General features: G+C 40.4%; 1 protein-coding gene, 1 long non-coding RNA gene and 1 other non-coding gene across 3 annotated transcripts; all 3 read left to right on the top strand.

The window, feature by feature from the left end:
* Positions 1–41,180: 41,180 nt before the first annotated feature.
* LOC114307599 (small nucleolar RNA snoR138) lies at positions 41,181–41,358 on the top strand. The gene has a single exon (XR_003645180.2). It is a non-coding gene; the product is annotated as a small nucleolar RNA snoR138 (small nucleolar RNA).
* Positions 41,359–46,051: 4,693 nt separating this feature from the next.
* On the top strand, positions 46,052–48,025 carry LOC114294358 (uncharacterized). The gene is made up of 3 exons (XM_082888803.1): positions 46,052–46,338; positions 46,919–47,509; positions 47,880–48,025. Exons 2-3 carry the CDS (start codon positions 47,170–47,172, stop codon positions 48,023–48,025), a joined length of 486 nt encoding a protein of 161 aa, XP_082744929.1. The 5' UTR covers positions 46,052–46,338; positions 46,919–47,169.
* Positions 48,026–65,418: 17,393 nt separating this feature from the next.
* LOC145798493 (uncharacterized) lies at positions 65,419–67,695 on the top strand. Its single transcript, XR_014339414.1, has 5 exons — positions 65,419–65,561; positions 65,857–65,912; positions 66,008–66,065; positions 66,165–66,275; positions 67,490–67,695. It is a non-coding gene; the product is annotated as an uncharacterized LOC145798493 (long non-coding RNA).
* Positions 67,696–72,089: the final 4,394 nt, after the last annotated feature.

Below are 72,089 nucleotides of genomic sequence, written 5' to 3'. Positions count from 1 at the left end.
AGGGTCCCCGCTCGAGCGTCAATTTACCCGCTCGAGCGGACCCTCAAGGCCTGCAAAAGTACTGGTTGCATGAAAAATACGCTCGAGCGTTAAATAGGGCGCTCGAGCGGAAGGCCTGTCAAAATAGCTCCCACGCTCGAGCGTCGACTTCCACGCTCGAGCGGGAACCATGTCTGCAGAAAATGCTGGGAGCTCGATTTCTTCACTCGAGCGTCACTTAACCCGCTCGAGCGGACATCAAAAATCTGGGTTTTCCAGATTGAGTTCTTGAGCTTCATCTCGACATTCAAAGGCTCTAAATGCATGATTTCGGCCCAAACTTCACATAATCATATACTAACATGGTACAAACATAGAATTACAACATATTGAAGCTCAATTTCATAATTTATTTACATGCATGGCTCATTTTCCACCAACTCATTACCAATGTAACCATTTCATGCATTCAAAGCTCATATCTTCTCAATTTGTACATGCATGTGATAGATTAGCCACATTCTCAACTTAGATAACACAAATGGTGATCAAGACATGAGTTTCCTTTAATATTTCACATGGGTTATACACATTTGTGCTCAAACATGCAAATTTCAAAGTATTTCTTACATGCATGCACATATTAAGCTTCAATTCAACAAACACAACTCAACTTCATTACAATCTTGTTCTTGATCACCAAGATAGCTTGGACATGCACAAAATTACAATTATAATCCAAGAATCACTCACCTAGGAGCTTGATCCTCACAATCTATGATCAAATCTTGAATTAGACTTCCAATCTCCAAGTTTCAAGACCAAAGTTGCATAATCCCTCTTTCTCCCTCCCTATAGTCGGCTCTCCCTCTCAAATTGAGTTCAAGAATCAGCCAAAATAAGCTAAGGGAGAGAAATAAGGTGTAGTGCTCAAATATATTAAGTCCCACTAAGTTAATATAATAATATAAAATAATGGGGTACTTAATTTATCATTTCAATCAGTTTAAATTGACCAGAATCAATTTTCAATTAAATTTCACCGTAGGCTCTAAAAATTATGCCAACCACAATGGCGTAATCGATTTCGGGTTCTGTGGCCGATAAGGTCCTCAATTAAATTTCCAAAGCTGATTATTCAAACAGATATTCCTACGGTGAACAGATAGAACTTCAAACCACATATTTTCACATAGTGGAACACAAAATCATATCAAAATACATAATCACATCATGTTAAGGACCAATTAACATATTACGGAACAGGGGTATTACATCAACCCTCTACTGGGAAGAGGCGTTCTGAAACTCAACCATCAGAGTCCCTAAAATCCAAAAGCCGAGGTTTTCTTCCGCGACGACTTCGGGGTCCAAACAGAGCGGTGCCCCTTGGACTCCAAAAATTACTCTGGAGGACAAGCCAGTCCTGTCCTCTGACAGTGCCGATGATATCAACGTCGGTGTAGCACTCAGTACAGCTCTGCTTCTGCCAGGGGACTTAGAACGAAATGCTAGCTTTAGTGAGTATGAGAATTACGCCCTGATACTGCAGCACTCCGTTCAGGTAGATGTCTTCTATTTGGTAATCGTCCTCTTTCATACTTTGAATATTCTCTAACACTTCTGTTTTCTTTCAGGCCATCCAGCATGCTCACTCATTTTCAATGTAGTCTTTCGAAAATCGGGAAAGGCTTGTTGAGATGATGAGGGAGTTCTCTTCCCTTCAAAAGACCAACAAAGGTCTTCAATCGAAGATGAAAAAACTAGAGGACCAGGCCGAGGCTGCAATAAAAGCCCAGACCAATGTCGAAGAGAAGGCCAAGGCTACTGAGGCTATCAGAAAAGTGACTGAATCTTAAAGGAGAGAGACCGAGGAAAGGATGGCCCAAGCTGATAAAGAGCTTCAGGAGGCCCTGGCCACCAAAGAAGCTGAAATCAAAGAGGCCGACGAAAAGGCATATTCACAGGGTATGGCAGGCCTATGAACTTAAAGTGAAGCAGGCATGCAACAAGGGTTTCACCCTTGGTTGGATGTCTCTTCTGAAAAAACTAAATGTTCCTGATGATTCGCCTCTAAGAAATGCCGACAGTATTCCTCTTCCATTTCCTCCAGCCCAACCCTCAAATCAAGATGTCGGCGAATCTGAGTCTGAGGATGCCGATGATAAAGAGGATGAGGCTATAGTCAGAAAATCCAAAGATATTGATGGGGCCAAGTCCCCTCCTCAGAATGAGCAAGTTCTAGACTTGACTCAAGATGAGGAAGGTGATGAGGTTGTCCAAGAAGCTGTTCCTGACATCACACCAGCCGACATCCCTTCTGAGGTCAAGACTGTTGAAGAAACTCTTCAAGAAATTGACGCCGAGATAGCGGCAGAGAAGGAGGCCAAGATGGTATCTGATCCTCAAATTCAACAATCTGGCGGAGAAAAGCCTTAGTTCTAAGTCTTCTTTTTACTTGTATCTTCTTGCTTCTTTATCTTAGGGAAGGATGTATGTTCTTTGTATGGCCGATGTGCCCCCCTTTTTACTTCGAATGTTAATACAACTTTTCTCTTTTATTGAATGCTTGTACTTCTGTCTTTTGTTCTTTGTCTTCGTACGATTCTATACTTAGAATATTCTGCATATATCGTATATACTCTTTCTTCTTTGTGCATTCTTCTTGGGGTAACACACCTCGGTTATGCCACCCGATAATTTATCTCAGCAAGTATTTATCCTTGTAAATTGAAGCGTTAAGCATTACTTCGTTTTAACTTCAACTTGTAAATTGCTACAAATTTTAACAAGTGAAGATAAACAATTATCTCGGCTTAACTTCAACTTGTAAATTGCTACAAATTTCAACAAGCGTTAAGCATTACTTTAGTTTAACTTCAACTTGTAAATTGCTAAAAATTTCAACAAGCGTTAAGCATTAACTTCAACTTGTAAATTGCAACAAATTTCAACAAGTGAAGATAAACAATTATCTCGGCTTAACTTCAACTTGTAAATTGCTACAAATTTCAACAAGCGTTAAGTATTACTTTAGTTTAACTTCAACTTGTAAATTGCTACAAATTTCAACAAGTGAAGATAAACAATTATCTCGGCTTAACTTCAACTTGTAAATTGCTACAAGTTTCAACAAGTGAAGATAAACAATTATCTCGGCTTAACTTCAACTTGTAAATTGCTACAAATTTCAACAAGCATTAAGCATTACTTTAGTTTAACTTTAACTTGTAAATTGCTACAAATTTCAACAAATGAAGATAAACAATTATCTCGGCTTAACTTCAACTTGTAAATTGCTACAAATTTCAACAAGTGAAGATAAACAATTATCTCGGCTTAACTTCAACTTGTAAATTGCTACAAATTTCAGCAAGCGTTAAGCATTACTTTAGTTTAACTTCAACTTGTAAATTGCTACAAATTTCAACAAGTGAAGATAAACAATTATCTCGGCTTAACTTCAACTTGTAAATTGCTACAAATTTCAACAAACGTTAAGCATTGCTTTAGTTTAACTTCAACTTGTAAATTGCTACAAATTTTAACAAGTGAAGATAAACAATTATCTCGGTTTAACTTCAACTTGTAAATTGTTACAAATTTCGACAAGCGTTAAGCATTACTTTAGTTTAACTTCAACTTGTAAATTGCTACAAATTTTAACAAGTGAAGATAAACAATTATCTCGGCTTAACTTTAACTTGTAAATTGCTACAAATTTCAACAAGTGAAGATAAACAATTATCTCGGCTTAACTTCAACTTGTAAATTGCTACAAATTTCAGCAAGCGTTAAGCATTACTTTAGTTTAACTTCAACTTGTAAATTGCTACAAATTTCAACAAGTGAAGATAAACAATTATCTCGGCTTAACTTCAACTTGTAAATTGCTACAAATTTCAACAAACGTTAACCATTGCTTTAGTTTAACTTCAACTTGTAAATTGCTACAAATTTTAACAAGTGAAGATAAACAATTATCTCGGTTTAACTTCAACTTGTAAATTGCTACAAATTTCAACAAGCGTTAAGCATTACTTTAGTTTAACTTTAACTTGTAAATTGCTACAAATTTCAACAAGTGAAGATAAACAATTATCTCGGCTTAACTTCAACTTGTAAATTGCAACAAATTTCGACAAGCGTTAAGCATTACTGTCTTCTCTCTGCCCCCAATGTGAACTTGAGTTCCACTTGGGTTCTCATTACTCAGAAACAATTATTTATGCATCTTTTGACAATTTTCAAGTCTTTGGAGAACTCTGCTAAAATTTTATTGATGAATAATAACAAGGAACATCTAATGATAGAAAAATTTTAAATTACAAGTGTTCCAAGGTCTTGGCAATGCTTTGCCCTCATTGTCTTCAAGTCGGTATGCTCCATTGCCTAATACTGAAGTGATTCTGTAGGGTCCTTCCTAGTTTGGTCTAAGTTTGCCTTCTCTGGGGTCCTTCTTGTTGCCAACAACTTTTCTCAGAACTAGGTCGCCGACCTGAAAATCTCTTAGATTAACTTTTTTATTGTAAGCTCTAGCGAGTTGCTGCTGGTATACTGCGAGCTGAATTGCAGCTTTCTCCCTTCTTTCTTCTAAGAGATCCAGATCTCGGGTTAGAAGTATATCATTTGTGCCATTCTCTACTCCTTCGATTCTGATCCCTGGGATGCTGATCTCCAGTGGGATGACTGCTTCTATGCCATAAGCCATGGCAAAGGGGGTTTCCCCTGTTGATCTTCTTGGCGTAGTTCGGTATGCCCAGAGTACATTGGGCAACTCGTCTACCCACTTTCCTTTTGCTGCCTGCAGCCACTTTTTTATCCCATCCAAAATTACTTTGTTGGATACTTCTGCTTGCCCATTGCTTTGGGAAAAACTTGGTGTTGAAAAGTAATTTTTTATCTTGAATTTTGCACAGAAGTTCTTGATGAGTTTGCTGTCAAACTGCGTTCCGTTGTCGGCAACTATTGCCCTTGGGATGCCAAATCTGGTGATGATGTTTCTCCATATGAAATTCTTGACATCCACATCTTGGATTTTGGCAAGAGGTTCTGCTTCTATCCACTTTGTGAAGTAATCTGTTGCTACCAGCAAATACTTCCTTTGTCCAGTTGCTTGGGGCAACTGTCCAATGAGATCCATGTCCCATTGGGCAAATGGCCATGGACTGGATACAGGGTTCAGGTCAGCGGCTGGCTGGTGTATTAAAGGTGCAAACTTTTGGCATTGTTCACACTTCTTTACGTAGGCTTCTGCATCTTTTTTCATGTAGGGCCACCAATACCCCTGGATAATGGCCCTGTGAGCTAGTGATCTGCCCCCAGCGTGGCTTCCACAAATCCCTTCATGAATCTCGTATAGAAAATCTTCAACCTGCAAAGGGTGTACGCACTTTAAAAAGGATCCTGTGAAGGACCTTCTGTAGAAATGTCCATCTGCTGTCAGGCTGAATCTTACCGATTTCAATCTGATCTTGTGTGCCTCCTTATGGTCTTCTGGTAGTTTTCCCTCTTTCAGGAATGCAATAATTGCATCCATCCAGCTTGAACCCAAGTCCACACATATTGCTTTTTGCTCTATGATCGGCTGTTCTATGCTCGGGCTTGACAGATAGTCAATCATTATTGTTCTTGTTTTTCCAGTTTGCATTGAGCTTGCCAAGTTGGCCAACGCATCGGCGTAGTTGTTATCATCTCGGCTGACTTGAAGAAGTCAGCAATTGCGAAACAAGCTTGCCAGTCTGATGACCTCCTTTGCGTATGCCGACATCCTCTCATCTCGGGTTGCAAACTCTCCTGTTGTTTGATTTACTATAAGTTGTGAATCACAAAAAATTATTACCTCATCTGCTTCTGCTGCCACTGCTAGTTTCAGTCCTGCAATCAGTGCTTCGTATTCTGCCTCATTGTTTGAGACCTTAAACCCCAATTGAATAGACTGTTCCAATATCTCCCCATCAGGAGATATTAACACTACTCCTGCCCTCGCTCCTTGCCGGTTTGAACTTTCATCGACAAACAGGCGAAAGGAGTCGCCGATGTAAATGCTGCAGGGTCTTAGTTTTTCTTTTCCTTGTTCTTTTGTCTTTGGTTGGGCTTCTCCTTGCTTGCTTGGACATCGTTCATCTCGGCTCAACGGAGCTTGATGTTCGATGGATTCTGGCATGAATTCGGCCACGAAGTCAGCCAAAACTTGGCCCTTAATTGCTGTTCTCGGCCTGAATTCCAGGTCGTATTGGCCCAAGGCCACTGCCCATCTTGCTATTCTTCCAGTTAAGTCTCCTTGTTGTAACAAGGACTTCAGTGGGTGTTCTGTCAGCACTATACTCTTGTGCGCTTGAAAGTAATGGTTCAGCTTCTTTGAAGCCATTACTAAAGCTAGTGCCAATTTTTTCAAGGGTAGATACCTTGTTTCTGCATCGGCTAAGGTTTTGCTTAAATAGTAAACAGCCCTTTGCTCCCCTTTTTCTTCACAAATTAATACCGCACTTATTGCATGTTCTGAAACGGCTAAGTACAAAAATAGCTCTTCTCCAAGTTCAGGTGTTGAGAGGACTGGAGCCGTGGTCAGATACTTTTTTAGGTCAGCCAAGGCGGCCTCACGTTTCTCAGTCCATAGGAAGTCTGTGGCCTTTTTTACCAGGTTGAAGAAAGGTTTACATTTGTCTGAGCTTCGGCTTATGAACCTGTTTAGGGCTACGGCCCTTCCAGTAAGCATCTGAACTTGTTTTGTTGACGTTGGGCTTTTTAGCTCTAGGATGGCCTTGATTTGATCTGGGCTGGCCTCAATGCCCTTTCTTGTTACCAGGTACCCCAAAAATTTACCTGATCCAACTCCAAACGCGCACTTCGATGCGTTGAGTCGGAGCCGGTATGTTTTGAGTATCTCAAAGACCTCTTTTAGGTCAGCAAGATGACCCCTTGGATCCTTGGTCTTCACGACCATGTCGTCAATGTAGACTTCCACTGTTTGACTAATCAGATTTTTGAACATCTTGGTTACCAACCTTTGGTAAGTTGCTCCTGCGTTTTTCAACCCAAAAGGCATTACCTTGTAACAATACAGTCCTTTCGGGGTGATAAACGCTGTCTTCTCTTCGTCTGGGGGATACATGGCTATCTGGTGGTATCCTCTGTAAGCGTTAAGGAAGCTCATCCTTCCATGTCCAGATGTAGCGTCTACCAACTAGTCAATCTTGGGTAGAGGAAAGCAGTCTTTGGGACAAGCTTTGTTCAGGCTTATAAAATCTACGCAGACCCGCCATTTACCGTTCTTCTTCTTTACCACTACTGTGTTGGATAGCCATGTCGGGTAATGAACTTCTCGGATGGCCCTGGCCTCCAGAAGTTTGTCCACTTCTTCTTCTACTGCTTCGACGTGCATCAACGTCGGTCTTCTGGCTCGTTGAATCACAAGTTTTGCCGATCTGTCAACATTCAGTCTGTGGCAAGTGACCTCGGGGTCAATGCCAGGCATTTCGTAAGGTGTCCAGGCGAACACCTCAATGTTGGCTCTTAAAAAAGTCTCCAACTCTTTTTCCTCTTCTTCGGCGAAGCCCGAGCCGAGAAGAAAGAAGCGTTCTTCGTCTCCATCCTGGACGAGGATTTTCTTCAACGCTTCTTCGCTCTTCTCGGCTAGTTCTTTGCCGACGTCTTCTAGGACTTCTACGTCCTCATCTTCAATTTCTACCTTTTCTAGTTCTCGAATGTTACAGGTGGATTTCATTGCTGCCATGGAGCAATTCTTTGCCTGCAGTTGATCTCCTCTGACTTCTTCAATCCCATACTCTGTTGGGAACCGCAATAGTTGATGCAATGTTGAGGGAACTGCCCCCATTGCATGCAACCACGGTCTTCCCAAGATGATGTTATATGGTGAAGGTGTGTCAATCACCATGAATTCTATCCTGATCTTCTTAGTGCCAGCTTGTACTTCCAAGCTTGTTGCGCCCAGTGGCCACGTCAGCGTTCCATTGAAGCCGACCATCAGGCTATTTGATTGCTCCAAGTCATCAGGATAAAGGCCCAGCTCTTTGTAACATCTAACGTACATGATGTCGCAAGAGCTGCCTTGATCAATCAGAATGCGTTTCACTTGGCACTCCCTAACCTGGAGAGATACTACCAAGGCATTATTATGAGGATGCTGGACCATCTCTAGGTCAGCTTCAGTAAATGCTATCGTCGGTCCCTGGCTTTCTTCAGGCCGAGGTCGTTTATGTCCAACCTGGTTCACGTGCTGCAGGTGTTTTACCTTCTAGGTCTCCCCTCGTATGTCGTTTTCGTTCACCTTTGAGTGAATTACGTTAACCACCCGTGGTCCTCCTACGGGTGGTTGCTGTGCTGGGGGAGGCGGAGCTGCTGGTGCTTGAGGCAATCTTGCCTGTTCTTCTCTAGTCCTAGCCTCATCAACAAGGTCCCTCAGATGTCCTTGCCTTACCAAGTCTTCTAAGTGTGCTTTTAGGGCTCTGCAGTCCTGAGTTGGATGCCCTTCTTCATTAAGGTAAGCACAACGCCTTCCGACATTTCTTTCCATGAATTCCCCTGGTGTTCTTGTCGGTCCTCTAAAATATGGTTGGTTTCATATTTGATCCAAGACTTTGTGGATCGGGACTCGGAATATGGTCGTTACTACCTGTTTTGCCCTTAAGTCCGTTTCTTGTTTGGTTGGTCTGTTGTTACCTCGGCTTCGCTTCGGCGAGCCGTTTTCTTTCTCTTGCTTTGTTTCTTTATTTCCCGACGTATCCTCCTTGACTCTGGCGTACTTCTCTATTCTCACCATGAGTTCTTCCATGCTTTTTGGCAATGTCTTTGCCAAAGATTTCCGTAGTGGGCAGCCATCTTTCAGGCCGTTCTTGAAGGACACAACCGCCACCTCTTGGTTGCAATCAGGTATTCGATTGAACACCTCGTAGTACCTTTTTGTGTATGCCCTAAGGCCTTCATCCTTGGCGATCTTTATGTAGACACCCCATTTTTGACTACCTTTAAGACTTGGACGTGACTGATGGTTTACATAGTGGAGAAAGGTGTGCAGGGAAAAGTTCAGTTTCTTTGGCAAGAAGAGAGTCAAAGCTCAACTTCATGCCCCTTTTTGGACCGAAACAATCTTGATCAAAAGATTTTAGACCTTAAAACCCTCTCTTTCAAAACGTTTTTGAAATAAAGTTTTTACGATATTCCGAGGCAAGCATTTTGTCAAATGTTGTGCTTTTCAGTAAACCGAGCAAGGACAAAGTGGAAATGAATGAAAGAGAGATGAAATCTTTGAAAAATATTTTAAAACACCTTACTTGGGGGTTTGAAGTTGAAGAAAAGAGGAGAAGAGGGAAGAAATCCAGTTGGGGGAGAAAATGGGCATGAACCGTTAAGAAAGAGTCGAGCAGCCCTTGCCAAATCGGGCCTATTCATTTGCACACTTGGAATCAAGCTATGAGGCCACCACCGTTGGAAATAATACTTCCGGGGCTTCATTTTTCACTCAAGAATCTCCGAAATCCAATTCCGGATGGGGAAGATATAGTTGATTGAAGTAGGGCATCACTCCGGTTGAACCGAAATCTGCGTGGCTTCACCAAAAAGGGCATGGGCATAACTTTTTCCACAGGAGGAATTTTAATGCAAGGTTTGCGCCATTGGAAAGATAACTTCCAGGGCTTCAATTTGGACACTTGAACGGACACCATTGGACCTTCCTACCACCCACCGGCCACTTTTCTTTCCGGCAGTCCATTTTTTTATCCTGAAAGAAGCTGGCCGGCCAGAAAACCTAGCAGGCCGGCCACCTAGCTGGTGAAATGACCTTTTTGCCCTTTTTGAACTGGCCGGCCATGATCCTTGCCCCAAGTACATTCTAGCCATGTATTTTGTTTTACACTTCACTTATGTCCGAGGGTTTGGCAGTTTTGGGGGGAAACTTGATTCATTTTCCCTCCATTTTTTCCCTCCTTTCTCCCCCCTCTTTTTGCCTATATATCAGCAGCTCCAGCTGCTAGTTTAGGGTTACAAACTTTTTCCTTAAGCCCCTTGCATTGCATCTCCCTCTCTCTACACTTCAACCCTCCAAACCCTTGAGTTCTACACTCATTTCTTCACCAACCCATAGCGCCACCCTTCCATCCTCCATTCCAGCAGCTGGAGGTTGTTCTTCAAGGCCTAGGAGTGCTGCAACTCAAGCCAAAAAGGTGCCAAAGTTTAGTCTACAAGGGTAAGCTCTATTTCCCTCTTTTTGGTCCATATCTTGCATCCTTTCTAAGCCATACTTGCTTGCTGTTTTGGGCTCCGACCCTAACTGGAGTTAGGCTTATTTTGAGCTCCTTTTAACTTTTGTTTAAGGGCCTCTCACTGTTTGAGGTCTCCTTGTTGCACTTGCGTCATTATCCCTCTTGTATGCCATTTTCTTGTGTAGTATTTTTAGCCTATGTATAAATTGTTTTGAGGCATTTCATAAACTGTAAAAGGGCTTATTTTGAGCCCTTATTCAATATTGTTGAAGGGCTCATTGCTGTTTGAGGCTTCTATCTTCCACTTGCCTTTATATCTCTCTTTTGGCTCCATCTTTGCATGATTTATTAGCCTCTTGTGCTTCTGTTTTTGGACTCAGGTCCGAACTGAAAATGACCTTATTTTGACCCCCTCTTCATATTTTATTAAGGGTCTCTTACTTTTTGAGGCATCCTTTCTATACTTTGTGTTATAACTCTATTTTTGGCCTTATTTTACATAGCATTTTGAGCATTCTTGTACACTGTTTTGGGGTTTGTTGTAAACTGTAAAATATCATATTTTGGACCCCTCTTCAACATTATTGAAGGGTCCTCATCTGTTTGGGGCCGGAAGCTGTGGCTTGCTTCTTTATCTCACATTTAGGGCCATTTTTGCATGCTAGTTTTGCCCTATTTGTGTTTGCTGTTTGGCCTCACCTAGAACTGAAAACATGCTTGTTTTTGGGCTTCATTGAATCTGTATTCACATGTCATGATCAAATAATGCATGCTTGACGTAGCTACAAGTCATTTCATGTGCTTAATCTTGCATTTCGGGACCATTTTCATGCATCGGGTGCCATGTGTTCATGATTCGGGGCTGTTTCGGGTCATATTTTAGTGCTGAAATTTGTATGTTTGCGTGCCATATTCCATGCCTTGCCATGTCTTGTTAGAGTGGCATTTTGTGCCTTAGGGTCGGTCCTCGGTTTGCGTGCATGCGTGCGCGCATCTCAAGCTGTCTCATTTTCATTGTATGGCCTCTTATGCAAGTGTGGCTGAGGTCCACTTGTGTTAGTGTAAGTCCATCGTGCATTGTGTATGCCATTTTATTTCATAGCATTGCGTATGCTAGGTTGTATGATTAACGCATCGTGTATGCCATTTCATAGCATTGTGTATGCTAGGTTGTATCTTAGTTGCATTTCATGCATGTCATGCTTATTGCATCGTGCTTGGGATAGGGGTTAGCCCGAGCACGGGAAACGAGGTACGTTTCGTACTCCGAGTGATGGAACGTGTCTCTATTCCCCCGTCACCGACACTCCGGATCATCTATGATGGAGTTAGGTTTTAGTTGAGCTTTCATGTGCATTCATTCCATATTGAGTTGCACATTTCGACTCCTCGGCCATCATGCATCGAGATGCTTGATTGGTGGCACGAGGATCGAGGCATGCATACATTTGTGAAAATACATTGCTATGCCCCTTTCCTGCTCTCTGTTGCAGCAAATCAAGAATTAGCAACCTTCCGGAGTTTGGCGCGCTTTCCAAGAATAAATTGCAAAACTGAGGCTAATTGGGGCATCACAGTGGCTTTCCGCGCAAGGCAGCCCGGGCATGCATCATCCATCATCTGAAGAAGAGTCAAGGCAGTCCCTGGCTTGCATGCCAGTTTATAGCTTTCTTAGTTAATTTGTAAATTAATTAGGAATTTGTTTATTATTCGGACTGTATTATTTGGACTGTACTATTTATTCGGACCCTCTGCGCGAGGGCATAACTGTAATAAGTGTGCGTGTGTGTGATGTATGTCTTCCAACCCCACGTCTTTCTCCCTTTTATTTATCCGCTTATGATGGTTAGATTAGGGCATGTTTCAATTAGCATACAGTATGACAGCATGTTTGCATCATTCATCTGTTTTGCATGCACCGGGCTCGGCGCATCATACTAACTGCATTTGTATTTCAATTTCAAAGTTGAATACTTGTTAGCTGTTGCATCTCATATGCCATGTTTAGAATAGCCGAGCCTGCTATAGTTGCATTTTGCATGTGTTGCATTAGGCATTTCTGCATAATTAGGATCATGCATGGATTTCTAATTGGTTTCTGTTTTGGCTTGGAGTACTCGGTAAGTTTTATGCTTTAGCATCCTTGCATGCGTGTGAGTGACTGCCATGATGGCATGCTTACCATGAGGCTAATTGCTTATGTGATATATCTGCCTGAATGCCTGTGGGTGAAGGTTGGGTTATTTGAATTGGAACAATTCATCAAATGTATGTTTTAAGCCCACTAGATAGTGGCAAAATCATGTTTTCTAAGCCCACCCGAGGGTGGCAAATCCACGTCTTAGCCTACTTGCGGGTAGCACCATCAAACCATTTTCAAATAAACAAACATGAAATGTTTTGTTCCAATTCAGGCGATCCAGTCTATACTTGTATGCTGTGCGCATCACATAGTAAATCTAGGCTAATAACCGGAATAAGAACACACAATGTTTTCAAAACTTGAAATCATGGTTAGTAGAGGCCGATCTTTGATCAGGCGAGCAGGGGTGCTCACGAAGTGACCTTTCCCAATCGTACCCAAGTTCCCGAGCCGAGGCAACTTTGGTGATGACGGACACGTGGCCTTAGGCAAACGAGTCAAGGTTTCCTAAATTTCCCCAAAATAAAATATTTAGGTGGCGACTCTGTATCTGGAAAAGCAGTCCATGTTTGGCACTTCTTTCAAAAATCTGTTTTCTCAAAACGATTTGCCGGATTTGGACTCTTTTGGTTCAGACTTAGAACCGTGACAAATTTTAGAGTCCTGAACTGTAGTGAGCCCAATATCGAACAGAACAACAGGGGGGACTCGTTCCTCCTGGGGGCATTCGGGGGACGTCTACAGTTTCTGGCGACTCTGCTGGGGAATTTAGAGAACTTGACTCGAACTCATGATATCTTGTTTTGACTATACTTATGTGTTTCTTTGCATTGCATTTGCATTGGTGCGACTAGGACACCGTGTTTGCCATCTGCTATTCCTGAACGGTTTGCTGGAGGCTTGTCTTGTCAAGGCATGACCATAAGGTTGACCGGTTGTGGGCTCTGCCAGTATGGGAACACAAACCCCGATTTTACCGGGGCACCATTTTGACCATTCGACCTAGTGCATATTCGGAATCCATAGTGACCATTCCAAACTAGGACAGGTTGCTTACCCGATCATAGGTTGTTTGAAACCGCTGCGTGCGTAGTGAAACCCTAGCTCCTGACAAAATAGGACAAGGAAACCCTATCCCAACATAGGGGTGTTTTGGCTTTCACTTATCTGTTATGTGCTTTTAGAGTGCGTCTCTACAGGAATGCATATATCAGTTTGCAAGTTTGGGCATCAGGCCTGCGGGCACCAGTTCAGTATTTTGGGATTCAGTTTACCTGAGGGCATCAGTTTACGGGCAGAATTCTGTAGAGCACACTCATTCAACTATGCTCATATCTGTTCAGGTGAAATCAGGCTGAGATGCTGTCTGTTTTCTCTTTTGCTAGGCAGTCTTGGAACCATAGCTTTAGAAGACTCCGATATCCCCCGGGTACACCGAACTTGTGTTAATAGACTTTGTCGGGTCAGAGATTCAATTCAAAGGCAATCAGTGTTCCTTTACCAGAGGCAGGGTGAAAAGGTCGGTCCGGCACAGACCACCAGTACAGCAGCTACCAGCTCAGTGTTTTTTGAACAGCTAGGTTGAGATTTCTGAGCCTACTGCAGACACAGGTATACCAATTGCTCAGTTAGATCAGGGCAATATGTCGGGTCTGGAAGAGATGGTGCGCCAACTCCAGGATAGTATGAAAGCCATGCAGCAAGATGCTGTCCGTCAAGCGGAATTCACTAAGCAACAAGCTGTGGTCATAGCCCAACAGGCAGAGACAATTGCCAGGTTAGAGCAGCAAACTGGAGTATCTACTTCATGCCAGGCTCCTCCCCCACCAAGAGTTCCCATACTCGGGGAGGCAACCCACGTCCAAGATGATACGGACATTCCAGGCGGGCCAGCTCCGCCCCCGGTGCTACCCCAGCTGTCTAAAACACCCACCAACCTACCAGACTCCCCCTTTGAGTTTGAGACGGACCCCACAGTATTGAAAGTGAGCAAGCTTGAGAAATTGTTCAAAAAGTCTCAGGGGGCCCGCTCTATTCCTGATATAGAGGATGGTTATACCGACTCAGTGGTGACATTACCAGATCGGTTCAAGATGCCACATATCGATCGATTTGATGGCTCTGAAGACCCAATGGTGCACCTCCAGCTGTTTTCTGATATCTTGAGGCCAATGGGTTTGACCACAGCCCAGAAATTGTCACTATTCGGCCGAACCCTGTCTGGGATAGCCGCAATCTGGTATGCAAAATTGGAGAACTCTGTGAAATGGAACTGGGAAAAGCTAGCTGAGGCCTTTATTGCTCAATACTCCTACAACACACAGATCGAGGTCACAACTCGTGATCTTGAAGTCACCCGCCAAGAGCCAAAGGAGGGTTTCTCAGAGTTTGTGACGAGATGGAGAGCGAAGGCCTCAATGATGACTACAAGGCCTTCTGACAAAGATCAGATCAGGATGATTATCCGGAATCTGCATGGCAAGTTGCTACAAAAGATGGTCGTTCTACCTCTGTTTACCTTTCCAACCCTTCATGAAATGGGGGTTCAAATCAAGGACGCCATCAAACAGGGGGTCTTCGCAGAAGATAATGAGCCTTTGAAGAGGAATGTTGCTCGCAGTTCCAATGCTACTACTGATGGTAGCATAGCTGCGAAATGCTCAGAAGTAGACACTATCACCACTTCCCTCAATGGCCAAAAACCAACCACTTCAACTCGACCCCAAGCCCGAAAGTTCAACCATCTTTACATGAGTCTTTCCCAAGCTTTGAAAAAGCTGCAAGAAGAAGGACACCTAGAACTCCTAGAACCCCAGCCCCTTCCAAATCCTCTTCCACCAAGATACGACCCAGCTAAATACTGTGCCTATCATCAACAACACGGTCATGATACAAACCGTTGCATCCGCCTCCGTCATAAGATTCAAGATCTTATTGACAAAGAGACCCTAGCTCCACCGAAAGGACTTCAGGTTAGTACTGACTCGTCACCTCCCCATCTCAACCTCATCCATATACTGTCGTCCACCTATGACCCCAGTATATACATCACCCCGGCCCATCTACCCAAGCCTGAGGTGTTCGTTCCAGAAAGCATGGACTTATGCATAATGGATGCACCTGGACCCCAATCATCTCAAACCCGTAAACCCACTACTTCTGAGCTGAAGAGAATGATCGAAGATCTTCAGAAAACTGTGACAGATTTGGCCTCCGGGACATCGGCTCCGTCATCAACCACTTCACATACCAGGGAGTTCATGTCAAAAGGCTCCCCAGTCTTGGAACGGGCTATATTTGAGGAATGCCAATCCCTTGGCAAAGTGGAGGCAGACGGTAAGAACAAGGTAGGGGCAGGCATTGGTCCCCATGAACATCTTCTGTTGGCTGTTGAGGCTTTGAAGGCCGAAGGACTAAACAAATAGCAAGTGCTTACAATGGTTGCAAAAACTGTGGATGATATTTTTGCCACTCAAGTTGGGGGCAGTTTGAATCAAGGGGCAAGCCGGGAGAAGGGTCGTTGTATCAGAAACGTTCCTTTTAGCTATAATCCTGCACTTAGAAGAGATCAACAAACCAGGCCAGCACCTGCCAAGCCCTTTGCTGGTGTGTCCAGTAAAAATCCACAAACTTTGAAGTACCAACCCCGAGGTCAAAGGGTCTTCCATGCCCTCCACATGCCTTTGTCCAAAGCTTTCCAAATCCTTATAAAACAAGGCCATCTCAAACCCCTTGAGCCTCGCCCTCTCCCGAATCCTCTTCCGGCTACACATGATGCTGCCCAATACTGTGCCTTCCATCAACAAACTGGTCATGGTACTGACAATTGCTCTCGTCTTCACCACGAAGTGCAAGATCTGATTGACAACGGGGTCATCCTCCCATCAGCTCAGCAAAGTCTATCGCCACTGGATCAGTGAACTTGGGGGATAGTGCAAATATGTGATTAGGGGATGAACCACCTACGGGCGGCACTCAGTTTACTCCAAATGTGGCGTGGGGCACGCACTGTTTTGAGTATTTGCGAATGATGGTTTTTGTAGCTTCTGACTTGGGTGTTGAGTCAGTTCTGTGGTTTTGTTTTGAGTCTGTCTCTTTGTTTTGAGTCAGTCTTTTTTGATTAAGGGTCTGTCTTGTTGTATCGAGTCAGTCCTGTTGTAATAGAAGTCGGGTGATTCCGGGGGGTGTTACCTTGGGTGTCACCATTTTGTTTTGCGTTTGTCTTTTCGTTTTGTTTTGAGTCTGTTTCTGCCAGGGAGCCAGTTGTGCCAACAGATTTGTTTGAATAAAGCAGCAGTGATCTTCATGCTCTCGCATTTGCTTCTGCCTTGTGCCAATTATGCCGGAAGTTCTGAATGAGACGGCAGTATTTGACTAAAGAACTCTGTCTTTTCTGTGCCTTGAAATCATTGTATCGACCTAAGTTTTTCAAAACTTTTTTTAAACACTGCGGTGAAAACGAAGAGGAAGGAATTCCTCGGGATTTGCAAAACTTTGATCATTTGAGAGAAAGAGAGACGTGCCAAGCCCTTAATGAATGAAATCATGCTTGTTAGCGTGAGTACTGAGAAGGACCCTGGCTTGATCCAGACTGGTTTCACACTATCTTCAGCGCGAGCGATTTGTCGCTTTCTTAAAAACTTTCAAAAACAAAATGTTTTGCGCGGTCCTGCGAAGACCTGTGTGGAATCGCTCCTGAGATTGTGCAGCCTAGGATCGCTCTCAGCCTCGAGACTCAATCCCTTCGTTTTCAAACCTTGAACTTGAATTCAGAAGGCTCAACGGTCAGCTACGATGTGAGGCCTGTGTGGCCAGATTTGAAGCAGCCCTCGAACAAGAGGCCAAGAAAGTCAGATCAAAAGATCAGAAGATCAGAAGAAGCTTGCAAAGCTAGAACAGAAGTACCCCTCGAACTAGGGGCAAAGATATCAGACATGCTCGAAGAGCTGAAGATGAGTCCTCTTGCAAAACAGCAGCCATTCTCCTGGATTCAGATGACTTCAGGATCTCAAAACCATTTGACATGGACCAAGCTACACTTTTACCCTTGAGAGGCTCGCTGGGTTGAAAACTCGGAAGGGCGGCCCAGGCAAAAGTTAGAGCAAGAAAATAAGAAAAAGAACAAAAAAGAGAAAAGAACAAAAAAACAAAAAAGAAAGATGCAAAGAAAAGAACAAAAAAAAGAAAAGAAAAGAAAAGAACACAAAAATTGAAAAGAAAGAAGAACAAAGCTCGCAAGGTCGAAAACCCGCAACGGCCGCCTTGGCAAAAGTTAGAGCCTAAAAATGAGAGGTTAATACCCGAGTGTACCTTAACCCCGAACTACGTGAGGCTTGATTCCCATCTTTGGGATACGTAGGCAACTTCATTCTGAAGTCCAGCCATAAACACTTCCAATTCGATTGTGTCCATGCGATGGTTCTGGTCATCTTTGTCTTCTCTGTATCTGAGGATTTGTTTGTGTTCGTCACTCTGAGGACTGACTATAATGCGCTGCGGGGTCATTCAGACAAGGGGCAACTTTCCGTCGCCATTCAATGCGCCGTGGCGCCGTTCAAACAAGGGGCAACTTTCCGTTGCCATTCAGCGCGCCGCGGTGCCGTTCAAACAAGGGGCAACTTTCCGTTGCCATGCAGTTCCCCTCAAGTAAGGGGCAATTTTTCTTCGAATCCGAGGTTGTGCATCTCGAGAGTAGGTTCCGTGCTCGTTGAGCAGTGGTCGTTTGCAAAAATAGTTTTTGAGAATTTTTACTGAGGTTGACTACTAATCTTCTCGAAAAGTATTCCATTTTTCAAAACTGGACCATTTCTTGGACCCAAAAAAAAAAAGAAGGAAAACTCTCAGTGCTCATAGCCTAACTTGCATGATTTAAAATCAGAAAATCGAACAAGCGCGTTAATCTAACTCTCATGTTGGTCAAAACTGTTTTAGTAGAAAGCAAAAACAAAAAATGGTCAAAATGATGAACTAAGGGCACAGTTGAGTCAGGTGTTCTGTCTTTTCCCCTTTGTCAAAATACTTGCCAGAAAGGGCACTCTACTTGTCGAAAAGGGCACCGTATTCGCCAGAAAAGGGCACAACAAAGGGCAGAAAGCTCTCACATCCTCCAAGCAACGAGGTATCAAGCAAAGTGCGAAGCACGAACTAGAATGGGGCAAGATATTCCACTCCATCATCTGGACAGATCTTATCACGTCCAAACTCCCCAGCAAAGCATCATCAACTGATGTTAGCTGCAGATTTGCTACACACCCAGTTGTAGCGCAACCTTTCCATGGGACGAATTCACTAGCTGTGAGCGGAAGAAAGAGAATCTAGCAGAATGCTAGGGGCACGAGCCCACCATTTGCTGTTTATCCATCAACCACCCAGGGGAGGGATGAAAAATGAGAGATCGAAGAATAGAGAGATGTGCGATGAGAGGAAAAGTGAGAAAAGGGCTTTTTCAGAAAAAACAGAGCTTGAGGGCCGAGTGATGTAAGAACCACAAATGAGAAAGGGTGGGAAACACTACCTGGTGAAACAGGCTCCCTGTGCACGTCTGAGTATCGTGTTTTTTTGTTTTATCTCGATTCTTGTTTTGAGTCATTTCGAGTGTTACTCGATGTGTTTAGGTTGTGTGCCTTTTATTTCCTTGTTGAGTCGTTTTGCTGTGTTCAGTCGTGGGCTCAATACCTGGTCGAAAACTCATCTCTCAATTTCAAAAATAAAATCGTTTTGTGCTCCGAGTGCCGTGCCGTTCTCCACATTTGTGCAAAACAGAATTGGTTCTTTCATAAAGTCGCGGGGTTCAACCTAGGTCATGTGAGAACAGTAAAACCAGGACCTATCTGAAGCTACATGGGTTTCGGACTGTAAAGCAAAAGAAAATAGGGAAAATGGAAGCATCTGAGCGTGTTTCACCTTCAGCAAATTTCGTGATTGTATTCCGGATATACCTTTTCAAAGCCTTGTCAATGCTCCGAAGTATGAGTGTGCCTTTACCTCAAGCGCAAGATCAAGCCTGCTTCAAAGTTATGCACCCTTCCACCTGCATTGTTATGCACTTTTCCACTTGTATTGTCATACACACCATACTTCCATTTATTTGCATCTTGTGTTATCTTCTACCTTTTATCCTTTTACGCTGGGCAGCGTTTGGGATCGTTGTCCTCCGGGACTTTCTCGGGTTGCGTTGTGCACGCACTTCAGCGGTTGTTTTAGGACCTCCTCTCACGATTTCAGCGTGGTTTGAGTGTCCCGTTCCTTACGCGATTTCAGCGTGTTTGGAATTTATTTCAGGTTGCGTTGTGTGCGCACCTGGGCGGTTGTTGTTTGGGCCTCCTCTCACGATTTCAGCGTGGTTTGAGTGTCCCGTTCCTTACGCGATTTCAGCGTGTTTGGAATTTATCCCAGGTTGTGTTGTGTACGCACCTGGGCGGTTGTTTTCAGACCTCCTCTCACGATTTCAGCGTGGTTTAAGTGTCCCGTTCCTTACGCGATTTCAGCGTGTTTGGAATTTATCTCAGGTTGCGTTGTGTACGCACCTGGGCGGTTGTTGTTTGGGCCTCCTCTCACGATTTCAGCGTGGTTTGAATGTCCCGTTCCTTACGCGATTTCAGCGTGTTTGGAATTTATCTCAGGTTGCGTTGTGTACGCACCGGGAGGGTTGTTTTCAGACCTCTTCTCACGATTTCGGCGTGGTTAGAGTGTTCTTTTCCTCACACGATTTCAGCGTGTTTGGAATTTATCGTAGGTTGCGTTGTGCGCACACTTGGGCGGTTGTTTTGGGGCCTCCTCTCACAATTTCAGCGTGGTTTGAGTGTCTCGTTCCTTACGCGATTTCAGCGTGTTTGGAATTTATCTCAGGTTGCGTTGTGTACGCACCTGGGCGGTTGTTTTGGGGCCTCCTCTCACGATTTCAGCGTGGTTTGAGTGTCCCGTTCCTTACGCGATTTCAGCGTGTTTGGAATTTATCCCAGGTTGCGTTGTGTACGCACCTGGGCGGTTGTTTTCAGACCTCTTCTCACGATTTCAGCGTGGTTTGAGTGTCCCGTGCCTTACGCGATTTCAGCATGTTTGGAATTTATCCCAGGTTGCGTTATGTACGCACCTGGGCGGTTGTTTTCAGACCTCTTCTCACGATTTCGGCGTGGTTAGAGTGTTCTTTTCCTCACACGATTTCAGCGTGTTTGGAATTTATCTCAGGTTGCGTTGTGTACGCACCGGGGCGGTTGTTTTCAGACCTCTTCTCACGATTTCGGCGTGGTTAGAGTGTTCTTTTCCTCACACGATTTCAGCGTGTTTGGAATTTATCTTAGGTTAAGTTGTGCGCACACCTGGGCGGTTGTTTTGGGGCCTCCTCTCACAATTTCAGCGTGGTTTGAGTGTCTCGTTCCTTACGCGATTTCGGCGTGTTTGGAATTTATCTCAGGTTGCGTTGTGTACGCACCTGGGCGGTTGTTTTGGGGCCTCCTCTCACGATTTCAGCGTGGTTTGAGTGTCCCGTTCCTTACGCGATTTCAGCGTGTTTGGAATTTATCCCAGGTTGCGTTGTGTACGCACCTGGGCGGTTGTTTTCAGACCTCTTCTCACGATTTCAGCGTGGTTTGAGTGTCCCGTGCCTTACGCGATTTCAGCATGTTTGGAATTTATCCCAGGTTGCGTTGTGTACGCACCTGGGCGGTTGTTTTCAGACCTCTTCTCATGATTTCGGCGTGGTTAGAGTGTTCTTTTCCTCACACGATTTCAGCGTGTTTGGAATTTATTTCAGGTTGCGTTGTGTACGCACCGGGGCGGTTGTTTTCAGACCTCTTCTCACAATTTCTGCGTGGTTAGAGTGTTCTTTTCCTCACACGATTTCAGCGTGTTTGGAATTTATCTTAGGTTGCGTTGTGCGCGCACCTAGGCGGTTGTTGTTTGGGCCTCCTCTCACAATTTCAGCGTGGTTTGAGTGTCCCCTTCCTCACACGATTTTAGCATGTTTGGAACTTATCTTAGGTTGCGTAGAACGCGCTCCTGATTGATTTTCTTTGTTCTGCCTCCACTCACGAGTCCAGCGTGGTTGGAATATGTCGCCCTTTTGCATCTGTTGTACTCTCTGTTGCATCGCATCTATTATCTATTGCATCACATCTGTTACATCCATTGCATCATATCTGTTTTATCGTCCGGTCTAAAGAGACCTTAAATCTTGCATCATCATTCACGCTGTTTTGCGCATCGCACTTGCATTCATTCGCTCTGTCTTGTACACTCTCTGGTCTAGGAGACCTTAAATTCTCTAAAGGTGTAATTCCTTTGGTGTTTGTCGTGCCCGAACGACTTCTCGTGGTCTGGTATAACCACCTACCTATGTTTGCGGTGAGTTCCTGGGAGACCAACTGAGACGGTGGAAACTAGAGTTCGAATGGCTTATGCCTAGAACGCAAAGGTTCGGGATTTCCGAGACTAAAGTCTGGTTTAAATACCTAGGGGTATATCCTCGGCTTGAAATCTGTATGGCAGCCCCATAGATTGAGATAACATCTGTATGCGCCTCAATTCTAGATACCGAATCAACCTAGTCTGTCACCTTGTTGGAGAATAGGGAAAACTGCGACCACAGTCAGGGAGAAAAGTAGTACCTACGGTTCAACCAAAGAGAAGCGAAAGATCCCCAGCAGCACGAGGTAAGTCATTGTCAATTGCCCCTGTAAGGTACCTTTACCTCTTAGCTATTACATTGCATTTTAGCCACTACATTACAGTGCATTGCATGAATCCTCAATTTTCAAACCGGCTTCACGTAGCGTATAAGTCCAATTATCAAACCGGCTTCGCATAGCGTATAAGTCCAATTATCAAACCGGCTTCGCGTAGCGTATAAGTCCAATCTTCAAAATATTTCTGCATATCATTTTGCATCCTGTCCCTGAACTACGCAGGTTTGATTCCTTGCAAAGGGATACATAGGCAGCCTGCGGGCACAACCATTTATCTATATTTTGTTTGTTTGTCCAAGTCTTCGGCCTTGTCAAAAATGGGTCGTCTCTAGGGTTTGACATTCACTCCCGTCACTTCTTGACTTCCGAGTTCTGTCAAAGAGGGGCAACTGTAGACACCCCATTTTTTACTACCTTTAAGACTTGGACGTGACTGATGGTTTACATGGTGGAGAAAGGTGTGCAGGGAAAGGTTCAGTTTCTTTGGCAAGAAGAGAGTCAAAGCTCAACTTCATACCCCTTTTTGGACCGAAACAATCTTGATCAAAAGATTTTAGACCTTAAAACCCTCTCTTTCAAAACGTTTTTGAAATAAAGTTTTTACGATGTTCCGAGGCTCGCATTTTGTCAAATGTTGTGCTTTTCGATAAACCGAGCAAGGACAAAGTGGAAATGAATGAAAGAGAGATGAAATCTTTGAAAAATCTTTCAAAACACTTTACTTAGGGGTTTGAAGTTGAAGAAAAGAGGAGAAGAGGGAAGAAATCCAGTTGGGGGAGAAAATGGGCATGAACTGTTAAGAAAGAGTCGAGCAGCCCTCGCCAAATCGGGCCTATTCATTTGCACACTTGGAATCAAGCTATGAGGCCACCACCGTTGGAAATAATACTTCCGGGGCTTCATTTTGTACTCAAGAATCTCCGAAATCCAATTCCGGACGGGGAAGATATAGTTGATTGAAGTAGGGCATCACACCGGTTGGACTGAAATCTGCACAGCTTCACCAAAAATGGCATAACTTTTTCCACAGGAGGAATTTTAATGCAAGGTTTGCGCCATTGGAAATATAACTTCTGGGGCTTCAATTTGGATACTTGAACGGCCACCATTGGACCTTCCTACCACCCACCGGCCACTTTTCTTTCCGGTAGTCCATTTTTTTGTCCTGAAAGAAGCTGGCCGGCCAGAAAACCTAGCAGGCCGGCCACCTAGCTGGTGAAATGACCATTTTGCCCTTTTTGAGCTGGCCGGCCATAATCCTTACCCCAAGTACATTCTAGCCATGTATTTTGTTTTACACTTCACTTATGTCCGAGGGTTTGGCAGTTTTGGAGGGAAACTTGATTCATTTTCCCTCCATTTTTTCCCTCCTTTCTCCCCCCTCTTTTTGCCTATATATCAGCAGCTCCAGCTGCTGGTTTAGGGTTACAAACTTTTGCCTTAAGCCCCTTGCATTGCATCTTCCTCTCTCTACACTTCAACCCTCCAAACCCTTGAGTTCTACACTCATTTCTTCACCAACCCACAGCGCCACCCTTCCATCCTCCATTCCAGCAGCTGGAGGTTGTTCTTCAAGGCCTAGGAGTGCTGCAACTCAAGCCAAAAAGGTGCCAAAGGTTAGTCTACAAGGGTAAGCTCTATTTCCCTCTTTTTGGTCCATATCTTGCATCCTTTCTAAGCCATACTTTCTTGCTGTTTTGGGCTCCGACCCTAACTGGAGTTAGGCTTATTTTGAGCTCCTTTTCACTTTTGTTTAAGGGCCTCTCACTGTTTGAGGTCTCCTTGTTGCACTTGTTTCATTATCCCTCTTGTATGCCATTTTCTTGTGTAGTATTTTTGGCCTATGTATAAATTGTTTTGAGGCATTTCATAAACTGTAAAAGGACTTATTTTGAGCCCTTCTTCAACATTGTTGAAGGGCTCATTTCTTTTTGAGGCTTCTATCTTCCACTTGCCTTTATATCTCTCTTTTGGCTCCATTTTTGCATGATTTATTAGCCTCTTGTGCTTCTATTTTTGGACTCAGGTCCAAACTGAAAATGACCTTATTTTGACCCCCTCTTCATATTTCATTAAGGGTCTCTTACTTTTTGAGGCATCCTTTCTATACTTTGTGTTATAACTCTATTTTTGGCCTTATTTTGCATAGCATTTTGAGCATTCTTGTACACTGTTTTGGGGTTTGTTGTAAACTGTAAAATATCATATTTTGGACCCCTCTTCAACATTGTTGAAGGGTCCTCATCTGTTTGGGGCCGGAAGCTGTGGCTTGCTTCTTTATCTCACATTTAGGGCCATTTTTGCATGCTAGTTTTGCCCTATTTGTGTTTGCTGTTTGGCCTCGCTTAGAACTGAAAACATGCTTTTTTTGGGGCTTCATTGAATCTGTATTCACATGTCATGATCAAATAATGCATGCTTGATGTAGCTACAAGTCATTTCATGTGCTTAATCTTGCATTTCGGGACCATTTTCATGCATCGGGTGCCATGTGTTCATGATTCGGGGCTGTTTCGGGTCATATTTTAGCGCTGAAATTTGTATGTTTGCGTGCCATATTCCATGCCTTGCCATGTCTTGTTAGAGTGGCATTTTGTGCCTTAGGGTCGGTCCTCGGTTTGCATGCATACGTGCGCGCATCTCGAGCTGTCTCATTTTCATCGTATGGCCTCTTATGCAAGTGTGGCTGAGGTCCACTTGTGTTAGTGTAAGTCCATCGTGCATTGTGTATGCCATTTTATTTCATAGCATTGCGTATGCTAGGTTGTATGATTAGCGCATTGTGTATGCCATTTCATAGCATTGTGTATGCTAGGTTGTATCTTAGTTGCATTTCATGCATGTCATGCTTATTGCATCGTGCTTGGGATAGGGGTTAGCCCGAGCACGGGAAACAAGGTACGTTTCGTACTCCGAGTGATGGAACGTGTCTCTATTCCCCGGTCACCGACACTCTGGATCATCCATGATGGAGTTAAATTTTAATTGAGCTTTCATGTGCTTTCATTCCATATTGAGTTGCACATTTCGACTCCTCGGCCATCATGCATCGAGATGCGTGATTGGTGGCACGAGGATCGAGGCATGTATACATTTGTGAAAATACATTGCTATGCCCCTTTCCTGCTCTCTGTTGCAGCAAATCAAGAATTAGCAACCTTCCGGAGTTTGGCGCGCTTTCCAAGAATAAATTGCAAAATTGAGGCTAATTGGGGCATCACAGTGGCTTTCCGCGCAAGGCAGCCCGGACATGCATCATCCATCATCTGAAGAAGAGTCAAGGCAGTCCTTGGCTTGCATGCCAGTTTATAGCTTTCTTAGTTAATTTGTAAATTAATTAGGAATTTGTTTATTATTCGGACTGTATTATTTAGACTGTACTATTTATTCGGACCCTCTGCGCGAGGGCATAACTGTAATAAGTGTGCGTGTGTGTGATGTATGTCTTCCAACCCCACGTCTTTCTCCCTTTTATTTATCCGCTTATGATGGTTAGATTAGGGCATGTTTCAATTAGCATACAGTATGACAGCATGTTTGCATCATTCATCTGTTTTGCATGCACCAGGCTCGGCGCATCATACTAACTGCATTTGTATTTCAATTTCAAAGTTGAATACTTGTTAGCTGTTGCATCTCATATGCCATGTTTAGAATAGCCGAGCCTGCTATAGTTGCATTTTGCATGTGTTGCATTAGGCATTTCTGCATAATTAGGATCATGCATGGATTTCTAATTGGTTTCTGTTTTGGCTTGGAGTACTCGGTAAGTTTTATGCTTTAGCATCCTTGCATGCGTGTGAGTGACTGCCATGATGGCATGCTTACTATGAGGCTAATTGCTTATGTGATATATCTGCCTGAATGCCTGTGGGTGAAGGTTGGGTTATTTGAATTGGAACAATTCATCAAATGTATGTTTTAAGCCCACTAGATAGTGGCAAAATCATGTTTTCTAAGCCCACCCGAGGGTGGCAAATCCACGTCTTAGCCTACTTGCGGGTAGCACCATCAAACCATTTTCAAATAAACAAACATGAAATGTTTTGTTCCAATTCAGGCGATCTAGTCTATACTTGTATGCTGTGCGCATCACATAGTAAATCTAGGCTAATAACCGGAATAAGAACACACAATGTTTTCAAAACTTGATATCATGGTTAGTAGAGGCCGATCTTTGATCAGGCGAGCGGGGGTGCTCACGAAGTGACCTTCCCCAATCGTACCCAAGTTCCCGAGCCGAGGCAACTTTGGTGATGACGGACACGTGGCCTTAGGCAAACGAGTCAGGGTTTCCTAAATTTTTCCAAAATAAAATATTTAGGTGGCGACTCTGTATCTGGAAAAGCAGTCCATGTTTGGCACTTCTTTCAAAAATCTGTTTTCTCAAAACGATTTGCCGGATTTGGACTCTTTTGGTTCAGACTTAGAACCGTGACAAATTTTAGAGTCCTGAACTGTAGTGAGCCCAATATCGAACAGAACAACGTGGGGGACTCGTTCCTCCCGGGGGCGTTCGGGGGACGTCTACACTTTAGAGCCATCAGTGCGTCGACCCTCAAGGGCTGAAGTTTATTTGTCACAAACCTAGCCACAAACATCTCAGCCAGGCCTTCTCAAGTCTTTACGCTTCCCTTCAGTAGCTTATGGAACCAATCTGATGCAATTTCCCCAAAGGACGAGGGGAATACTTTGCAGAGCAACGGCTCGTTCCCACTATATAATGCCATTGAATTCAGGTATAGCCCAACGTGGAAGTTGGGATCTGACTTACCATCATATATTTAGAACCTCGGCATACTGAATCTCGTTGGTGCTTGAAATTTGTCCAGTTCCACTGAGAATGGTGTCTTTGGCTTAACCGGGGAAGTTACCTCGACTTCAGCATTCTGTTATTTCTCTTGAGGTAATCTCTCAAGTCTTCTTTACTCCTCCCTGGAGCTCGGTTATCTTTGGACTTCAATCTTTTTGGCACACTACTTTCAGTCTCATGGTGGCCTCGTTTTGATTTCTCTCCATGTGTTGTGTCAAAGCAGAGCGCCTGCCCTTGAACATGCCGATGTTCTTTGGGCTCTGGGTCCTTCGTCTGATATGTCCTTCGGGACTCCTCTCGTCTTGGCTCCTCTTGTTCGATTTCCCTGGAAGGTCGGTGAGAGTGCCTTCCACTCTTGGTGTGCTGAGAGACTTCGGGGATTGCTCTTCTTCCTATCTTCTGTGTATTAGTTGCGGGCATCAGCGTATCCTACAGCGGGTATGGTGGCTGCATGACATTATTTTGCATCATGAAGTTGACGACTGACTGAAGGTCTGCCAACTTGTTTGCCAATTCTTTTACTTCCTCATCCCTCCGTAGGCACCTATCCCTCCATACCTGAAGGTTATCTTCGTTATAGTACTTGCTTTGTTCTGTCCTCTTCGAAGTGTCGCCTTCCTGGCCGACATCTTTCGCGCCGTGGCCCTGGTCATGAGTTTCTGCATTGTGGTTGTCTCCTTCAATGTCAAGGTCAATTGGTCTGCCATTCCCAACAGGAGTGTCGCCCTCAATGTTTTCCTTCTGTCCGTTACTGGCCATATATTCTTCTAAGTTTCCCACAGACGGCGCCAAATTGTGTCGGTAATTTTCTGACCACACTGCCCGCCTAGTAATCAGCTGGAGAGCACCGGCAGAATAGATGGCTTCAGCTCACCTGTAACAGAAAGAAAAGGCTCCTGCAGTGGCTCTTCCACCCGAGGGCACTTCGACGATCAAGTCAGTATATCTCTCAAAGATAATCAAGTGCTAAACTCACTATTCAAAGCATAAAACTGTGTACCTTAGACCCACGGGGTGCCTCTCTTTTATAGTTAACTCAATCCTAGTCCCACTAGAAGCCTGACTTCTATGGACTCCTTGGACTCCTCAAGAGATAAAGATAAACTCCCTAAGAGTTCTATTCTTATCTTGGCTAAGTCTCCACTTTACTCTAGGACTCTTGTCCCTTATCTTTTGTCCATTTATCTCGGATTCCGATATCTTCGGAGATAACCTCGGCCTTGCCGAGATAACCTCGGCGTAACAATCAGGACACATGGCACCTCAGCTGACACGTCGGCGTCACCTTGCCACGTGTTGGTATTCAGAAAATACATCCCCACAGGTGGAATTATACATCCTGAGCTGGAAAATAAAATAAGAACTCTTTTACTCTTGATTAAAAATTAAAACACTTTTTATTTTTATATAATTTTATATTTTAGAAGGCTAAAAATAATTTTTAAAAATTTAAAAATATTTTTTGATATTTATTTTATCAAATTAGTTTATATTTATAAAAAAATAAATAAAAAAAACCAAACATGGCGCTTTTTATTTTGTATTTTTATTTTGCTTTTATTTATAATTTTTTTTGAAAACCACGTTTATGAAGAAATTTTGATAAAGTAAAGATTGTGAAGGAATATTGATGAAAGGTAAGATTAGGAAAGAAGATAAATAAATTTATAATTTTACATTCATATGTTTTCTTATCTAATGCAAATCAAATAATGGACAAAGGAATAATTTATCTTGCAAATCTAATTGGATAGCGAATATCATTCTAATTTAATAGAATTATTAATACTTTCATTGTTAGTCTTGTAAATCAAACAAGACCGAAAAGTATTATTATCCATGTCTATTTCTTATTTGCTCTCTCTTTTGAGTCACAAATCTATTTTCTTTCATTTTAATAAAAAATAAAAACTTTTTTAAGCATAATAGCATTAAAAAAGTGACGGGCAAGAAGAGTTATTCCTTTTGTTTACATTGCGTTGGAGTTATTATTGTTTATTTTTCAACACGTAATTATTAATTTGTCACTCAGTTTTTTTTCATTATTATTTACCATTGCGGAGTTATTATTGTTTATTTTTCAACACGTAACCATTTATTTGTCACTCAGTTTTTTTTCATTATTATTTACCACTATCTATCTTCTACCTCTCTATATAACTGGAAGACTTGAGAGGTTTATTTTTCAACACGATATTATTAATTTGTCACTAGTGTTCGCATTTTCATTTTCCAAAATATCCTTTTGAACTTATTTAAAATACAAAATTTTATTAGGGGTGAGTATAGTCCGGATTAGATCAGAGTTGGGTAAAATCAGGACCAATTCGTTATCTACGGTTTCTGAAAAATTAAAACCAATCCAATCCGTTTAAATCGTGGAACCAATCCGAACCAATCCATTTAAACAGGATCGGTTTAGGACTACGGATTTACATAATTAAATAACAAAAAATATATATAATACTTTAATTTCATAAAAATATAAACATAGCACTATATTAGTTTCACAATAACAACATGTCTTTTTATAATAGTGACATACTATTAGAATTTAAGCAACTATAATAAAACTAGTTCCACCAAACGTATTGAGACCATTATTAATTAAAATTAAAAAATAACAAACAAAAGTAATAAAAGAAGATACTATATGGATTTAGGCTTGAGTTTAGGTTATATATGGAATAAGAGAAGATATTATGTGGGATGGTGTATAATAAAAATATAGACTATTTGCATACGGTCCGGATCGATTCCAATCCGGAACCGTGAGGTTCAATCCGGAACCAATCCGTGGACTACGGATTTTTAATTCTTCAATCCGAAACCGAACCACGGATTCAAAAAACCAATCCAAACCTACCAGATTGGACTGGACTGGATCGGATTATGAATTTTACGGATTCCTTGCTCAGCCCTAAATTTTATGGAAAGGAAGTTATAATTTAAGGAACGGGCTCTTTTTCAGTTGAATTTTTAATTGGAGGGTGTTGTTGAGTCTCTGTGGGCCTATCACAGAGTCTGTATTGATGATCTGAACCATTTACTATGTAGGATTCATTGAATATTTCATCCCTGCAAAAATCACGTTAATCGGATATCGAGAGACACTTTATCAGATCATAATTGTGTCAACAGTTTAATTTAAAATTTATATTTACCATTGACACAAGCGTGATCGAATCAAATAGATTTTGATATCTGATCAATATAATTTTTTACAAGGATGACGTACTTGATCAACCCTATATATTGAACGGTTTGAATTATCAATATAAATTCTGCGGTAGAGTCACATATACCCGACAGCACCCTCTAGTCTAATTTGGACGGAAGTGGAGCCCATGACATTCGGTTTAATAGACAATACCCACGTCATTTGAGCAATACACATATATGCCCTTAAATCAAAATCAAAATTTAAAAAATGTTTTGGAGCTCTAAAATATGAGCCCTAAAAGAGCTCTAGGTGGTAGGCCCCACCTATTGATGTGATATGAGTAATGATACATTCCTCTAATTTTGAAGCTCTAATGATGTAATAGAGAATAAAAAAAAAATTAAAAATAAAACAAAAGTCAAAACATCACATCACAGTGGGGTTCACTCATATTAGAGCTCCTTTATTAGAGCTCTCAATCATTTTTCGATGTGATATTTTGGCTTTGATTTTTTTTTTATTTTTGAATTTTCATATCATTAGAGCTCAATTAGAATTTCAAAATTAGAGAGATGTATCATTGTTGTTAAATATTTTTCAAAAATCAAGAGCAAACCCATCGAGTGGCCAAGCATGGTTGATTAATAGATAACGTAACAAACATGTTAGATAATTTCTTAATTATAAATAGGGTAAATTACACTGACACCTCTTAAGGTTTAGGTTTATTACAGTTCTTCCCTCACCTTTTGGAAATTACATCTCCTCCCTGAGATTTAAAGTTTCATCACTGATTCCTTCCTAAGCAATTTAATTTTTTTAAATACCAATTTTGTCCTCATTGGGTAAATTACATTGACATCTCTCACATTTTAGAAATTACAATCTCCTCCCTAAGGTTTAAAGTAGCATTACCAATTGCCCCATCGGTTAATATTAATTGGAAAAAAAATTCATTGAAAAAAAAATTTAATTGAAAAAAAATTTTGTTAGTAAAATTTTTAAATTTCTGTTTAAAAATCAACGTAAACTCATTTTTTTAATTTACATTTTTTTTCTCAAATTTACAAACTGAGACAACCATTTATAAATCAAAAAAATTATCAAACAAGTTTTTATGACAGTTTTTTTAATTTTTGTAAATATAAATTGAAAACTAAAAAAGAAATGGTTACCAAACAGGCTTCAGATGGTAAAAATATTGTAAGATTAACAAATAATTAAATAAGTTACCAACGCAAGAAATGACTTATCAAAAGATTCTTAGGTTATGTATGATTTGATTTTTAGAATTTTTTAAAAAAAATTAAAAATTAATTTGGTTAAGAAATAAAAAATAAAAAATAATTTGCTTCAGATGATAATTATTATTTTTTATTTCTTAACCAAATTACTTTTTAATTTTTTAAAAAAAATTCTAAAATCAAACCATACATAGCCTAAGAATTTTTTGATAAGTCATTTCTTACTTAGTAACTTATTTAATTATTTTTTAATTTTATGACATTTTTACCATCTGAGGCATGTTTGGTAATCATTTCGTTTTTAGTTTTCAATTTATATTTACAAAAATTTAAAAAGCTGTCATAAAAACTTGTTGGATAATTTTTTTGGTTTATAAATGGTTGTCTCAGTTTGTAAATTTGAGAAAAAAACGTAAATTCAAAAAATGAGTTTACGTTGGTTTTTAAACAAAAATTTTAAAAATTTACTAATAATTTTTTTTTCAATTAATTTTTTTCCCAATTAATTTTTTTTTTCAATGAAATTTTTTTCCTAACTAATACTAACCGAGGGGGCAATTGGTAATACTACTTTAAATCTTAGGGAGGGGATTGTAATTTTTAAAATGTGAGAGGTGTCAATGTAATTTACCCAATGAGGGTAAAATTGGTATTTAAAAAAATTAAATTGCTGAGGGGAAAAATCTGTAATAAAACTTTAAACCTCAAGGGAGAGATGTAATTTTCAAAAGTTGAGGGGAAAACTGTAATAAACCTAAACCTCAAGGGTGTCAATGCAATTTACCCTTATAAATATTAGATGCATAGTTTTACATTATTTACAAATAATAATTTTTAAACATATTTCCTTCATCACTAGTGATTGAGCTCTAGTCATGTGAAAAATAAAAATAAAAATAAAAATATAAAAACACACAAAGCTAAAACATCACATCAAATAAGCATACACACATTAAAATTATTAGAACTCATTTTTTAGAGTTCCCAAACATTTTCCTTCCCTTCCTAGCCTAATTCTATTTGTACAATATCCTCTCCTTTACCGTAGTTAGAATTGGTTTGAAAAGTAATTTTTAAATTTATTTTCTTACTAAAATATGTGATTAAAAAAACTAAGGCCTCGTTTGGCAACCGAACTTTTTAGCTAAAAAGTCAAAAAGTTACTAAATTAACCAAAAAGCCAACAACTCATACCAAAAAGTCAAAGATTCTCTTTTTTCTCTACTTTTTACACATCTTTTTGTAAAAAGTCAAAAAATCATCCAAAACATACTAATTTTTTTTAGCTCATATTTTAGTCAAATAATCAAAAAGCCAAAAAGTGTTTGTAAATGATTTTTTTTTTTTTTTTGAGTTTTTTATTTAACTTTTGAGTCATTTTTTAATTTTTGTTTTAAAAAATTCTAATTGCCATAAATTCTTATCTTATCTATCTTCTAAATTTATTTATTTATATTATTATTGAAATGAACAACTCACTTGATTTTTGGTGGTTCCTCCTTATGTTACGTACCTTTCATTTTTCTATTTGAAATAAAAAATTAAATAGTTGACAATAGTAGAACCAGAACTTTGAATCTCAGGTTTAATAGACAAGACTCCGGTTACTTGCAAATACATGTATAATAAAAAATTTATTTTATTTTTACTTATTTTAATTTAATAATATTACAAACTCAAACTTAACTATCTATAAATTACTCAAAATTATCATCTTGTAATTCAGATTTATTTTACATATTGACCTCACACTACACAAATTTAGTAGTTGTTTGGGATGTGCTATATAAGTGTACTTTTTGACTTTTTAACTAAAAAAAAGTTTGGAAAATAAATATGTATGTTTGAGATAATTTTTTGAATTTTTAAAAAAATTATGTTATAAAATATTATAACAAATAGAAAAATTACGTTTCTACCCTTGTGTGGATATGCTGACATAGCTGCAGCGCCTGGGCAATATTTTCATTTCAAATAATTTTTTTTTTTTTTATATATACTTTTGCAACTTTCTGTGTGGCTCACTGTGTGCCATGTTGATGCAGCTAGGGTGATAGAATGGTGATGTGAGGGTGAGGAGAAGTGTTTGAAGGAGGAATGAGGTGAGAGTTGTGTCATGTGTTCACTCTAATAATTTTCATCTGAGAGAAACGGTCCAAAAGCAAGGGCAAAAGTGTCTTTTTGCCATCTGAATCCTCCCTTCCCCCACACTTCCCGCCCAAACAAGTAATAAGTATGTACTTTTGAATTTTTTAATAATTTTTTTACTTTTTTTACTACGATAGGTTATGCCAAACAAAGCCTTAATCTCAATTACACATCATCATTTGGGGTAGATAGGGGTGGATTTATAGAGTTACTCATTTTAATTGGATTCGCATCATGTATGCCAAATGTTAATCTTTACTAAAATAGAATGGGAGTTGGGGTTCCTATTATATCTTATGACACGACAAACTGCTATGAGGTCCATTGAGGGCATATCTTGAGTTTTTTTTCGATAATCCGAACTATTCATATTGTAAGGTTTGTCGAGTAGATCATCCATGTAAAAAATTAAATAAATTGGGCATCTGTAGCTTCATTATAAGAGTACATTTTAAAAAAATATATATTAATGGTTAACATGATTTTAATAATTTTTTCTTGATAATGGGATTACCGATATCCGATTGTACGAGCACAAAATATTCTTCTCGTATAATCCTGTTGATCAAATCTGCGCTCCTCCGTACGTCGTCGCTTTACTCCCTAAAAACACAAACGTGAGTTAGTCGGCGGGTGTGTGCCGGATACCTCTCCGATGCCTAAGTCAGCAAAATAGACAAAAACTCTGTGAATTTGAGAGTCAAAGTTGTGTTTTACCTCTACATAGGTTATGTTGTGAACTTTTATAAGTCTTGCATGGCACAATCCTAGTAGAATTCCAACTCTCCCTATGAGAGTCCTCCTAGGAATCACACACCCTACTCACTACCAACCAAGTGAGATGGTTTTGCACAATCCCAATAGGACTCCAACTTTCCTTAGCAGAGTCCTCCTAGGAGTCTCATCACTGCAAGCCAAATGGGATGGCTGAACCTTTTAACTCGGTTTATCCATGTTTGACCGAACTGCCTTATCTCGGTCCCTTGCCATTTGGACCATTTGATTGGAAGCTCTATTGAATGCCACCCTACCGAGCTATACATAGCTCAGCCCTTATCATTGATGTTACCTCGGTTTCATCTGTTTAGACCAAGCCAACTGCAGTAATCTCTGACCAAGCTAGCGAGGGTGAGGTCCAACTTGTGAAGCCCAAACACCTCGGCCCATAGCTCGGTGCGAACTTTGCCTGGGTTAAGCTTGCTAGCTCTGAGACCGGGCTACTTGAAACCTTACCCCGGTCCATTGTGTGGCCCCAGTCACCAAGAAGCCCTTAGCTCAGCCCAATTATAAATTACCCTCTCAATTGCCCCTTAATTCCATCTGCGTAGCATGATTGGGATTACCTATTACCAGCCGAGCAAAAAAAAAACTTTAGCCCTTCAACCAAGATAAAATGCTACCGGGCTACCGATTGGTTCGGTCAAAAAATGTCTCTTCAATCACGTTGTCATCTGAATCGCTTGCTATTCCATAGACACATGGCAAGCCCCTACTGGTTGAACACAACTGTCATAGCTGCCCTCGTACCTTGCAACATTTGAACAGTCTCGCCCAAACTCGTGCTTTTCACAAAAACCCTACTCTTTGAACCAAACATACCACTATTCATCTCTTTCTCTCTCTACTTTCTGAGCTCTCATTTTTTCTCAATACTGCATTTGCAAAAGCTTGTATTCTTTGCTGGTACTATTTTCATCTTCGATCCCATCACTTCGAATTGGTACGTGGCTCAAATCCTTTTCTTCTTTGTTCATTTCACATTGTATTGTAATATATAAGGCAGTATGTATGTTTTTCAAAAATGCTTTTGTGTAGTTTTTGCGGGAAATAACCACTTAGTAGAACCACTAAAATCACGAACAATCTGAGAAACAATACTTTTGATCCAGAATAACACTTCAACCGAACTAGGAAGTTGTTTGTATTAGGTGCGAACCTATCCAAAATGAACAACCGAACTGAAACTTCATGCCATACCCGTAGTTTCAATAGGTCTAAGTACCTTCTGTTTCATTTAGCCGAGCTAGCGAACCGTATTAGGTTTGCGCAATACTGTGCTAGAAAGCCTCAACTACCGACCGAGCTATAACTTGGGGCCAAAACCAGCTCCCTAACTTAGTCAAAACCGAACTAAGAACGCTGCATCATAAGCTTCAACCGGGCTACGCACTTCTTCTTCTACTTAACCGAGCTAAAGTCTTCCGCTCCAACTGGGCGAAGAACGGAGAGTATCCCACGAAGCCGAGCTAGGACTCCATTTATTTTTACCTTTGTAGCACGGTCCAATGATCTGTGGTTAACACTTTTCCTTTTCACTTTGCAGACTGACTTAGGTTGGCCAGACACACCTTTGCACGCTCAACCGAGATACTGAAGGTCATCTTAACGCCAAGCTAAATTATACGTAATTTAAGGCCACGTGGGGAAGTATCGATTTTTAGTGAACTCTCCAGGGGCCATAGCCGAGTTCCGAAAGGATTACCAAGTTCCAAACGACGTCCACCTCTCACTAGCTGAACTAGATACCATTCCTTGGGGAAAAACGGGCTTCGTCCTTTTCAACGTTATTTCCATCGTAGAGGCCGGTCTCCGTTTTCTCGTTTAGCCTCTACTTTGTGAATTCCTCAGACAAACAAATCTCTGCCCTATCCAGCTTTCCACAAATTCATACTGAATAATAAATGGTATTGCCGAGCTAAACCGCCGGCTTGGCCTCAACCTCGATCTGGCCAAATTATTTCACCAATATTCATTAGGCCAAAACGAAGGCAACTGGGTATATTATCTAAGAATAAGATGCTGCCGAGAAAATATAATAAAAAACACCCCAGATAAAGATGTAAACGATGATGATTTTTTCTGGGTCTCTAGTAACTTCGAAGACCAGGACGCCCAGATCCCGGGCGACCGAATAAACTGGAACAAGGGCGTAGCCGGTATGAATACCTCGGCTCAATTTCATGCTTTTCTTTACTCCGTTGTTCTTATTTTCAACCGTACTAACCGTTGTCTTTTTTGTTTATGCAGATTTGAACCATCTAAAGTCGCTGTACAGTTACCTCAACCTTGACACACTCCACGCTGCACTGAGATATCCCAATCGAGGTTGGGCTGAGCTACTCAACTTTGAGCTGACGTATAGATACAGCAGCAGACAAAAAACCAGGGTGACAGACTTCCTATTGGAGCCTTCACGAGAACCAGATCCAACCTTGCCTCAAATCAACCTAATCCCTTTAACTGCAGAACAAGAAATGGCTAAGAAGAAGGCAGTAAGAGCTCTTATCACCGAGACAAACCAACCCGAGGTACCACAAGCCGGTCAAACACAGCCGGCCGTGGTAGCCCTTCTAATCGCTCAACCGTCCTCATCCCGGGCAAGCAAACGTGCTTGGATTTCCACCGCCGAGCCACGCCTTGTTGATGAGGATGAAATAGTGATTTCCCAAACCATGCCACCGAGCCCACAACATGAGCGCTCAGACCGAGCTAACTCTTGTGATTAGGCCCCAAAACTTACGTTTAAGAACCGACCTATTCAAAGCACCGATTCAGTTGTGGCGAACAAAGATCATACCCTTGCCTTTAACCTGGTTAGGAGTGTGTGCCTGCCCTTTGACATCGAACACCATGATCATTTGACCGAGCTAAAGGCCATCCGGTTGGCGACGAAGTCAATGGTCCTGGTTAGTGCTCCTCCTAATCATCTTTTCATTTATACCATCTGTTTGCTCGGTGTTTTCTCATATTTGTTATCTCTCCTTTCACAGGCCATGCAGAAAAACCACATTACGCATAAACGAGTGTTGGAACTGTGCAAGACGACAAGGCTGGCCCTGGTTGAGGCTGATAGCAAGACGGCCGAGCTAAGTGAGGCCAAACATAGAATGACCGAGCTGCAATCAGAGGTCGCCCGCCTCACCGGTCTAGTCGACTCAGCTGAGGTGGAGAAACAAAAATCCTTGACCGAGCTGAGAGACCGTTATCTGCGCGAGCTTGCTACAGTCGAGCAGAAGAAGAACGCCGAGATAACGGAGCTTGAAAAGAAACTGAATGACGCAGAAGACCGCGGTTATAAAGAAGGTGAAGTCACCTATATCCTGCAGTGCGAAGCTGCTAAGGATATATTTTTCAAATGTGGGTGGAAGGCAGCTGTGGCGCAGCTCGATCATGGCCCAGAGACCGAGGTCTTCCTGAACCCTCCTCCACATTTCATACCGAGCTACATGGCGGAGTACGCCCACGCCATTCAACAAAAGTTCCTTCAAGAAGGGAAAGAAGAAGAAGAATCTGAGCCCAACAACGCCCCATCCGTCGTCAATGATCCCGTTGTTCAGTCAGCTCGGGTGGAGCCACCGGTGGAAAACTTGGTTGACAATGTAACCAAACTACCTGCTGAAACCGGGGTTCGAGTTGATCTGGATGCAGATCTTGACGATCTTTTTGCTTGATTTTGTATTTTTCTTCTTTTTACTTTTTGGAAAGAATGTGTAATCGAACTAAAGTCCCACCTCTTGTAACTGTCTTGAATTTTGAATGACATTTTCCTTTGTTTTCCTCAACTTCAAGCTCGGTTTACTCCATGCTTGCATTTATTTTCCACTATGATTTGTATTCAGTATAACATTTTCTGGCCGAGATACCTACCTCGGTCTTAACCTTGTAATCTGATTTGGTCATACCTGACACCCACTCTTCAACCTTGATCCTTACCTTGGCTGAAGAGTTCTAAAAGTTGGTTATTCCAGCTAACCACTCTTCAGCCTTGATCCTTATCTCGGCTGAAGAGTACTAAAAGTTGGTTATTCTAGCCAACCACTCTTCAGCCTTGATCCTTATCTCGGCTGAAGAGTACTAAAAGTTGGTTATTCTAACTAACCACTCCTCAGCCTACACTACAAGAATTTACATATTTGCCGACCACTTTTGCCGACCAAAAAAATTTTGGTCGCAGAAAAATTCCATTTGCCGACCAAAAGTAAATTTCGTAGCTAAACATTCAGACTATTACCGACCAAAATATTTGGTCGCAAATAAGTAATTTTTTGCGACCAAATTGCAGTATTTGTCGCCAAAAATATAAGCAGGAGCATGACATTTAAAAGGGAGCTGTGTATGCTATTTTAGCGACTAAAAAAATTTGGTCGCTGATACCAAAACGACGTCGTTTTGGTATCAAAAATCATTACCCGACCATCAGTTTGGTAGGGGATAACTTTACTAATTCAAACACACATAAAAATTTTAGGCGCGCCTCTTTCACACCTCAGGCGAATACGATCAAAGCTCAGTCGCGCCAATCACCTCACCTTACCATCAACCTTGCCGTCCTCCGTCAGCGCCTCCCCACCGTCGGCGCCTCCGTCCCTCGTCGCCATTTCTGTTCGCCTTGGGGATTTCTGATTCATCTACGTATTTTTTTCAACTTATAATAGTTTCTCTCTGTTTATAAAATTCAGGTCTCATTTTTTCTCTTTGATTCCTCATACTCGTCTTGTTCTACAATGTCTCACCCACCAGGGCCCTCACCATCGCGATTTGTCGGAGCATCTTCAACTCGCCCTAAAATCAATTTCAGGTATAAATCCTCTGTATCACTCTCATGAACTCAGTCTCGGCCTGTTTCTCCCTCTCACTGTCAATGTTTGTGTTGATGTTTGCTATTGGGATATGTCGATTATAAGATTTCGTGTTATTGTTTGTGAAGTCCCCCAATCTGTGATGTTCTTGTAGTGTATTTTTGCTCCTATTTCTTTAAGGATCCCTGTTTATATTGGGAAATATACTTAATGAGAATATAATTTTTTGGGTGCTTTTGTAAGTTATTTGTAATTTGATTTCCGAACAAATTAGTTGGTTAATAGGATTTATTCCTGAGATTTTTTAAGTACCCTTAAATGAGGCACAGGCTGTACAAGGACTTACCGTATATACCATCCTTTAGAAGTTGGAGTTGAATTTTTAAGAAGAGACAGGGTAGCACATCTTATTTTAGCCAAGTTGGACTTACCATATATGCTCATCATTTTTCAGTTTGAAGTTTCTTTTCCCATTGTGCTAGCAAGTTCACAGTCATGTTTACTCTTAAGGGAAAGCATAATGGTCTAAGTAATACCGTGGATTCGATTTTTTTTCATACCATGGGATGTTGGATAGATTTATATATATTATGAAATTACAGTACTATGTTCAGTAAGAGTTGGGATGCAGGAAAGTTAATCCGACGAGTACTCGTGCGAAATTAATTATGCCAAGGCCCTGAGAAATTTAACCCATGGTTTTGAGGGAGTATTAATCTGTTTGCACAACTAATCCCCTTATTGGTGAATCAAATATGAGACATTACAAAATTAGGAGACAAATCCTAAACATATGGGGTCTTATGTTTTTTAGTTTAATACCCTAATCCTGACACAATCATGTCGAAAAGGGTAGAATATGTATATGTTTATCTTTCATCTTCAATGTTGATATGTACAAGATGTTTTGAAGCTTTAAGTTTTCAGCCCTTGAACTACTTATCAAGTTTTTATATTGTTCATCCTATAATTGCTAAGAAAGGCTTGGAAATTGTTTTCTAAATTTGCAATTCCATTTTTCCGTAGGAAACAAAAAATGAAAACAATATAAAAGCAATGAGACTTTTCAAACTTCAAAAAACAACAAAATAAAAAGGATAAATTACGCGCAAGTAGTCCTTGTAGTTTGCTCTCTGTAGTTTTAATTGACTGACTTTTAATCCTAGATATTGAATTATGTGTCATTTTGGTCCAACTAAAAATTTAGGTTAAGAAACATTAGATGGAAAATTAGCATGTCATGTGATTGGTTATCAAGGGCAAAATAGACATTTTATTCTCCCCTTTCTTTCATCTCCTTCCTCACTCACAAACAGAGCCACCAACCCACCACCGTTCCACTGCCATTAGGAGCCGGCAACCAAACAACAATCCCAACATCCATTTTAGATCTGCAAGACATCATAACTATCGAAAATTATAAAACAAAATCCAATTTCCAACCCTAACATAAAAATCACAACACAAAACAAAACTAACATAAAAATCCTAGCTACTTTTGCCAATTATTTTCAAAGGTATTATTATTATGTAGCTCTCTTTTGGATCCCAGAAAAAGGTTGGGTTATGCGTCTCATTAAGAGATTTGGGAAGACAATTGTAGCAAGATTTAATATATATATTATGAGCCATTACTTTACATCTCATTTGGGACATCTAGACAAGATATATAGTTATTATTTATTTTGCCTCATAAGTAGGAGTTCAACTTAGACCATTTTGTCATGCTTTATCCCGGATTTGACATATTTATTTATTTGTATTTTTCATAGCCATTCATAATCTCGTGCTCTTGATTGTGCTCAGCAGTGGCTATTGGCTGATTTGTTTGTTGGTTCTGTTGCTTCGCTTTATTTGTTGGTTTCTCACCAACTGAAGCTTGGAGCTTGTGCTAGCTCCAAGCTCCTCTTTATTGAAGGAGAGTTTGGTCTAATATTAACTTGTGAACTGCTGCCCTGGTTGTTGTTATGTTCTGGTGCATTTGATTTAGAGTGTGTTCTGTGCTGTGTGTCTGCTGTAGTGCCTGTTCTGTCTGTCTGCTGTAGTGTACATAACTGAAGGGCTGGCTGTCTGGACATATTTTACTAATTTATGCATTAACAAATTTAATATAGTTGATGTGTATGTGTATCTATGCTTGTGTACATATATATATATATATATACCTGGACAGATATATACACAAGATTTATATATATAGGTAAATATGCCTTCAGAATAACCGGACGGAGCAAGGATATGCAGTCTCTGTTCGGTTCAGACAGAGGCACAAAATGAGTGAGAGAGAAAAGAGAGTCTCTCAGTCTCTCCCCTGAATCAGCTTTTTAAGTGTAAGGAACTAGTTTCCTTTCTATGTTCCTTTCTTAGATTGCTTCAGATATATGTATTTTTTTCCATTTTAATTTTAATGAAAGTTTTGTAATACACACCTGTGTACCAGATCACTCATTATGGTGTTTGTTACATGACATAATGTGATGTTATTTTGATTATAATTTATATGGTTTTTTATCTTAACTCTCACTGATAGTTTTATTCAAAATTGACAATAAAATTATAATTATTTCATTCGGGAAATTCTACTATAAACATCCCCTATCGCAAGCACTCCTAAGTTATGCCATTTCCTGTTTTAGTTATGATTAATTTTTTTCTTTAGTTTTGATTTTATTTTAGTTATGACTCGTGTTGTTTGGTTATAACTTTTTTTTTTAGTTATAGCTCGTAAAGTATGAAGGTATGTTATTTTCTTCTTTAGTTATAAGGTGCATATGTACCATAGTTTTTCTCATTTCATTAGAACGAAAATATTATATTTAAGTTCAACTAAAAAATAACATAAAAATTAAAGATTATCATTAAATCTACAAATAAAATTTTAAAAAGCAAGAAAATATGATTTTGTGGACACTTTTATGTTGTATGAAACATGATGTTACTTAGAGCTTTAAAAGTATAAAAATTTTAACCAAATACCACTTAAAAAAAGTGCATATAAATTCATTTGGTTCATATACAACACTACATTTTAACCAAATACCACTGAGTTCATAACATAAAGCAAAAACATCAATGGATCATAACCAAACATCACTAATTTCATAACTTTTCAGAACTCATTTTGATTTAATAGTGGTGACAATTGGATGTGTTTTGGTAACTCATTTTGATTTAATAGTGATGACATTCGATATAGAGTACTAAAATCGTCAAACTGAAATTTGGTGAAGTAAAAGCTTGCTGAGTGGCAGAGGGATGGCACCCTTTGCATTATACAGAAAGAACTAAAACAATAAGAATTAATACAATTTTTGTGACCATAGCAGGGGCCACAAGCCACCCTTAGGCCCCTGCGTTCACAGGTGGATTTGGCAAGTGTGTCATTCAATATAGAATACTAAAATGTACTAAAATGGTCAAGCTGAAATTTGGTAATAGCTTGGTGAGTGGTGGAGTCGTAGATCAAAGTGTCTCTTGATTTGAGTAAAGAAAACAAGTTTGGGCAAGGTTGGAGAGATTTTACTGAAATTGGGATTATTAGAGTTAAGGCAATAAATGACAAATTTATTCGAGTTAAATTCATCAAATTAAAAAATTTCCGCTACAGTCTTTATATTATGGACATGTTATTCATCAGTCAAAAATATGGTTGAAGAGTCTTTTTTGCCCATGCTCCATCCCTTCCCATTCTCTCTCTCTCTCTCTGTCTCTCTCCTTGCCGATTCTCAACAGGTTTGTAGAGCGAAAGGATCACACAAATCTCTCTACGGACACCTTTTTTGTCTTGTTCTATCTACTTCCATAAATGGGTAGGATGACATGGTTTACTTCAGCATTGAGTTCTTCAAGCATAACCACTCCCAGGATTGATATGCATCGATTACATATAATACATGTGCATGGTAATTCTGTTTATGTGATGTGAGGCCTATGATTTCTGTGCTATCCAATTGATTTGTGCTATATATTGAGCTCATATAGGTCTGATCTGTCAACTGCCAAACACATTAGAACCACACCACAAAAAAAAAAGAACATTGTTCTATTATTGAGGATTTGAGTTTTGAACATTTTCTTGCAGTCTTGCAGATTTGATTTTTGGGACTTTTTCCCCCTAGTTTAGATTGCTTAGTTGCTTGCCTTTTGTTAGTTCCTCTAGTTTAGCGGCATTAGTCGGAGAATGTAGGAGGAATGGTTAAAAATGACTTTTTAGTTGTGTTCTTGACTGGATTATACATATGTAGACTTGAGAAGAAATTTTTTATTTAATGAACTCAAGTGTAATGAATTTGCCATCTAGTGCCTTAATAATAATTCCATTTAAATTTGATATGGGTAAAAAGTAAGGACTGGAGATGTTGTCTTTGCTCAAATTATAACTCAAGTTCATATTTGATTAAGAACACACTCCAAACCACTCTCTAGCCTCCATTTTGTCTCAAACTCATATCAAATTGAGTTTATCATTTTTCTACCCAAATAAAGGGAGATACTTTTGCAAACTCAAATTCTAACTATTTGGTGACATGTAGCATTATTTAATTAGCCATTTGCAAGGAATAGATGAGATTTTATTTTAAAATTTAAGTTTAATAGTGATAATGTTATAGATCCACTGAAAATTTTGTTCAAATTTTTACTCTAATCTTTAGTGAAGAGTTGAGTCATGATTGGAGATAAGAGTAACTTGCTTGATGAGGTACGTTCAACTCATTTATATATCTAGCCCTGTACGTGATACTTTCCTTGAATTCTTTTCTTTCCAAGAGTACGCATTGAGAGGGAAGAATTTGTTGGTTAATATTATGTTGTAATCTTGTGATCTTATTGATAATGTGACATATTGAAATCTGTCATGAGTCAGGTATTTGCATTTTTTTGTCTGTCAAGCACACCATTAGATAGCTTCCTTGAATTTTGGCTACCAACGTTATTAAAAGCGATAGGCGCACCGAGGCGCCAAGGTCTCTTGGGGCCCAGGTGCAAGACGCAAGACACAAGGTGAGGTGCAGGCTTTACCGAAGTGAGGCGTACCTTGTACGAGAAAACAATGTAGAGAAGAAGAAACGTAGATAAGAGAAGTGGAGAAGACAACGATGTAGAGAAGAAGAGAAGAGAAAAGAATGAGAGAGAAATGTAAGAAGAAGAAGATAGCAACGTGAAGAAGATTTTTTGGAGCTGCTGGACTCGATAACGAAAGCAGGCAGTAGTAAAGTGTTCTTTAGAGATTAGAAATTAAGACAAATTTTTCTTCTATTGTTGATTTGTGGCTGAATGCCCAATGTATTGGCATGTGTACTTAAGAGTGTGGATCTTTTATAGTTGCATCATGTTTAATCAATGGTTAGATTTTAAACAAAACCAATCAAAATAACAATAAAAATAAATTAAAAAAAAAAAGAAGCCCTCAAGGCGCAAGCCTTGGGCTTTTTTGCGCCTTGGCCTAGTCGCACGCCTTAAGTGCGATTTATCAAAGTTGCCTAGCTTGGAACACTACAAGGTGAAAACCTTGGGCCTAGGTGGGACTTGGGCCTAGGTGCACATTTAATAACACTGTTCGTAACTATTTCAAAGATAATGCAATGAAAGAGAAGAATTCTGTTGGTTGAAGGGTGTCTTGATGCATATGCATCCATTTTTTGGTGTTCATATGTGCAATAATATGATGCTTGATGAGATAAACCATAGAAAAATTATTGATCTGTGGGTTTTTTATTTTTTATTTTTTATTATTTTTTAAAGTTTAGGAGTGTGCTTGCCCAATTGGCCTCATGGATCAAGTTCCATTATATTCTTTGTCCGCTTTGTCATCTGTGTTGTCAAAATACGTTTTGTTTTTTCTTATGTTACCTTTGGTATAATAAGGGATGAAAATTTTGGGAGGAAGGAGGATGATAGAAGAGGCATACTAGAGATTGAATTGTGTGTTTTCTTCTCTTTGTTTTATGAATGGAAGAGAGAGAGAGAGAGAGAGAGAGAGAGAGAGAGAGCGAGAGATGGTTGTAACATAATTTTATTGGTTGTCTTTGCAAAATGAAGGATAACCAACCTTTTAAGGTTAAATTATAAATCTATATTGAATAGGATGGGGAAGCTCGTGCTCTCCTCCCCATTAACCCCTTAATGTGAGCCTGTGAGCCGATGAAAATTGGTGGGCTTGGAGGCAGTGCACATCCCTTCCTAGATTTGTAATTGGCATGGGCTCTTTTAATTTGTGTCCAAACTTTGACTGTGTATACAAATTTATGTATTGCATAACATATTTTTGACATTTCTTAAGTTGTGCAGTGATTGGTCAAAATATTTGAGATAGTAGTGGAGCTCATTTTCCTTGCTCAAAGCCGGTTTCTCTAGCTCTAAAATACTTGAACACCAGGCTTGTAAACACAATGGTTTTTGCAACATTGATGTCCCAAAAAAAGAAAAAGAGAAAAGAAAGAACCAGAACTAGATAGTGCCATATGTCAGCATCTCACCACTGCTATTTTATCCTTTGATGATAGGTGCCTTGGATTGGCAGTTAATAAGTTTTGTGGGGATGAGACTGTTTGAATTTTGGATGTGTAGTGAAAAGGAAAAAAAAGGAACAAAATAAAAATTGTTTTTCCCCTTCCAGGAATACAAGATCTAAGCATACTCTATAAGGTGCAAAATAAGAAAAATTGAGTAAGCAGCATCATAGGAGGAAAGTGTGTTTGATTTCAATATTTTGGATTTAATTTTTTTGAAATTGAGTTTTAAGCAAATTTTTTACTTTGTAGATGCATCTTACTATGCATCTAAAAAGTAAAATATTTGTAAATTTTTTTTAAAAAAAAATCAATAAATACACAAGAATACGTAAAATGTATTGAACTCTCATATTTTTGTTATTTTTTATTTTTTTGTATTTTTGATATTTAGTGAATTTTTTAAAGATTTTTTTTTCACAAATATTATATTCTTGAAGTGTATTTATGTTTGGTGTATTTAAAAATTAATAAAATTGTTTAGAATATTAAAAAAATTTAGTGAAAAAAAAAAATTACAAAAAGAAAATTCAATTTTTTTGAAAAGTAAATCCTAAAAATTCAAACCAAACAAGCTCAGCTCTTCAAAATTCCTATGAAAAATTGCAAGCCATAATTTACCAGAGGACTTGAGCTCGATACGTAGATTTTGTGGACACAGATAATGAGCTTGGTAGCATTGATGCAGATTGATCTCAATTTTCATTTTGAGCTCTGATTGTGGTTTGTGCTTTGTTACCTACAATGCTTTCTGCATTAATATATACATTTATTACCACTGGGTTGGCTAATGTTGCAGATCCGCAGCTTCTTTTGAAGATATGGTTGCACAATCAGAAGCAACTACTCATTTGGTGCAGTTTCTGGAACTAATACCGATCTTTTAATTATTGAAGTTGTGTAATACTGTTTGATGCAATAAACCTATCCTCAAGTCTGGAGAAAATATAATAAACCTTATAGTTTTGACATTATTATACTGATCTCTCTTTCAGTAATGCTAAAGGAGTTAAACTCATACATCTGGTGAGAGAGCACAAAAATAAATAAGGTAAAATATATATTTTGATTTAAAAAAGATGACAATATAAATTTTCTATTCGTCTGACTAATGAATTACTATTGAAATGAGGCTAATGTGAATTTAAACTTCATAGGAGCCCAATGTGACTTAAATTTGTGGGGCTTATTTTATTTTATTTTTTCAAAATGGGAGGTTATTGCAACTTATACGAAAAGTTGGGATGAAATGCTTTAGCTTGCAATAATCAACACCAGATATTACAAAATTCCAGAGTATGGGTGGCGTTGTGATCTTTAAATATTGGTCACTGACAGTTTATTGTCATTGTCACCGACAGTTTTTTGTGATAAACTCCCTTTGCATATTCAAGGATGAACAAAATAATGAAGTGTGAGTGATGACTTTGGCAGGCATCTGAGTGTTCATTGGCTAAAAATTGCCAGATAACCCTCAAAACCCCTTCTTAAGTGGAGCAAGTGCTGACATAGAAACAACAAAATTTGGTCTAGTGCTCTTTCCACTGACTTTGTGGGTTTTCTTGTGTACCCACCAACTATGTTGATCCTACTTGCTAGTTGGTAATCCAGTCATCTTTTTCTATAAAGCCCATGGAGTTGCAAAGAGTTTGAGCTACACACACACACACAGAGCAGTAAAAGAAATGGAAGCTTCAAAGAAGTACATTTGTGTTCTGGGGTTTCTTTTGTTTCTAGGCATTGCAGAGCTTGGAGGGGTTAATGGGGCTGGTGAATGTGGAAAGGCTTCTCCAGACACAGAAGCTTTCAAGTTGATTCCTTGTGCATCAGCAGCAAAGGATGAAAATGCTACACCTTCTAGTGCTTGCTGCCTTCAGGTGAAGAAGTTGGGCCAGAACCCTGGATGCCTTTGCGCTGTTATGCTTTCCAACACTGCTAAAAACTCTGGAGTCAACCCTGAAATTGCCATAACCATTCCCAAACACTGCAACCTCTCTGACCGTCCTGTTGGCTATAAGTGTGGAGGTTTGTTATATCCAATAACATCCGTCTCTTAATCACCCTTATATTTATTCTCTTGGAAAATTATTCATTACTCTCATAGCACCACCACTGAGTCATATGCACATACGTGGTGCTTTCGAACTCAATCAATAAGGTTCACCTAAAAAGGATGGTGATCACTGTTTTGGCTGGCCTCCACCATGCCAGCACTGGTGTTGGAAGTTGGTGCTTTGAGATTTCTTTTCTCACCCATGCAATGTTGTTTTTACCATCTTTTCAGACGTAAGAACTTTAGCAAAGAACAAAAGAAAAGAAAAGAAAAGAAAAGAAAAACTAGCTGTCCATGGTTATATTGCATTGAATTGATTGCTGGATTTTTTTGGTTGTGCAGGGAGTTCTGCTGTTGAGCCACTTTCTTGGGACATACGGCTCAAAATAGCCATTGGTGCAGCACGGGGCCTTGCTTGCTTGCACACATCAGACAAGAAAGTCATTTACAGGGACTTCAAAGCATCTAATATACTGCTTGATGGGTGAGAATTTATATGATCGTGCCTCGTAAGTTAATGAGTTGGATTTTATACTTGTGTTCTGAAAAGGCACTGACAATAAGAATAAGTAGGAAAAGGAACTTTGAATATGGTGACTATCTTGGAATGGAATGTGTGTCCTCTGTTTGAGTGACAAGGGAATGTAAGAAAAGAGTTGAGTACATTTTTTTTTGGGGCGGGGGAAGGGGAGGGGAAGTTGATCCCGGGGCTCGAACCTGGGTTTTAAGCTTGGCTTACCCCTAGGTATCCATATTTTTTTTTTTGCAAAAATTTGTATCAATTAGAGGGGGAGGGAACGTCAAACTTGTGACCTCCTCCTAGTGAGGAACGAATCATGAATTCTGGCCAGTACTTGTTATCTGTGTTTTCTTAATGACAAGGTCTATAATAAGGTCTCAAGACTTGGGAGAGTGACTTGAGCACTTATCTAGAATACAGGGACTGCCATTTCATCTTTTTAAATCATTCAACAAAACAAGTGGTGTATCAACATCACAATCATGTAGATAGATATTTCCTCTAACGACATTCATGTAATGAGATTCATCCTGTGCATTTTCCATTGAAACAAACATGACCTATGATAAAATGGGGCAAACATGGAAAACAATTATTCTGAAAGCTTTTGTGTGTTTTGTTTTCTTTTTACAGAACTACAATGCAAAAATCTCAGATTTTGGCTTGGCGAAATTGGGGCCCTCAGGTGGAGAATCGCATGTGACAACAGGAGTTATGGGCACATATGGTTATGCTGCTCCAGAATATGTTGCAACAGGTAAATAAGAATCCTTTTTTGTTAAAATGTTTAGAGAATTGAACCATAGAAATTATTCCCAAAAGACATCTTCTATGAACAAGCACATGAGAGGCAAAGGTTCCTGCTTATATGTTTTATTTGGTCGATAGTTCATATGATCTAGGTCGAAAAATAAAAAATAAAAAATTTTGGTCGCAGAATGTCACAATTGGCGACCAAGTGATTAGTCGCGAAATGTGACATTTGGCGACCAAACAAATTTTGGTCGCAGAATGTCACAATTGGTGACAAAGTTTTTTGGTCGCAAAATGTCACAATTGGCGACCAAACAAATTTTGGTCGCAGAATGAGACTATTGGCGACCAAAATTATTGGTCGCGAAATGTCACAATTGGCGACCAAAATTTTTTGTCGTCAATTGTCACAATTGGCGACAAAAAAATTTGGTCGTTGAATGTGTTAATTGGCGACCAAAATTATTGGTCGTGGAATGTGACAATTGGCGACTAAGATATTTGGTCGGCAAAAGGCGACTTTTCGCGACCAAAATGTTTTTGCGACAAAATAGATTAGTCGCAGTAATGATATATTTAGCGACCAAAAATTTAGTCGGCAAATCCAACTTTTCCCGACCAACGAAAATTTTGGTCGCGAATTACTTTTGCCGACCCTCAATTGGCGACCAAACTAGCGACAAAAAAAATTGGTCGCGGATAACTTTTGCCGACCAAAAATCGACTTTTAGCGACCAATTTTTTTGTTGCCAAAAGTGTTAATTCTTGTAGTGCTAGATCCTTATCTTGGTTGAAGAGGACTTAAAGTTGGTTATTCCAGCCAACCACTCCTCAGCCTAGATCCTTATCTCGGCTGAAGAGTACTTAAGTTGGTTATTCCAGCCAACCACTCTTCAACCTAGATCCTTATCTCGGCTGAAGAGTACTTAAAGTTGGTTTTTCCTGCCAACTTGGAGCCAAGTGTTTGGTTATTCCTGCCAAACTTCCTGCAGCCTAGATCTTTATCTCAGCTTTAGGAGAAGAAAGTGTTAGTTTTTCCAGCCAACCTCTTCAGCTCAGATCCTAATCTTGGCTAAAGAGAGCCCAAAGTTGGTTATTCCTACCAATCTTGAGCGAAGTGTTTGGTTGTTCCTGCCAAACGTCCTACAACCTAGATCCTTATCTCTGCTTAGGAAAGTAAGTGTTGGTTTTTCCAGCCAACCTCTTCAGCTCAGATCCTAATCTTGGTTGAAGAGAACGCAAAGTTGGTTATTCCGGCCAACTCTACTTTTGATGCTCCTAGTTCTCTAAAACAACTTTTTCAGAAGAAAATAATTATACTGAAAAGGAAACTACTTGTTTTATTAAAAAAAATTACATATAATAAAAAGCTAAAAATAGAATAGTTTGAGATTGGCAGTGTTCCATGTCTTGGGAATGGTCTTGTCATCTCAATCCTCCAAGTGGTATGCCCCTTTGCTAGCTAATTCAACCACTTTGTATGGTCCTTCCCAATTAGGTCCTAACTTGCCATCTCCGGGTACCAGGGTGTTTTCCATCACTTTGCGCAGTACCCAATCTCCAATCTTGAATTGCCTCGGATATACTGTCTTGTTATATTTTTTTGATAACTCTCGTTGGTATGAGGCGATGCGAACTAGTGCTCTTTCTTTTCTTTCTTTTGCAAGGTCGAGTTCCAAGGCAATGGCTTCTCCATTTAACTCTGGGTCAAAATTTTCGCTTCTGATGGTGGGGAGACCAACTTCTAGTGGGATTACTGCTTCCATGCCATAGGCCAAGGAGAACGGCGTTTCTCCAGTTGATCGCCGGGGTGTGGTACGGTAAGCCCATAAAACATGGGGAAGCACCTCAGCCCACTTGCCTTTTGTATTTTCTAATCTTTTCTTCAATCCATCCAAGACAACTTTCGCTTGGGGGTATGCTGGTGTGGAATTGTAGAATTCTATCTTGTACTCATCACAAAAGCCTCTAAAAAATTTGCCATCGAATTAAGTGTCGTTGTCAGATATTAGTGCCTTGGGTATGCCGAACCGAGTGATGATATTCTGCCAGATAAACTTATTTACATCCTTCTCCTTTATTGATGCGAGTGCTTCTGTTTCCACCCACTTTGTGAAGTAGTCTGTTGCTGCAAGAAAGAATTTTCTATTGCCGGGTGCCGTTGGAAGTGGTCCTAATATGTCCAAGCCCCATATTGCGAAGGGCTACAGGCTAGTTAATGGTAGGAGTTCTCTAGCTGGCTGATGTATTTGGTGTGCGAACTTCTGATATTTCTCGCACTTCTTGACATACTTCTCTGAATCTGCTTGCATGTATGACCACCAATATCCTTGTGAAATTGCTCTGTAGGCCAAAGATCTTTCCCCTTGGTGGCTTCCGCATACACCTTTGTGTATCTCGAACAAGAATGCTTCGACCTTCCTGGGATGAACACATTTTAGGTAAGGTCCTGTGAAGGATTTCTTGTACAAGGCCATAGATGGGGAGAGCCAAAATCGCTGTGACTTTGCTCTTATTTTGTTGGCCTCTTTCTTCTCTTCAGGTAAGATGCTGTCTTTCAAGAATACTATAATGGGGTTCATCCATGAAGGGCCTAGTTCGGCACAACATACTTCTTCTACTTCGGGTTCTTTAATGCTTAGTCTTGGTAGGAAGTCGGTCAATAATGGATGTGGGATGGATGTATCTGCCATTAAAGCGAAGCCTGCTAGTTCGTCTGCTCTGCTATTTTCTTCTCGGCCAATCTATTCATCCGTAAACTTCAAACTTCATGATCTTCTTTCTAACTAACTCTTGGTACTTAGCCATCCTTTCATCCTTTGCTTCGTAGTCGCCTGAAATTTGGTTTACAACTAGCTGGGAATCACTGTAAACCATTAACTCGGTTGCCTTCATGTAGAGTGCTGATTTCAGGCCTGCTAAAAGTGCTTCATACTCCGCCTCGTTATTTGATGCTGGGAAGCCAAGGTTGACTGCCTATTCCACTACCAGGCCATCTGGTGAGATAAGGACTATGCCAAGTCCTGCGCCGTGCCTATTGGATGCTCCATCCACAAAGAGCTTCCACATCTCTCCAACAAATAGCTTCCAGCAAGTGGAGGGGTTAGATGATGTCTTTGGGTCGTCAGTGTTGCCGATGTCTTCTTCAAGGTCCATACCTACTGTTTGCCCCTCATTATCTGATTGTACCAAGTTGTTACTTGTTGATGAGTCTTTGCTAGGCATAGCGTGGTCTGCCTCTTGCTCCCTTTCTTCAGCTCGGTAGGCCTTGGGATGTGGCTGGGTATCTTGTTTTGGGGGTTGCGCAGTTCTTGCGGCGCTTTTCATTCCCTTTTCAGTTGTGCCAGTCAAGTCAATTGGGTAGATATGATGACTTCCTAGTGTGAATTCTGCCACAAAGTCTGCCAAAGCTTGGACTTTTATTGCGGTTTTGGGTTGAAACTTGATATCAAATTGCCCTAATTCAATTGACCACTTCAAGATTCGCCCAGAAAAGTTCGCCCTCTCAAATAAAGCTTTTAATGGGAAAGCTGTTAAAACAATAATGGTGTGGGCGTGGAAGTAATGCGATAGCTTCCTAGAGGCCATCATGAAGGCTAAGGCCAATTTTTCCAATGGTAAGTACCTGGTTTCTACGCCCAGTAAGGTCTTGCTAACATAAAAGATGGGCTGGTGTTGGACTCCTTTCGCTCTGACTAACATCGCCCTGACTGCGTGCTGTGAAACTGCCAGGTACAGAAAGAGCTCTTCTCCAGGTATTGGGGTCACTTGCAATGGTGGAGAAGATATGTATTCTTTCAGAATTTCTAAGACGCGGTCACATTCTTCATCCCACTCAAACTTGGCCTTTAATGCTTGGAAGAATGGTCGACATCTATCTGACGACCGACTTATGAACCGGTTTAGCGCGGCTGCTAGGCCGGTGAGATGCTGCACCTCTTTTACTGTGTTGGGCCTCTCCAGATCCTGGATTGCTTTGATCTGGGAGGGGTCTGCTTCAATACCTCGGTTGGTTACCAGGAAACCTAGGAATTTGCTTGATCCAACGCCGAACGCACACTTGGATGCATTTAGGCACAACTTGTTCTTCTTTAGAATCTAGAACATTTCACCTAGGTCCCTGAGATGGTCCCTTTTATCCTTGCTTTTGACCACTATGTCGTTAATGTAAGCCTTCATTGTTCTGCCTAACAATGGTTCAAACATCTTGGTGACCATCCGTTGGAACGTTGCCCTAGCGTTCTTTAGGCCAAAGGGCATGACCTTGTAACAATACAGCCCTCTGGGAGTTGTGAAGGATGTGACCTCCTGGTCTGGCTCATACATAGCGATCTGATGGTATCCTCTATACACATCAAGAAAGCTAAGCAGATTGTGCCCTTCCGTTAGGTCTACCAGTTAGTCTATTCGTGGGAGGGGAAAGCTATCCTTTGGGCACATCTTGTTGACTATTTTATAATCTATGCAGACACATCATTTTTCATTCTTCTTTGGCACTACCACAGTATTGGAGATCCACCTGGGATAGTGCACTTCTCTGATAGCTCCTGCTTCCAACAAGTTTCCCACTTCTTCTGCCACTATCTTGGCATGGTGGAGTGCTGATTTGTAAGTGCGCTGTATAATTGGTCTGGCAGTTGGGTGGACGTTCAGTTGGTGACCGATGAAGTTTGGGTCAATGCCAGGCATGTTATACGGTGTCCAGGCAAACACTTCGATGTTAGAGGTTAAAAATTCCACCACCTCTATTATCTCAGTGTTGAACAAAGATGAGCCGAGCAAAAAGAACTTTTCTGGGTCTTTTTCATCTATTCTTACCTGTACCAAGTCTTCCACTGTCTTCTGTTCAGCGGCCTTGCCAACATCCACAAACAGTTCATTGCTCTCAAGTTCTTCCACTATCTGTACATACCCTTTGGCAGCGCGGCTGCCATTTATTGTGACGAAGCATTGTTTGGACATAATTTGGTCTCCAAAGATCTCTTCAATTACTTCGGCTTCGTTCGGGAATCGCAATACCTGATGGTAGGTTGAAGCTACCGATCGCATCGCGTGCAACCATGTCATTTCCAAGATTATGTTGTAAGTGGAAGGGACTTTCAATACCCAAAATTCCACTTGTTTCGTCATACTTCCTGCTTTGACTGGGAGGATTATCTTGCCTACTGGCCACTCTGGTATTGAGTTGAATCCGATTAGGGGAGATGCTGCAGGTGCCAAGTCTTTGTCCTCCAGTTTTAGTTGTTTGAAGGTTTCGTAATACATTATCTCACATGAGCTCCCTTGGTCAATCAAAATCCACTTGATGTCGTAATTCTTGACGCGTAAAGTGGCGACCAGTGCGTCATTGTGAGGGCAGTATATTCTTACCAAGTCTTTGTCTAAAAAAGATATGACATTCATGGCCTCTGTTCTCCCATTTTTGATGACAGACTGTGCACTTAATACCTCTCTTAAATGCTCAGCCTTTTTTATCATTCCCCTGAGCTCACATACCCGCTCAGGTTCGAATACTCCATGTATTACGTTAATTACGCCTTGAGGTGGGGCGTCGACCGGCATTTCGTTTGGGTTATTATGGTTCTGGGGGGCTGGCTGTGTCCCTCCTTCTATGTACTGGTCCAGATGCCCAGCTACCACTAACTCCTCCAAGTGCTGCCTCAACGGCGTGCAATTTTCAGTGCGGTGCCCCTTTTCATCATGGAAGGTGCATCGGGACATCTCGTCATAGTCTTTTTGTGCCTCTCTCAACTTTGCTGGCCATTTGACGAAAGTTCATCACGTATTTCACTGAGAATTTGGTAGATTGATTTTTTGAACAATGTGGTAATGGCAGTGCGGACTCTTAACCATCTTTTCTCTGGGTCCTCTTTGTTGGCCCATCTACCTCACCTATTCCTGCTCGGTCGTTCTATCGTGTTGACTTTTGCTGTAGTCTTTTTATCTGACATTGCTGTTGTGCCAGATTTTGCTTTAGCACGGGTGCCATCCTCTTCTACCTGAATGTGCTGGTGCACTCGCTCCATTAAGGCCTCCATCGTGAAGGGTGGCGTCATAGTAATTGAGTCCCTCAACTTGTTTCCGATTGGTAGACCTCTTTTATACTGCGCGATGGCGAGATTCGTGGGGCAATCTCTTATCTGGTTGAAGGTTTCCCAATAACGACTGTTGTAGGATCTCAACGTCTCCTTGTCGCCCATGTCAATGGAGAGTAGCTGATCGATCTCCATTGGTGTTTTGGTGTTCATTCTGAACCTAGTTACAAATGCCTCTGCCAATTGTGCCCAGGAGGCGATGCTGCCTTCTGGTAGCCTTTCGAACCAGTTAAACCTAGGTCGCCCAGGCTGGATGGGAACAGAATACACATTAAGGCCTCGTTCTGCCGGTATACTGCCATAACCTGGCGAAAGTGGCTTAAGTGCATGTAAGGGTCTGTCTTCCCTTCGTAAGTTGTGACAACCCTCACCACTGATTACTGCTAAACTGTGACTGAACATGATAAGTAACTGATTAGGATGAAATCCTAAATTGATTGCATGAACGTGTTATGTTAAATGCATTTCTATCTGTTTGTCATTTAATTATATGTTTATGTTTTAAGTTTCGAACTATAAATTGAAGGCCTTATCGGCGGCTGAATCTGGAATTGATTAGTGTTTCATGCTAGTTAGAATTAATGTGATTTTATGGTAAATTTAGTTGAAATTTGATTTGGTATGATTAAATTGGATTCAATAATGTTAAATTGCATTAGTTGGCTTTAATTACCAGATTGCCACTTAGTGGCCTAATTCTAGACCAACACTCCTCTTCATTTCACACACATTTGACATACCATTTCTTCAGCCACTTCTAGAGACCAAAACGTGAGAGAGAGCTTGAGAGTGAGAAGAAGAATTGAGTTCACTTAATTTGGCTTGGAGACCTAGAAGATTTGAAGGATAAGTGCATAATTGAGCTTCCATTCTTATAATTGAGGACCTAAGGTAGGGAGTTCTTCCTTTAAATTGTGTATTTGAGTTGGTTCTTGCATAGCTCATGGTAAATCACTTATCTAAGTCTAGAATTGGTTAAGATTGTTGAATTGAAGCTTAAATCATGCATGCATGTACATGTTCTAGCATTTTGAGGTTGTTTCCATGGAAATTGTTACATGCATGTTCATATTTTTGGCTTTGGGCCATGAATTCATCATGTTCTTGAGGGATTGGACTCTTTTGAACAAGCATTTGAAGCTTTGAATTTGGTTGAATACATGCATGTCACCTTTAAAGTATGTTCTTGAAGTTTATTTGAAAATTGTGTTTAATTGAACTACCCTTGGGCTTTGATTTTACAAATTGATCTTTGAAACATGTCATGTTATGAGTTTACAAGAGTTTTCTAGAAAATTAGCCCAAGAGGATCGAAATTGATGCTTTAAATGTTGAATTTGAGCTTTGAGCTTGGAGGTTCATGCTCGAGCGTACACTCTGGGTTCATGCAGTCCACTCGAGCGGAGGAATTAATGCTCGTGCGTGAAATGCGTGTATCCAGTACTTTGCATGTGTTTACAGTCTGCTCGAGGGAGGGAATGCACGCTCGAGCGAGGACTTGTGTCTCACGCTCGAGCGGGGGTCGAGCGCCTGTCGAGCGTGAATTTCATACATCCAGTACTTTTGCAGTCTGCTCGAGCGAGGAAAGTCACGCTCGAGTGGAGCTCCTTTGTTTGCATGTCCGCTCGAGCGTAGAAAGCCACGCTCGAGCAAGATCCTTGTTTTCTAAAAATTCTTAAAAGTGTTTTTAAGTACATCTTTGCATCCTCATTTCATCCTAGGCATTCCTAGGCCTAGTTTAAGGCATCTTAATGAGGATATTGTTGTAGAACCACACCGAGTCAAGATAGGGACTAAGTTATTGTTTCCCAAACGTGCAACTTAGTGTGTGTTCATCTTGTAATTGTGTGGGGTTGGCATTCGAGGACGCTCACTAGCCTATCTGTAGCCCAGAACTCTGTGAGTAATAATGTTGTAAAAATATATTCAACCATGAATATTTTCTGAATGATCAACTGTACTGCTTTCTGAAATGATATTTCTTACTGAATGAATGTTTGTCCTATTTGCGAACTGTATTTGTGGCATCCATAGCAACTTACTGTTACTGTACTGTACTGTACTGCTACTGTTACAAAGATCTCTGCCGGTTCCCATGTTGGAACCACTACTGTTTACTGATATGATGGCCATCAACTGACTATTTGGTCTATTAAGACCTACTGTGCTGTTTGCTATTAGATGTACCACTTATGACTGCTATGATCGAATAACTGATATACTGTTCAAATGACTGTTTTACATACTGAAAGGACATTCATTCCTAACCTCTTTACGCATATGTTATTCACTAGGCTTTAGCTCACTGCTCATATATATATATATGTAGGTGTATAGGCACCGGACCGTTGCTAGGAGCGTCAGGCTAAGCTCTTGTTTTGTCAAGCCGACCTTTGTGCCTTACTGCGAGGTTCCAAATATGTTCAAGCCAAGGCTGCTTAGGGGTGTTTTAGATTCACCCTTCTATTTCTGTTTTGTATATGTTGTATAGACTTGTACTGTACTGTTATGGTAGGGATTCGGTCCCTAACCTGATGTCTGTATATGATGTATGTACATACTATTTTTGTTTCAAATGTGAGTATGTTATGAAAAGTCTTTTTGCATACAAACTGTCACAACTCATTGGACATCTTTCATTTACTGTTTTGGCTTCTGCCAGCCCCTGTACTCTGTATTACTGTTATTACTGTTAAGCAGGCCTTCGGTAATCACGGATTACTGGCCGGTTACGGTGCTAAACCCATAGGGGCGGGTTTGGGCTGTGACATAAGTAGTGAACTTAGGCTGGTGGAAGCCTGATGGAAGTGGCGCGTTCTCAATTGCCGGAACGAACGGCGAGCTCTGTAACCTTGCTAATGCTTTGTCCGTTGGTTCATAAGCAAGGCGTGTGTAGACGTCCCCGAACGTCTCGGAGGAGATCCCCATTTTGTTCATTTTGGGTTCACTATAGTTCGGACTCAAATTGTCACGGTTCTTAATCTGAACCAAAGAGTCCAAATCCGGTAAATCGTTTTGAGAAAAGAAACAGATTTTTAGAAAAGAAGTGCCAAACATGGACTGCTTTGCTAGATACAGAGTTGCCACCTAAATATTTTATTTTGGAAAATTTAGGAAATCCTGACTCGGTGCCAAAGGCCACGTGTCCGTCATCGCCAAAGTTGCCTTGGCTCGGGAACTTGGGTACGATTGGGGAAGGTGAGCTATGAGCACCCCTTCTCGCCCGATCAAAGATCGGCCTTTACTAACCGTGATATCTTGTTTTGAAAGCATTATGTGTTCTTATTCCGGTTATTAGCCTAGAATTACTATGTTATGCGCACAGCAAACAAGCATAGACCAAATCGCCTAAATTGGAACAAAACATTGCATGTTTGTTTTGAAAATGGTTTGCTAATCGCAAGTAGGCTAAAATGTAGGTTTTATCACCCTCAAGTGGACTTTTGAAAAGATGGTTTTGCCACTATCTAGTGGGCTTAAAACTCACAGTTTTAATGCATTATTCCAATTTAAGTAATTCAACCTCCATCCACAGGCATTCAAGCAGTTATATCATATAAGCAAATAGCCTCATGGTAAGCATGCTGTCATGGTTACACTCACATGCATGTAAGGATGCTAAAGCATAAGAACTTACAGAGTATTTCGAGCAAAAATAGAAACTAGTTAGTAATCATATGCATGATCCTAGTTCATGTTAAGATGGCTAATGCAACACATACAAAATGCAACTAAGATAGGCTCGGTTAATCTATAATGACATGTGAAATGCTACAACTAACACGTATTCAATTTGGAATTGAAATACAAATGCAGTTAGAATGATGCGCCGAGCCCGGTGCATGCAAAACGAATGAATGGATGCAAACATGCTATCATACTGTATGCTAATTGAAACATGCCCTAGACTAACCATCGAAAGCTAATAAATAAAAGGGAAGAAAGATGTGGGGTTGGGAGACATATACACACTCACACACACTTATTACACAATTGCTCTCACTCGGAGGGTCTGAATAAATATTACACAACCAAATGAATACCGCTAAATTAATTATTACAGAATTCCTAACTAATTAACAAATTAAATGCAGAAGGAAGGTGGCCGCAGCCCTGCCTCGGAATGTGTGAATGATGCATGCTTGACTCGTCTCACCCGGAAACTCGCTATCATAGCACTGCTGCCTCTGTTTTCACTGCCTTGCTCCTCTAAAAATTCTGAAAGTCTCCAGACCCCTTTTGAATCATCCTCTAAGTGCTCTGGGATGTCACCGGCCAGAATTAAAGTTCATCGGCCATGGTAATGGGCTTATCGGCCAACTGTTGTACCACCGGCCAGCCACTGATGGTCGGTCGGCACTGTAGGTGGCCGGCCGGTCATTGCTTCCTGCAGAATCCTGCAGTTGACAGCAGCAGAGGGCAAGCAGTGTATGGCATGGAATTTTCAAGCAAATGTGAGCATGGCCACACTCCCTATCATGCAATGGAATCAAGGGAGCATGGCCCTCGACCCTCGGGCCATCAACTACGCAATTCGATGCATGATGGCCTAAGAAGCCAAGTTAGCAACTTAATGTAGATGCATGCAACAAACAAATGAGTGCTAACACCCTATCATGTTGAGATCAAGGGTATTGGCGACCGAGGGTTGAGACGTGTTTCGTTACTTCGGGTACGAACACACCTTTCCCCTCATGCTTGGTTTGACACCCCAAACTAAGCGATGCAATGCATGTATGCCATATACAATGCAAAGTGATGCAACTCATGCAAGGCTACACTAATGCAATATGAACATGTCAAGCATACAACAAGACTATATAATGTAACTTAGCTAAGTAACATGCAAACATGCAAACATGGTGCAATATAAGCATGCAACCAATGCAATGCAACATGTCAAACATGCAAAGTATGCAAGGATGGACTTATACTGAAATGAGAAGGCCTCAGCCCACCCCAAAATAGTGGCAAAAAATGCCCAAAATGGAGGTGCCAACATGCAAAACAAATATGCAAACCAAAGGGCCTAAAGCTAAGGCATGGAAGGCAATTTTCAAGAGCATCCAAAAAAGGGTAAGCATGGATATTAAGACCTACAAAATTAGAGATATGGTATGGTAGAATAAGCCCCAAAACCCACATAAATGGCATCCCAAATGACTCAAGCAAAGAGGCATACACCAAAGCCAAAATATGGAGCATAAGACTACACCTCTTTAAGGCATTGAAAGGAGAACAAATCCAAGTATGCAAGCATCAAACATGGACTGAAATGGCATGGAAAATGATTCCAAATCACCGAAAATAGACCAAATGAGGCATGCTTATGGCTTACACACTCAAGGCTCACAAGCCAAAACACATAGAAACTATACCAAACATGTCAAACATGGTCAAATCAGTACCCAACAGTCCTTGATCATGGCAAAATAATGCTAAAACCTTCATGAAGTTAAGCTAGAACATACAAGCATCATGGCTTAAATGCAAGGCACATTTCTAGGCAAAATGGGGGAATGCAAGGCAAGTACAATATGCATGTAAAAAGCCATAAATCTGACCAAAGACTGAGGCAACATATGACCAAATAATATCCAAGAACCTCTGAAATGGGGCCAAAAACAACCAAGCACATATGCTACCCTTATGGGCCAAAACATGGACAAATGAGACACAAATGGGAGAGGGGTGTCCCTCCCCTATGCAAGACTTCAAACCCCCTTTTGCACCACTGAAAATCCACTGGATTTCAGTGGTGAGAAGGCCAATACACCAAAGTAACCAAAGCTTAACAATGGAAGCACAAAAAGGGCCAAACAAGGCCTTAGAGGGGGAGGTCGACCCCCAACACCAAAAAAACCTTAATGAAGTATCTTAAGCATGCAAATACAAGACTTTTTTTTAGTTATACACAAAGTCTAAATCAGTAAGCAAGATAGGTTAAAGACTAGTGCAAGATTGGAGAATCTAAAGCAAAAGTGTTACCCTTGAAGAACACTTCAAGAACAGCAAGCTCAGCCTCTTCCTTATGATCAAAACCACCTCAAAACTTCAAGAACAAACCCTCAAGACCTCCCAAGTCGAAGTATGGTGTGATGGTGTGTGTCTTAGTGCAAAACCAAGAACAAAACTCACCTTTAGGCCCTCAAACACACACAAAATGAAGAGAGAGAGGGAGATATAGAGAGAGAAGGTGTATATCAGATACATGTATGTGTTAGGTCTGATTTTGCTCAACCAAAACAAAGGAGAGGGTTAGTCTCCTTATATAGACAATGGAAAAGGTTAAGCTTCCAAGGGAAGCTAACAAAGGGGTCAAGGCTTCCTAAAGAAGCCAAGGCAAATGGGCCAAGGCTTCTTTAGGAAGCTGGGATAGGTGTCCAAGCTTCTTGAGGAAGCTAAGATAAAGGTCCAAGCTTCCTCAAGAAGCTAGACCAAAAAGGTGCAAAAGGGGCAAAACAGCCACACTCGTGCATGGGGAGGAGGGTCCGTGCATTCCAGTTGGCACAGTTGGCTTGCACCATGCCTGAAAAAGGCAAAAACGTGGCACCGGCCAGAAAAGGAGGCCATCTGCCATATAGATGGTCGGCCGACCACACTAAGTGCCGACTGGCCAATGATATATTTCACCAATGGCCGGTAGCAAGAATACACGGCCGATGGCCTCAATCCAAGGCCGGTGGGTGTCAGGGGTAGCTAACAAGCTACTCTCTACCCTTAGATACAAAACACACAAGTCCTTGGTGCAAAACCAAGCACAGAACAAGCAAGCCGAGAGATCTTGAGGCAAAGCGTGTAGCCGAGACCTCTAGGAACTCAAAACAAACACGAACATGGATGATCACTGAATGTTCAAACGGTGACGTCCAAGTCTTGAGGATGGTCAAAAATGGGTTGTCTACAGCGTGGTATTGGCATTCCTACCTTGACGCTTCCATGCGATCGAGGGGCCAACCGCTGAAGGGCTGAAATTCTGCGTGGGTTACGTGCCCTGGTATCCTTTTTCCATCGGGCCCTTTCTTCAAGCACTGTTCGCAAGTCAGATGATCTAGGCAACTCCGTATGCTTGGATGACGTCTGGTGCGTGCGCGAGGGCCGATAAGTGCTTCCTTCAGTATATGACCTCTCAGTTCTCGTTCTCTCAGACCTGGAGTAACGAGTCCTGGACATCCTTAATTGAGTGTTGCTCGTTCTTAGGCTCCTACTCTTTGCTTGCGTTGGTGTGGTACGCCTATCACAATCCTCTGAGTGGCGAGGGGGCGTGCTGCCTTTGTGCCCCTCTCCTGTCGCCACCCCTTTTCTTTTTATCTGGCGCTTCATCAATCCCATGTCTGCCGCTATCCTCCTTATTAATTCGTCATGTTCCTTCACGCGATCCTCCAAAACTTGAGGATCCAATCTCCGCCTCTGTCTTTTCGGACTCTAAGAGCGACGAGGGCTGTTAGCCCGCCTCCCTCTTGCATCCCTCCGGGGGTTCTGTCGCTGGGGTTCTAAATCCGTCATGGAAGGGATAGAAGGCAAACCTTCGCGCCTCCCACCCCCCTCAGGGGTTTGCTCATCAATTGCAGATTGCAGCAAGTCTTCATTGTGCGCTATTGATTTCAACTAGAGAGGAAAACTTGATTAAGAGGCTTTGTTCTGCTTAAGTCTTCCCACAGACGGCGCCAATTGTACGAGTACGAAATATTCTTCTCGTATAATCCTGTTGATCAAGTCTGCGCTCTTCCGTACGTCGTCGCTTTACTCCCTAAAAACACAAACATGAGCTAGCCGACGGGTGTGTACCGGATACCTCTCCGATGCCTAAGTCAGCAAAATAGACAAAAGCTCTGTGAATTTGAGAGTCAAAGTTGTGTGTTACCTCTACATAGGTTATGTTGTAAACTTTTATAGGTCCCACATGGCACAATCCTAGTAGGATTCCAACTCTCCCTATGAGAGTCCTTCTAGGAATCACACACCCTACTTATTACCAATCAAGTGAGATGGTTTTGCACAATCCCAATAGGACTCTAACTCTCCTTAGCAGAGTCCTCCTAGGAGTCTCATCACTGCAAGCCAAGTGAGATGGTTGAACCTTTTACCTCGGTTTATCCATGTCTGACCGAACTACCTTATCTCAGTCCCTTGCCATTCAGACCGTTTGATTGGAAGTCGATCTATTAAATGCCACCCTGCCAAGCTATACATAGCTCGGCCCTCGTCATTGATGTTACCTCGGTTTTATCTGTTTAGACCAAGCCAACTGCAGTAATCTCTGACCGAGCTAACAAGGGCGAAGTCCAACTTGTGAAGCCCAAACACCTTGGCCCATAGCTCGGTACGAACTTCGCCTGGGTCAAGCTTGCTAGATTTGAGACCGGGCTACTTGAAACCTTAACCTGGTCCATTGTGTGGCCCCAGTCACCAAGAAGCCCTTAGCTCGGCCCAATTATAAATCACCCTCTCACCGATTAACTTAATTTTTTATATAGATAATATACTCGATAAATCTTACAATATGAATAACTTCAATTATCAAAATATATTTAGAAAATACCTCTAAAGTCCTCGCAACAACAACCCTCAATCCAATGGGATGAGACTTGGTGGGTGTTTGGGAAGTGGGTTTTTATGTAGGTTTTTTTAGTTGTAGGATATTATTGGAGAAATTTTTTTTGATGTTTGAGAAAATAGTTGGGTTTTTTTTTGTGGTTGGATGTGATGTTTGTGAGAGAAAAAGTGAAATAATTATGGGATTAGATATGGTATTTTGTTTGGATGTATTTTTTTTTATTTTACAAAAATTTTGTCTTTTAATGAAAAAAATCAAAAAAAACCCAACAAAAAATCTTCCCAAACACCCTTCAAACTCAAACATAAAAGGGTGTGTTTGGTAACGTTTACGTTTTCAGTTTATATTTACAAAAATTTTATAAACTGATTTTTGTTTATTTTTTGAAAAACATAAACTACAAACGTGTTTGGTAATTGACAAAATGTTTAAAAAATTTTAAAAATATAAAAAAGAGTGAAAAATGGCAAGTGGTGGCAAGTGGCGACGGAAGACGGTGGTGGAAAGTGGTGACGGTGGGTGGTGGGTAGCTGACGGTGGCGGGTGGTGGCGGTGGTGGTGGGTGGGTGGGTGACGGTGGCGGGTGGTGGCGGTGGTGTGTGGGTAGCTGGTGGCGGTGGGTGGTGGTGGCAGGTGGGTGGCGGATAGCGGGTGGGTGGTAGTGGTGGGTGGGTGGGTGGGTGATAGTGGCGGGTGGCGAGCAGTAGCGAGTGGGTGGTGGTGGCGGGTGGTGGGTGGTGGCGGCAGGTGGGTGGCGGATGGCAGGTGGTGGTGGTGGTGGGTGGGTGGGTGACGGTGGCGGGTGGTAGATGGAAGCGAGTGGGTGGTGGTGGTGGGTGGCTGGTGGTAGCAGGTGGTGGATGGTGGTGGTAGGTGGGTAGCGAGTGGTGGTGGCGGATGGTGGCGAGTGGCGAGTGGTGGTGGCAAGTAGGTGGCGGGTGGTGGTGGCAAGCGGTGGATGGTGGTGGGTGATGGCGTGTGGATGGCAGGTGGGCAGTGGTGGTTGTGGCGGCTGTGGTGGTGGTGAGGGGTGGGTGGTGGTGGCGAGTGGGCGGCAGGTGGGTAGTGGTGGCGAGTGGGTGGTGAGTGGTGGTGGTGGGGGGTGGGTGGTGGTAGCGGAAGACGGTGGTGGAAAATGGTGGCGGATGGTGGCTATTGTTGGGTGGTAAAAAAAAAAAAAAACTGAAAACTCAAAATGAAAACACATTTTTTGGTCAAATTTATAAACTGAGACCACTGATTTATAAATCAAAAATTTTACCAAATAAATTTTTATTTAAATTTTAAAATTTTTATAAATATAAATAGAAAATTGAAAACATAAGGTACCAAACGGCACCAAAATAACCAATCCGTTGGGCTGGGTTGGGGATTGTGAACCGAATTGAGTCCGACCCGTCTTGAGTAACGACGTCAATAGCGTCAACCCACCCGACCCGATAATCATTGCGCGCGCGTTGGAGAGAGAGAGAGAGAGAGAGAGAGAGAGAGAGAGTGTGTGTGTGTGTGTGTGTGTGTGTGTGTGTGTTCTATCTGGTCAGTTCTAGAACCCCTACTCGCCCTTCTTGCGCCTCAGCCATGGAAGCTTACTGAAGCAAAAATGCACAAAGCAAAATTGAAGCTCTCCTCTCCACAAGCTCTTCACTTCCAACATTTTTCATGGCTTCCAAACCTTTTCTCAAATTCTCACATTTCACTGTACTCCCCACAACCCCTTCTTCCCAAACCCACCTCTTCCACACCAAAAGATTCATCTTCTCTACTTTTCCTTCTAAACCCATATCAAATATTCACCCTTTCTCTCTTAAAAATCCTGGGTTTTCCTCTGTTTCTGATGCCAATATCCACACACCAGGATTTTCCCCTTTAAACCCCATATATGTGTTTCTTTGTGGTTTTATGTATATATTTTTGTTTGAAGGGTTATTAACAGTGTAGTGATTTGAATTGCTTTAGTTTATCAACTTTATGGGGAGACCCTAGAAGAGAATGTTATTGACTTGGCTGAAATGAAAGTTTTGAGGAGGAAAATGGAGGAGCATGGGATTGATAGCAATCTGTGTAAACCAGGGCAGTACAACCACTTAATTTGCCCAATGGTATGCTTTGTTTGTTCCAAAATTTATTCCTGGAAGCTATATTGTGTTTGTTTTATCTGAAACCCATGTAATATGTGCTGCTACACTTATGTAGTTGTGTTTGTTTAATTGTTTGAATGTACAATCTTATTATGTGTTAGGAATTATTTAAGTAGTATTTAACCAATTATTTAAAAGTACATTAAACATGGTGTGTCATAAATTTGTTTATTAAAATTGAAGAGAAGTGGATTGGATCATTCTTTTTTCTTCCAGTATAAATGTTTACTTATGTTTTGCTTTCTTTTTACTATAGTGCATATGTGGGGATTCAGGGGAGAAGGGCTTATCCCTTTCCGTCACTGCAAATGGGTAAATTGTGCATATTTCTTTTATTATTATTTTTTTCTATTTTCTTACCTGACAGTTCGCTTGCTGTATCTGTCATGGGCATTTTATTGTGTTAGGAATTGAGCTTTGTGGACCTGTTTTCGAGCAAAATGTGGCTGGAGAGAAAATACAGGGGTACCAAAGTGTTTTATATATGGTTTTGATTTTATGTAATTAGTCAATCAGGCATTTGATCTGATTTAGTCCCTTTCAATTATACCCATTTTGTTGCAGGCCTATGTAAATGGCAATTCAACGTCCGGAAGGATTGCTTATATCCCAAAATTTAAGCAGACTAGAGAAATCACCGAGAAAAGTTTGGATTTGGAACCACCTTGTAGTGAGGTAATACATTTTCAGCTTTGATCTACTTTTTTGCTTATTTGATTAAATCTGATGTTTGTTTAGGTGGCAGTGGTTAGACATACAGAAGTGAAGCTATATGAATGTATAGAGGCAATATTTGTAGATGAACACCTGTATAGGTGTATTTAAGTCTATACAAGTGTATTTATGGGTGTTTTTCCAAAATCTGTACTTACATAGGTTCATAGGTATGACTTTAAAGTATGATTCGTGGGTATCACTTTCTAGTTTACTAATTAAAGTTAGCAACATGTACAAATTATTGTCATGAGTTTTAGCAGAACTAACAGGTTAGTATAAAGTTGGCCAAGGGCAGAGTGGCTCAGCACCATGAACTCTCTCTGGTGGCACTCTTTTGTAGTTTGGTGCAATAAGTGGAGACATCCCAGTAACCTAAAAAAACCAAACAAGCATCCATGTGCATCGTTTAGCATTCAAAAGATTTATACCCACCACGCCATGCCAATGCCATAGGGGGGATGCGAGGATGCTGAATTGCTGATAAGTGGAGTGGTGTTGGCAATCAGGTACCATATATGCAAATGCAATGTGGATGTGATGATGCTGAATTGTTGATAAGTGGAGTGGCATAGGCAATCAGAATACACATGGTTCCTAGGAAGCACAAACACTTCGAAGAAGGTGTTGTGTCTGTTTTGGACACAACTTGACACGTGTTGGACACGTCCATATGTGACTTTAATTTTTTTTATACCCAGAAACGCTTGGGAGATACATGTGGGACTTAGACACATGACTTGGGATCCAATTATAAAAGAAAAACAATGTAGATATACATTAATCTCTTCTCTTTTATATTTTAGGAATAATGTTTGGTTGCATTTTTTTAAATCGTCTTTGAATGAAATATTCCTATATATGACATGTAATAAATATATAAATAATAAACTTTTATATTTTGTGTGGGTCTCCCATGTATCGTGTCCTACATTTTTTGAAAATTGTTATGTTATTGTGTTCATGTTGTGTCGCGTATCTGCGCTTAGCATGGTTTCATTAGTTTCAATGACTAAATCAACCAAATTTATAGAATGCTCTGGCACTCTAATGGTTTAAAGGTATGGGTCATTTTTTAGCTTCATTCCCACTACACCTTGATAATATTTACACTTTGCAATTATAGTGATGAAATAGAGTTGATTTTTTGTGTCCTTTTTTCGGTGTTGCTTCAGCTACGTGTATACTTTGCTGAGCGAATGATATCAGGGGAAACATTGCGGAGAAGTGCTGTTATGCAAAGAAGATATGATGATCAGGTGCACAAGATACTAAATTGAGAAAATAGTGCCTTTATTTATTTTAGTTTTTAATCAAAGGGTTCTTCTTAACTCTGCATATTTAAGAATAAGATTTTTAGTCATTTAAAGTTTTCTGTGTTCACCCCTGCTACAAAAGTTCTTCAGTTGGTGAAATCTGCCATCCGAAATATCCTCTCACATTGTTTTACATGCAAATAGTTGATCAAATTGGAGATACCTAAATACTGCTAGGCTCTATTTATTTTATTTTATTTTATTATAAGGGGTGGAATCTAACTCTCAGACTGGAAGATTACCTTACATATCCTTAGGCAACTTGGTTTCAGTCAGGAGCAGAACAAGGGTTTTTTTTTCTTTTGAGGGGAAAATATAAATCACAAATAATATCAAAAATTGAAGTAACTGCGCATGATATATAAACTAATAACTATTATTAATGTCAACTTTAACATTGATTGCTACCACAAAAAGGGGAAAATATTTTTGATTAAATTGTACTATGTGTTCCTTTACAGGTTTGTTGTGTTATATAAATATAAAGGTTAATATTTCCATTGGTCCTGTTATAATATTTTTATTAATGAGGTATGAAACTTTGAATTCAATGAAGTAATTAAATATGAGTTTATATACATGCATGTAATCAAGGCTGTAGTCTGCCAGAAAGTAATATTTTTGCATTGCGCCCAAAGTTCTATTCTCATACCAACAAAAAGTACTGACTGTATTTTATTTTTTCTTTGGGGTGGTTCCACCTCTGCTTGCACGACATCTCAGATGATTCGTTCTGACATCTGAGTGTTAATCTAATAAAAATTAGACCAGTAAACACGTGGTGGAGTTGGACATTAGCTGAAGGAAAGTCTGGATGAGTAGATGTGTTATGACTTTTATTTTAGCAAAACGAAATCCATTTCTGGTTGTTGTAGATTGTTTAAGTTCTAGAATGCTTGAAACCAAAATACATAAATTTATGAATAAATAAATGCTAAGTTTAAATATATTTCACGGCCAATTTTGATCACTTTGGCACTTAGACTCTTCTCAATCATCCAAAGTAGGAAGAAGGTTTGGTTCTATACGGCGATTGCAAGTAGTAATTCTTCTTATGTGGGAAATATTCCATTCTTGTTAAGTATGGTAATTAATTTCATTTCAACTAACTTCCGGAAATGAACAAATACATACAAAAGACCCAAAAACAAATAAACAAAAACTCAAAACAAAAAGAGAAAACAAAAAAAAAAAACAAAAACAAAAAAACAAATTAACATAAGTCAAGCTTTTTCACCCAAACCGCTTTAGTATGAACAAAGTTGTGAGAATTGTGGTTTTTGGGTAGTGTCTTGACATTGTGGCTCCTTTCCCGCTCAATAGGAGCCCGTCTCGACTTGGTTTCCAACCTCATATTCCTAGGTCTAGGCAAACACAACCTCTCTTCATGTTTGGTCTCAAGCAAATCAACACAATGAGGTCTAATATGATCCTTAACCTCATTACGAAAAATAAAATATCTCCTACCCCACGAGATATTAGAATTTCTCCCACCTCTATAAGACACTCTCCTATATAACTCATAATAATAAAGGTGAATATGACCATACATACCACAATGATGACAAATAAAAACAAGGTGTACCTTATTTTCTTTGACCGTACCAATTCTAGGAAGATTAAGAAGTCCATCCTCATGTTGAATCGTTTGCTCTTCCTTTCTTTGAGTTCTTGTATCATGAGATGTAGATGCACTCCATTTTTGCTCTCTGTCACCACAAAAGCCGATGCCACTCTACACATTTGTTGAGACCCAATGATATTGTCTAAAGTTTTTGATCCTTTGTTTCAAACACCAATGGTAGCCATATTACACTTGAGCTCTTCCTCTTTCTTGACAACTAGCTCTTCCAAGGCAACTTGAGACATCTCGAGGGTTTCAATATTTTCTTCATATGTTGCATAGATTTGCTGTAGCTCATTTATCTTTGTCTCACAAGTCATGAGTTTTGCACACAGAGCTTGTCGATCATTAGAGATCTTGATGGCATCATTCCAAGCCTCGGAAATCTCCTCCTTTAGTTTGACATTCTCACTTTTACAAGCTTTGAGTTTCATAGTGAATTTGTCATTCAATTTGGATGAGTTAAGAGATTCCTTGTACAAATTTTCATAAGCTTGTTGAAGCTTTTCACCATCTACTTTATCATCACTCCCCGAAGATTCATCACCAGTGACATTTTCAACTGGCCTCTTGGGATACTCCATTTGTCCTTCAGCTTTGGAAACTGCCATGAAAACAAGAAATTATTCATGCCCCTCTTCACCTTGAGCCTCGTTGTCACTTTCATTCTTATAAGACTCTGCATTTATCATCCAAAGTGATAGCGAAAACTTTCTTCTTCATCAAACGATAAGGGCATTCTTGAGCAAAGTGGTCAAAACCTTGGCATTCATAGCATTGGACTCTTTGAGAGTTCCCATGTATTTTCCTTTCTTCTTCTTGGTTATAGAATCAATTTTGAACTTGTCTTTGTCTTTAGATTTATGAGTTGATTCCAAAAGATTAGGCATCTTTTTCAAAAAAAAAAAAAACTTTTTAAATTGTTTCACAAAAGCATTCGTAATCTTGGAATCAAACTCATAATCTTCATTGGAATCATTTCCAACTCTATGAGCACTATTAAAAGCAATATCATCTTTTTGCTTCTTTTTGAAATTCATGTGTACCTCATAGGTTTGGAGATTTCCAATCAAATGATCCAGCGTGAGGTTTTCATAATCTTGAGCCTCCTCAATAACCGTAACTTTTTGTTGGAACCAATTGGGCAAGGACCTTAAAATGTTTTCCACAATTTTGGATTCTTGTATTTTTTTTACCTAAATTGAAGCTGAAATTTACAATGTCACTCAACTTCGCATAAAATTCATCAAAGGTCTCACTATTTTTCATTGGAAGATTTTCGAAACTAGAAGTGAGCCTTTGAAGTTTTGAATGTTTAACCGAAGGAGTGCCCTCATGAATAGTTTGTAAGATATTCCAAACCTCTTTTGTGACTTCACAATTACAAATACGACTAAACTTTTCTGGCGTGATGGTGCAAAAGAGAGAATTGATAACTTTACTATTCCAGCTACTATTTTGGTAATCAGTTGTGTCCCATTTATTAATTGGTTTGGGAAATGTTACTCCATCAATGGTAATCGTCAGTTTGGTTCACCTACACATAATGGATTGTCAATTTTTTTCATCAATAGATTTCAAAAATGCTCTCATCCTAGCTTTCCAAAAAGAGTAATTAGATCTGTTAAGTAGGGGTGGTCGAATTGTAGAATTTCCCTTACGAATTGAATCCATTATCACAAATCAAATAAAATCTCGCTCCAATAGTTTTGAAAAACAAAAATTGATCGACTTGCTCTGATACCAATTGAAAAATCTAAAATTTCCGTGGTATTGATTCGTGATTATGTTTCAATTTTAAATAGTGAATACTAATCCCAATCAAACAATCAATAACAAATTGACATAACGATTTAACTTGGAAAAAAATCACAATTGGAATGCCTCCAATTGTGATAAAAAATCACGGGGCAAAGTCACAAAACAATCCACTAAGAAGACAAAAATGAATTACATAAGAGTATTCTTAATTACTTAGCGAATCCACGCCCGAATTGAACCAAACTCGATATGCCTTTTCCAACATCGTTTTCACCACGGAACTGCTTTTCCCAACATTGAATCCACAACATTAATGTCGAATCCACAATGATGAGTCACTCTGAAATCCACCAAAGTTTTAGAACCAAGTTTCTCGGAATCCACTGAAAAAAAAACCTCTGTTTTGTGAACGTAATAGAAAAAACAACCCCTTGATGAATTTAATATGAAACTTGTAGATTCATCGATTAAATCATCAAGGAAACACTTATAAAACACCCTTCAATATACCACACTTAGGTTTTTCTTTTTCTTCAAAAGTTTGGACGGGTTAAACCCTAAAAACAATGAACAATGCACTTTATAGAAAATAGGATCGCGAAAACTGCTCGAGCGGTGTGAGTAAAGGCGGTGCAAAGCATATAGGCTGGTCGCTCGAGTACAACATTCACTGCTCGAGTGGTAAAACTTGCTTACCAGAAGTTCAATTTGAAAACAGAGATACTAGATGCTCCTCTGCATTGTTCAAGCGCACAAATGACTACTCGAGCGGTCAAACCACTCAGCTCGATCCCCGTACATAGTCACTGAAGTGACAAACATGAAAGACTTAAGATCATAAACTCCTTTGTATAGGCACAATTTGAGTTGGATTTTTCATCTAAACACTCACATCTTCATTGAAACAAAAAGAGCGGATAGAATTACAACTGAAATGAGTTTTATCAAATGGAATTGCCAATTACAAAAACCTAATAAAGGTAAATGGTGGGTAATGATTGCTTTGTTATTAACATAGATAAGATGTTAAAATAACAAAAATTTTAATACAGTATTTACATATAAAGTAAGATT

The sequence above is a fragment of the Camellia sinensis genome, chromosome 9 (genome assembly GCF_055761805.1).
Source record: "Camellia sinensis isolate YWXY chromosome 9, ASM5576180v1, whole genome shotgun sequence".
Classification (NCBI taxonomy): Eukaryota; Viridiplantae; Streptophyta; class Magnoliopsida; order Ericales; family Theaceae; genus Camellia; species Camellia sinensis.
Note: the sequence above shows the minus strand (reverse complement) of the source record. Positions and strands in the feature narration are given on the sequence as shown.

Bases quoted from the DNA above. Each gene is read 5' to 3' on its own strand.
- LOC114294358 (XM_082888803.1), top strand. From the start codon at position 47,170: ATGGAAGCTTCAAAGAAGTACATTTGTGTTCTGGGGTTTCTTTTGTTT. The intron at 47,510-47,879 runs GTTTGTTATATC...TTGGTTGTGCAG, and splicing joins TGTTGGCTATAAGTGTGGAG to GGAGTTCTGCTGTTGAGCCA.